The following is a 72,089-nucleotide window of genomic DNA, read 5'->3' on the forward strand; positions in this document are numbered from 1 at the left end:
AGTATTTGCAAGTACACATTCAATTTGATATACTCTACAATATAAAATTTTCAAAGATACACATCACTCATTAATTTGTCTTTCCTAATTGAAATTCCATGATTTTATTTTTCAGCCTCCTTGATAAGCACATAAAGGAGAAGAAGGCAGCAGCTCAGGTAAATGATGGTTGGCTATAAGAAAGCCCCCCCTCAGTTATGTGGAGCATTTTCACCAGGTGTCATCTCACCTTGAGAAGAGCATGGACCGCTGGCTGTACGGGTATGGCTGTTTTAAAGCTTTCACCTTCAAAGAAATGTGGGAATGGTACAAGCTCTATAAGTTCACAATACGTGAAGAGGTTGCGGCAGTATATCCTCGACAAGGAAAAGCTGGTAAGCATGTTTAATTGTCACTTTTCTTGTCTTTTTTCAGCACAATATACCACACAATGATATACAGCTGTTTGTGTAGCCAAGTGCAGTTCACCAAAGGAAACAAAGACTGGAGCTGTATGTGTGCTGTTCAACTTCTTGACTTACAAACACAGGCATTGTCTCTCATCAGGAATTTTTTTTTATTATATATATACAGTAAAATTGTTCCATGTTTTGTAAATCGATCATTTCATTAATTTCTTGTTGTAATTGTTTAATTTCAATCAGCTTAATGCAAAAACAGAGCAGACGAAGGTACTCCCAGAGTCGCCAACAGCAAGATGTTCCATGTCAGCGGGACGTTCCCCATCAGCGGGATGTTCCACGTCTGCCCATGCTGACATGTGGTCTAATGACAAGTTTGATTCATTACTAATGCAGATTCCAGAGGAAAGCTTTCTACCAAAAGGTTAATTAATTTAACTAAAAGCATGCTTTAAATAACATCAGAAGTCATCAGGTATATACAGTAAAGGAATGTGGCTTTTACCTTCATGTCCTAGTCATAAGACTAATGCATGATCACCACAGTCATACAATTTTTAGCTGGGAAAGCGCCTTTAAACCCCAGGAAACCAAAGCAAACCAAGTTGTTTGTTGCAACAAATATTCATCAAACTGTAAAGAGCAACCCCTCTTGTATCATCAAACGCAATACAGAACTAGGTATATCTGCTATTTGGTATTTAATTAACCATGAAAAAAAGAAAATGGGTGCAAGCTGCAACTATAAAAGTTGGTGTATGTATTAATCATGGTTATATCAGTAGTGTTCTTCCCTGCTTTTTGACAAGATTGGTTTATCTAATTATATTTCCATGGTGGAGTTTTTATTATTTTGATACACCTTGTATTGCTCTGGATTGCTTAATTGTCACAATTTAATTTCTAATTTGCTTTCATCTTTATACAGATGGATCCTCTCAACAGTCAAAGAAGGCAAGGCATCTCACTATCAGACAAACAACACCAGAGCACAGCTCCAAGGTAAATTAATTCAAACCTTTGTTCAGAGAAGTGTAGCCCATGTAGCGACAAAATCCATTTCATGTCATTTAACAGTTGGATGTAAAGTGTAATAACATACATTGTTGTTTTCAGATAAAGGATTCCAACAGGCCTGAACCACTACCATCAGCTCCTGAACTACCATCCTCAACTCCTAATCAACCATCATCAGCTCCTGAACTACAATCATCAGCTCCTGAACTACTATCATCAGCTCCTGAACTACAATCACAAGTTCCTGAACTACAATCATCAGCTCCTGAACTACCATCCTCAACTCCTAATCAACCATCATCAGCTCCTGAACTACAATCATCAGCTCCGGAACTACTATCATCAGCTCCTGAACTACAATCACGAGCCCCTGCATCACCAGCTCCTAAGCTAACGTCTCCAGCTCCTCAACAAGGTCGCGGTGATAACAGCAAAAAGAGGCAAAAAGAAGACAGACAATCACTTGAAGACAGGTAATGCACATTATATATGATCCATGAGACACAAGGCAATGCAATACACCAGCAATACATCATCCTCAACTCCTAATCAATCATCATCAGCTCCTGAATTACAATCATCAGCTCCTGAACTACAATCATCAGCTCCTGAACTGCCATCACCAGCCCCTACATCACCATCACCAGCTCCTGAGCTACCGTCTCCAGCTCCTCAACAAGGTCGCGGTGATTTCAGCAAAAAGAAGACAATCACTTGAAGACAATTCACAGGTATTGCACATTATATATGATCCATGAGGCACAAAGCAATGCAATACATGTAATCATTTTGCAATTTCTGGCAAACTTCCTATCACTTGAAAACTAGTTTTGAAATATTTCCCTTGTATTTTGGCCTGAACTACCCTCAGAATGCACAAATAAATTTGTTTGAAATTTTCAAAACTTTTCTGTGGGTGAAGGGGGATGCTACCAGACACCAATAGCTTGGTAAACCACTTTGTGATATACTGATAAGGTTAAACATTATTGTATTATTTGTGAAGCTAAATCAATCATTACTTGAACTAGCTGTAATATTCAATATTAAAATTCCTTCAATTTCTTTGATTTGTGATAATCTTTGACACAAACAAGAACAAGCTCCATATGCCCTGAAATTTCCAAAGCCTAGTGTTAATGAAGTGCATGGTTCTGTCAAGACTAACATCATATATGACTTGTTTGTTTTGTATTTACTCTGCAGGTCAACTATGAGGGATGGCATCAATCCTGGGAAACAGGTTCCAATGGTTTGCCCAAATCATCCATCAGTTGGATGAAGGATGATTTGGAAAGGGGATTATTCCAGAGAGTCATGACCTATAAGGACATCCATGGTGAAATAAAGAAAAGAAAGGTGCTGAAGGATGATCGTATGTGGTTTCACCCTCCAGAATGCCCAGACATGGTGCGTAGCACTCTGCCATCTGCTGACGCATTCTTCCGCAGTAGACTGAACTTCTGTCGTCCAGTTGGAGTATGGGGATACAGTCTGAAATGCCCGAGGAATAACTGTCCAGCCCGAGATAGAGAAGATGCCTTCCTCTATCACTGTGGATATGCTAATACTGTCAGATACATCTGTGACATATCAGACTGGTACTGTATGCTGACAGAGGTGCTGGCATGCTCTGCATGTAGGAAAGCTGCCAAGGCATCTGCTACCCACTCTATAGGCCAGTTCCTAGCTTGGGATGCCCTACTTATATCTCAACTCACTCCAGCCCATCAAGCAATGTTTCCTGCCATACTGACACTTAGGTGAGTGCACAAAGTGAAATTCAAAGCAGAATTTCACTTTAACTGTATACTTTGAAAATGTGCCCTAACACCACCAGTGTCTCAAATTTTCCTGTAGTTGCATGGTAGTTGCATTTCATATTACTACGCTCTCTTGGTAGATCAGCAAAATTCCATTTTAACAAGTGAATTATCCAAGTGTATCTGCTTTGTTAACTTTACTAATTGCACAGTATGCAAGGTAGAGTGCAAACTGTTGACCTTAGATGTTGCTCTCTTGGCCAATGATCAACAGAGCACATCACTAAATGGTAGATTTTTAACTGATGCAGTTGATTTCTGTTTGGAGGCCAACTATTTATATTGCATTTTTATGTTTTGGATGGTTTAATGAGTTTCTTCTTGTAAGTGAATTTATTTGCCTCTTTCTGTATTCTTACATCCTGTGTTAAGTTCTTTGGGTTTCTTTTTTCTTTTACTTTCTACCATGAGATGTCCTGACATGCTGTACAACCTCTCAACCAACCATTTGTGTATATCCCTAATGCTAAACTAACTTTGCAGTAATTAATATTGTGACTTTTTGTTTGTAATAATTATTGGTTTTTTTTTTTTTTTTTTCAGGCGTGGGGTTGACAAACAAGTGGTTAGATTGATGACAGATCGAACTGCTGCCAACTCCATGGCAAGCATCTGGCGTCAGGTGCAGGAAAATCACTGTGAGAAGTACCTTCATCGTAAGGATATTTACTCTACCCTGCTGACTTCACTCACAAAAGAAGGATCATTACTTAGTAAGTGTCATACTTTGACAGTTATTGGATGGTAGTCATCTTTATGTCCATGAAACCAATTCCAAAAGGCAAAATATCAATGTAAACAAGACAGAAAACTGCAGGGAAAAGTATGCAGTATGCATGCATGCTGTGAAAATGTTTCGGCAAGTGTGCAATGAGAGCACCTCGATTTTGCTGCCTCACTCTACCAGTTTAAAGAAAAAAACAATTTCTGTACTTACTGTGTGTAATGAATGGATGTAACTGACAAGCTCCTTGTAGAAATAGCTGAAACTCTCTGAATGTGCAAGTTTACACAAAGTAAACACAGATTAACTTAGAGGTGCTAATTGGGAGACAATAGCTAGGCATTTTGCATTCAAGGAAGTTTAAAGGCACCATGTTGATGTATGTATTAGAACGTTCAATAAAGTTAACATATTTTCCTCTATACTTCAGACATTGTACTGTCCCTTACTCAATAATGGAAGGACTTTATTAAAGTTTATTGTAATTTCCATAGGAATTATGACAAATATGCACTTTCTTTTCTAATACATGAGACAATACCAATAAAAAATGTTACATAGTTAGTTTAAATACTAATTAAAATGTATCAAAAAGCCAATTAGCCAGAATAATCATTTAACAAATTTATCCCCTTTTTATTCTGTAACAGGTTATATTATTGTGTCAATATTCTCATTTAAGGGTATGCTGTAGTGGCCCAAATATGTCAGATATTCAAATATGGTCACCTGTTGTCAACATTCTTCAACTGAAATTTATCTTACTGGGACATTCAGCCATCTTCTGTATTCCTAATAGAATGTCTGAGAACAATTTGGAAAATAAAGACCTCTAGGAAAGTACTTTTCTAAAACTTCTAGCAGTTATAGCATGCTATAATTTTGGGACAAGACAGGCTACCTTTAAGTATGTGTCTTTGTAAATTATTGATTTTTTATGTATATTATCTTATGTTATTTACAGATACAGTTCGCCAAAGTTCCAACCTCCACCTCAACGTAGGGAGCTTCCCAGTGCTAAACTACTCAGAAAGGCCTTCTTGATAGGTGAAGCTGAAAATATTGAGGACTACCGTGCCCTTATCATGTCCACATTTGGGAAAGTTTATCAAGTTTGATTCAACCAAAAAGGTACAAAGAAATGCCCCTACTTTTATTTTTTTCAGATGGTTGCTCGACCATTATAAGACTAACAAATCAGTAAACTATCAGTTCTACAAAACAAGATGTTGCCCGTCACCTAATGATCAGGACAAGTCACACTGAGAGCTTGTCTTCCTGGTCCAGATATCAGTTCCTTTAAAACATTTTTTTGTGACTGCATTTAAGTAGAAAGGATAGGTCTGAAAATGATTTTTTAGGCTTGTAATAATAAATGATGTATTTAAAAGTACTTTGACTCTTTTAATAATATCAAGTTTAAAACAGTTGTCTTTATAATGCTGCCCATCATTGCCACTACACTGCATTCCCAAAGTATAATTTGGGGACATTTTTGCCTTTTCATGTTAATTATATTTTTCCCATGTTCCCCAATAACTTCTTATGATGATTATAATTATTTATTATTATTATTAATACTTACATTTCATGATACAGCAGTGCCCTTTCCTCTTTTCAAATTCATGCCCTCTTTTGGTTAGTTTTTCTTTACTTATTATAATACATTTTGTTGTATCCTAATCAAAGGGTGGGGGGCAGTTCCCCCTTCAAATTAGATATAATTATGGACACATTATAACAGTTTTTTTCAAATGTCATTTCAGATATGCAAGAAGCTTGCCGGTGCTGGTTGCGGAACGGCAGAATGGTGTACAAATGTCGGCAATGAGTTGTCACAAGTTTTAACCGCTGTTTTGACGTGTGAAGAATCAGTTCAGAAGCTTCGGCCCATGGCGAAGGGCCTCATCGACAGGTACTCAAAAGCTGGGGAAAGTCCACCTGAGGTGATGTATGTCGATCGAGGCTGCTGTCGTTTGTATGGTGTCTCCTCAATTGAGAAGCTTTTCAATGAGTGGGTGGAGTCTGGGATGGTGATTCGCCTAGACATCTTCCATTGGATCCACCGATTTGATGCTGCAGTGTGCACAGACCACCACCCCAAGTACGCCTTATTCAAGTCTGCCCTATCTGCTGCAGTTTTTGCATATCACAATGGTGACATGGCTGTTCTCGTCAAGGCTATAAGGGCTGGCTCCCCGAATGGAAAGGAAACTTCCAGATGGCCAGATCATAGCCAAGTATGTTTCCAAAGATGACTTGAAGCACTTTGTCAGAAGAGTTACAGTGGGAGCTCAGGCAACCTTTGCACAGGTGCAAAATACCATTGATGTATTGACAGGTCCAGCTGGACTTGATGAGAATGGTATTTCTCTCTTTAAGGACAAAGATGCAATTGATCAGGTTTGGACAACTCAGCAGAAGCACCTTGAGTGTATTCAAGATCCGGCAGGGATGAACATATACTGTCACCAAGCAATACACGTAACGGTGTGTCCATGCACTTCTATGTCACCTCTAGAGGGAGTAACAGTCTGGAAGGTTTTCACAGCTTTCTTCCCAACATGATACCAGGTCCTCACTGTGCTGCTGTCCCTTTCCAGGTATACCTTTTATCGGGCATTGTCAGATGGAATTTAGATCGTGAATCTGCAGCTGTCAAGGGCCAGAAAGGGAGGAAGAATCGTGTGTATGCGTCACCACTTATACACCGTCTCAATGAGCGTTGTGAGAAGTTGTTTAGAGAGGTAGAAGAGATCAACTTCCGTCCACCAGTACCAGTCGGCAACGAAATGATTGGACTAGAATCTCTTCAGCCAGTCAGCTGATTCTTTTAATGAAGAAGTATACTACAGAGAGGCCATAGAGACACTCCAAACTGCAGATGCTGTCGACAAGGATGATGAAGTGTCAGACAGAGTAGAGGAAGCAGAAGAAATGCAAACTGGAGATGATGGGTACAAGAGTGAGGAAGACATCAAACGTCCAGATCAACCTCACAGACGACGTTTCATCGGACCTGGACCTCTGCATTGAGGATGTTTGTGGCCCCAGTCATTTGCCAGGGTACAGACAAGTTGAAGAGCTCAGCAGTCTGCTAGTTCAACTTGGGCTGGAGGAGGGGAGACTTGCACTCAGCACTTCCCAGAGAAATAACATCAAAGATGCTTGGAACAAGCTTGAGCTGCATGACAGGAGCATCCAGCAATTTGACAGCCTGTACTCTTCTCGCTGGGGAAATTTTCTGTTTGGCCACACAAAAGGTGACCCTTCCAGTGTGTCCTTGGTCCAAAAGTTGAAGTTTGGAAAGCGCTATGGCCCTGCCCATCTAGTGGACTCCAGAAAAAACCGCCTCATGTACTGCATCATCAAACAACTGTGGCTCCATCCCACCTGCAGTACCTTGGCTGGCGTCTCCCCCAAGAAAAGGCAAATCACCACCATTTATCAACGTCTAGCCCAGCGTGTGACAGTTAACTGAACAAGCTTGGCATTCCCCTTCTTAAGATCAACACCAACAGTGTTGCAGATTTCATAAGGCAGCAAGAGGCAATGTCTGGGGAAAATGTTACAGACAAGGGCTGTCAATACTCAGGAAGAACCAGAGTATTTCAGCAAGGGATCAAGCACCTGCTAATCAACTGCCAGAATTACGACCAGAGACTACCAGACCCCATACTGAATACGTAGATCTCCCAAACTTGGCTGGTACTAGAAATCTCAAGGTCAGAAGAGAACTTCTTCCATCTGCCAAGAAGTGCCAAGAAGTTGAAAGTGTCCCTATATAAGTGCAAACTCTGTGGACAGTCAACACAAGGCCACATGAAGTACAAGAAAAAGATGTATTGCCAAGCAACAAAACGGTCATCATCCCTTCCTGACCAGATTTTCAGTGATTTTGAAGACTTTAAAGAGAAGGTGGACAGACTTCATTAGAGTTTCCGAGTCCCGAAAGGACAGGCCAGTTTTCATTGTCAACCATGCCACTGGTTGTACGATTGCCTTCAACATCTACGTCAACACAACAAGAAAAAGATGTATGTTGCCAAGCAACGAAAATGTCACCATCCCTACCTGACCACATTTTCAGTGCTTTTAAAGAGAAGGTGGACAGTCTTCATTAAGAGTTTCCGAGTCCCAAAAGGACAGGCCAGTTTTCATTGTCGACCATGCCACTGGTTGTACGGTTGCCTTCAACATCTACCTCAACACAACAAGAAAAAGACTATGTTGCTAAGCAACGAAAATGTCACCATCCCTCCTTGACCACATTTTCAGTGCTTTTAAAGAGATGGACAGTCTTCATTAGAGTTTCCGAGTCCCGAAAGGACAGGCCAGTTTTCATTGTCGACCATGCCACTGGTTGTACGGTTGCCTTCAACATCTACCTCAACACAACAAAAGTGTGCTCGCCCCACTATGTAAGAAAACCCCAGAAACTGCAGAGTTATACAGGAATGGAAAGTGCAAAGAAGTTGAAAGTGTCCCTATATATGTGCCATCTTTGTGGACAGTCAACACAAGGCCACGCGACGTACAAGAAGAAGACATATGTTGCCAAGCAACGAAATGTCATCATCCTTTCCTGACCAGAATTTCAGAGCTTTTGAAGACTTGGCTGTGTATGGGTTATGGTTAGGGACGGGTGGGGTAAGGGTCCAATGTTTTAATCATTAGATCATTTTCAAGCACTATTCCTCAGGACTCATTTGAAGGGGATAATAGTCCATTGAGATTGAACTTTCTACTGGGCACGAGGAGGAGAAAAGGGGAAGGGGTAATTCTTGGATTTAAATATAGCATAAAAGTCATATAAAATTTTATTGCCAAGACACAATATGGCTCTGTATGGGGTATGGTTAAGGAAGGGGGTGGGTTAAGGGATGGGGATGGGGTAAGTGAAGGAGTCAGGTGAGGTCCCCCCCCAAAAAAAATGGATCATACAGGAGAGTTTGATGTTTGTTTCCATGATTTTTTAGTTCATTTAACATGGTCTCTAGGAACTGTCATGTCCAAGATATACTATGTGCTACCCCTTTAAATAACTGCAGCTAGGCTATTATTTGGAATCTGTGGTCTCGTTGCTGTGGCCTTTTGACCTCTCTCCCTCCAGTAGGCATGCTCTTATCTTTGTATATATATAAACAATGCATGATTCACCCTGCTTGTTTCCCACTGTAGTTAATTCATGTACATATTATTATTAAGGAGCAGAACTGATTTAGAAATAGAAGCAACAAGTTGAATATAATATACTTTATACTGTCAGTGTATTCTTTGGAGAAGAGAACTTTACAATGGCGATGAGGACGAGATCATTGTGATCCATTCTTTATTCAGATTATAAAAATCTGCACAAAAAACAAAAAATTGACAACAGTTCTCTGTAGTGAAACCGGATTATAAAAATCTTCAAAGTTCTCACTATCTTACAATAGATCCCGACAGGATTATGATAAAAGTCCCCAAAGTTTTTATTTTCTGACTGTGAAAATGGCGAATCTTCAGTTTCCGGAATTCGGTTTCGGTAATGGATCTGATCAAGCAGATATTGGGAGTCGTTGGGAAAAGTGGATTGCTAGACTGGAAAACTTTTTCATTGCATTCAACATCAAAGATAATACACGCAAGAGAGCGATGTTGTTACATTTTGCTGGAGAAAGTGTTTTAGATATTTTCACACTCTCAGTGACACTGGTGAAGCTGCTGATTACGTGAAAGCCAATGAAAGTTTGTCTACTTATTTCCAACCTGCTAAGAATGTTGAGTTTGAAGTATACAAGTTCAGACAGTCCAAACAAGATTCGAGCGAAACTCTGGACATGTTTGCCACTAGACTGAGACAGTTAGCGAAGCACTGTAAATTTTCTGAGCTAGATAAAGTGATCAAATCACAAATTCTGCAAGGTTGTATCTCTTCATCACTGCAACGGAACATTCTGAAAGATCACACGATGACATTAACCCAAGTGCTAGACAGTGGCCGCGCTAGTGAAATGTGGGAAAAGGAGGCCAGAGAGATCGAAAGTTCAAGTTATGGACAGGTTCAGTGGATCAGAGAAAGAAAACAAAAACCGAAATGGAAGCCGAATGTAAAGAAACAATTGGAATCACATTCAAAGAAGAAATGTTACCAGTCTGGCCATGATTTTCCTCATCAAGGACTGTGTCCCGCTAAAGGAAAGGAATGTCACAGTTGCGGAAAGATTGGACACTATGCCCGAATGTGTCAATCTACACGGACCAAACCCCAGCAACACAAAATTGACAATCGACGCAAGGGACTTAATAATATTGAGACATCTAAAGAATCTGAGCAAAGCAAGAGTACCACTTCGCATGACGACGATAACGTAAGTTACACATTTGTTATTAGTCGAATAGGCAGTGCGTCCTCTGGTCCATCCGTAATTGTTAAAGTGGAACATACGGAAATTACAGCTTTGATCAATTCGGGGGCAAAAGTTAACATTATAGATGAAGAAACATTCATTTGCATGCACCCCAGACCCCAGCTTCAGAAGTCTGACATAAAGTTGTATGGTTATGGCAAGAATTTGCTTATGCTAAAAGGAAAATTTTGTTGTGAAATCCACACTTCAAATACGTCAACAACAGCAATGTTTTACGTAATTCAAGGAAATTGTGGTTGTCTCCTTGGATATGAAACAGCAACCCGGTTAAATGTGCTACACATTAATGTTAACCAGACCGTTTCCACAACTGTATCAGAATCAATGGAGAAACTGGTCATGGAACATGATAATCTATTCACAGGCATTGGTAAGTTGGCTAATTACAAAGCCAAATTACATATCGATGAAACTGTAACCCCAGTCACTCAACAACACCGGTGCATACCCTTTCACCTACGAAGAAAAGTTGAGCAAGAACTCAATGAACTGGAAAGAAGAGATGTCATTGAATGAGTTAAAGATTGTCCCACCCCATGGGTTTCGCCCATTGTAGTAACGCCTAAAGCAAACAGACCTGATGACATCAGAATCTGTGGAGACATGCGCCAGCCGAATAAAGTAATCAAAAGGGAAAGACATCTAACGCCGACAGTCGATGACATCATACATGATATTAATGGTGCAAAGCTCTTTTCGAGACTGGATTTAAACAAAGGCTATCATCAAATTGAACTTCACACAGATTCTCGGTACATTACAACGTTTACCACACAAACAGGCCTTTGGAGGTACAAGCGACTTAGTTTTGGGATAAATTCTGCTGCGGAATAATTTCAAAATATTATTTGTCAAGTGTTGGATGGAATTCCAGGAGTATTGAATGTGAGTGACGACATTCTGGTGTATGGAAAAACACAGAATGATCATGATAAAGCTCTGAAAGAGATGTTTGAGAGATTGAGCAAAAATAATTTAACGCTCAACCGTGCCAAATGTGAGTTTGAGAAAACCACAATAGATTTCTATGGATACAGATTTAGTGCCGATGGAGTCACTGCCGATCCAAGAAAAGTTAAAGTGATCAATGAGCTGGAACCGCCGTCTAACGCAAGCGAGGTTCGTAGTCTTTTGGGAATGGTCAACTATTGCGCAAGATTCATCCCTAACTTGGCTACTATATCGTTACCATTGAGGAATCTCATCAAGAAAGATGAACAGTGGAACTGGACATCCCGACATCAGCAGGCATTGGACACTATCAAAGAAACTTTGTCGAAGAACACTGTTAATGCTTTTTTTGATGCTAGCAAAGAAACAGAGGTTGTGGTTGATGCAAGCCCAGTAGGATTAGGGGCCATATTAGCACAGAGGTCAAATCCCCAGGCACCTGCTAAAGTGGTTGCATATGCAAGTAGGTCACTTACGCCCACAGAGCAACAATACTCGCAAACTGAGCGAGAAGCATTGGCGATTGTTTGGGCGTGACAGCAGTTTCATTTGTTTTTGTATGGCAAATAGTTTGTTTTGGTCACTGACCACAAATCGTTGGAATAAATTTTCAACAATCCTGCATCGAAACCGCCAGCGCGCATAGAACGATGGAGTTTGCAACTCCAACCGTATGTCTTCAAGGTAGTTCACAAGGAAGGCAGATCAAATCCGGCTGACTATATGTCGCGCCACCCTCTCAATGAGGTGTTGTGTAATGATGATTGTACCAGAACGGAGCAATATATAAATTTTGTTGCTTTTCATGCTACACCAAAAGCCATGAATATTGATGAAATTAAAGAGGCTACTCAAGCAGACACTCTGTTACAGAAAGTCTCTGATGCAATGCATCATGATAATTGGCATGACGCTAAAAAGCGCTACCCAGAATTGCTGCCATATTTCATATTTGTGATGAATTGACAATTCATGCTGATCAAAATTTGATATGGAGCGGAACCCGCATTGTAATTCCCAAAGAATTACAGGCTCAAGTTCTTCAACTGGCTCATGAAGGACATCAGGGGGGTTGTAAAAACCAAACAGTTGTTGAGAGAAAAAGTGTGGTTTCCTACAATAGATAAGTTAACTGAAGACATGGTGAAGAAATGTCATGCATGTGCAGTAACTGTTCCCAAGAGTTCGTTTGAACCATTGAAAATGTCCGACCTTCCAAGTACTCCTTGGCAAAGTGTAAGTTGATTTCTGTGGACCGTTTCCAACAGGGGAATATTTAATTGTTGTGATTGATGAGTACTCAAGGTACCTGGTGGTAGAGATACTCAATTCGACTTCTGCCACTTCAGTGATTCCTAAGTTGAACAAGATATTTTCCACATTTGGAATCCCAGAAAGTGTCAAAATAGATAATGGTCCTCTGTTCTCAGGCGAAATTTTCAAGCAATTTGCTGATTACTTAGGCTTTCATCACAGAAAGATCACCCCACTTTGGCTAAAAGCAAACGCTCAAGCAGAACGCTTTATGCAAATTATTCAGAAAACAATTTGTGCTGCTCGAGTTGAAGGTAAAAATTGGCATCAGGAAATGTACACTTTTCTTAGAAATTATTGAGCAACGCCCCATTCTACAACATCTAAACCCCCGTATGAGTTGTTGTTTGGAAGACCAATTCGTGTAAAACTTCCTCAGCTCACAAGTTCTCAAAATGATGAGAAAATAAGGGAAAGAGATAGACTTAAGAAAGATAATATGAAGTCGTATGCAGATCGTAAGGACAAGGCCAAACCTTAGGTGATATTGTCCTTGTAAAACAACCTAAGCAAAACAAGTTTTCTATTCCGTTTGATCCGACCTCATACAAGGTTGTTAACGTCAAGGGCTCAATGATAACTGCATGTCGTGATGGACCCAATGGTCACAAAATAAAAAGAAATTCATAATTTTTTAAGATGTGTCATTCAGGTGACCTTAGCGATGTTGGTGATTTTAACATCACAAAACCCCCCCCAGACCTCAGGTGGTGTTTAATAACCCTGAAAGACCAGTCTATCCCAGACGGAACAGGGTCTCACCTGACTGGTATAAACCACCTTAAAGTGTTTTTGGAAGTGCAAAGCTAGATGTGAGTTTTATCAGAATGATTCAGCATTCTCACTCATTTCCACCCTTAACGGTTTAGTATATCATTTAGCGTACATGTATAATTTCCATTATGGCAAATGCATTCACAATCACATGATTTATTTTTCGTGTATTTTGTTAAACGAAGCTTAACCTAATTACAATCTATCTTACCATAGCTTACTGTGTGATGTTTATCACTTTCACAATCTATGTTTTAATAGAGTGTTTTTATCTAAAGTGAAGGAGGAATGTAATGTCCAAGATATACTATGTGCTACCCCTTTAAGTAACTGCAGCTAGGCTATTATTTGGAATCTGTGGTCTCATTGCTGTGGCCTTTTGACCTCTCTCCCTCCAGTAGGCATGCTCTTATCTTTGTATATTAACAATGCATAACACCCTGCTTGTTTCCCACTGTAGTAAATTCATGTACATATTATTATTAAGGAGCAAAACTGATTTAGAAATAGAAGCAACAAGTTGAATATAATATCCTTTATACTGTTAGTGTATTATTTGGAGTAGAGAACTTTACAGGAACTCACTGATTTTCTCTCATATGCCACCATAAGCTGCTCGGCAGAGCATTTAGAAATTGAAATGGAGATGTTTTAACTCATTCTGTGCAATGTAACTACACATGCCTTCTTGATTATGTAACAGAAGCAGGAATAAAAACTTTAATTATGATCAAAATTTACCTAGAAATGTCCAAAATATTGGCAACATTGTATTTATTACAGTACATCCTCATATAAAAAAGATTTTAAGTTCAAAATCTTCTATACCTTCACTGTGTACTCATCTCAAGAATATTTCCAACTTCAAGTCAGGTTTCAAAGCCTAAGTCTGGTTTTGACAGTACTACAAAAATTCCTATTTGTACACTGTGTGCTTGCCTCTTGAGGAAAAAAAGGTTGAAAAAGAATTTTAAGTTAAAAATGTGTTAAGGTGTTCTTTAAAGTCAGGCTGAAGTCTGGCTGAAGTCTGGCTGGAGTCTTGATGAAGTATGATTCTAGTCAGGTTAAGTCTGGAAATAGAAAACCATACTTAATATGACTTCTTTCATGGTTGAACCTGCTTCAAATAGACTTAGTTTTTTCAGAAGGGTTATCAGTAGGTTTACTGCCTGTTAACAAGGCTATAGTATTAATGAGCAGGTGAAGGGTCTGGATGAGCCATGTAGTAGAATTTTCCTTTGTTTGTGGCACTCTCCATCTGTCAGTTACCAATTAAGAGAGTGTGCTATATGCATGGGCGCAGATCCTGGTGGGGACAGCGGGACGCATCCCCACCAACTTTTTCAGTGGTGGGGACATGATATACCGTGTCCCCACCAATTCTGAAGTAAGAATAAACTGGGCCTTACAACCTGCTACACTATAGTACACTTCCATCGTACTGTGAGATGTATGAGCTTTCTAAGATGAATATACGAGCATGCAGGAGCAGCATTCATATAAGTCGATTTAAATTTTTTTGTATGCTACGCGCAAACCCATGGTCGCGCTCCGCTTAGATAGTATCAGAGAACAGACACGCGTCCCCACCATGATCCAAGACTGATCTGCGCCCATGGCTATATGTCATCTGTTGCACAGAAGTATTTTTAATTCTGGGTTCTTACAGAAGTCTGATGAATTACATCATCTTTTAAGTGGTTGGTTGGTTTCCACATCTGCAGTGTGGAGTGAGCTAGGGTCAGATAAGCTCTGATATGTAGAGGTGGTAAGTGATGTAGGTCTGCTTGTTGTTGTTGTCTTTTGCCGCACGAGATCCTACAGAAGGTTGCCCCTTCACAATAGGCAACAATAACAGATACTGCAATTTTGAAAAGTGAAAAGAAGTTGAGGCTAAGAGGATTCCAACCAGCGACTTCAGGATTACGAGCCCTGCACTACACCAACTGTGCTACTTAGCCCTTAGAAAGTAGCGATACCTATTTAACCATTTCTTTGCAAGGAGAGGGAGGGCGGGAGTGCCCATCAGAGCCACAGAACCTTGCCCAACACCTCATAACCTGGGGATCACACCTTAATTCCACTCAGAGGGGAAGTGATTTCCACTGGCAGAAAAATTTAGCTTTTATTTAAAGGTAGTCTGTATTGGCCCCAAATTATAGTATGCTTAAATTGCTAGAAGTTTTTAAAAAGTACTTTCCTGGAGGTCTTTACATTCCAGATTGTGCTCATACATTCTACATGAGCAAACAAGATTACTGAATGTCCCGATGAGGTAATTTTCTTCCAAGGTGGTAATAAAATTAGTTTAAGAATTTGGACCAAAGGTGACCATATTTTAATATCTGGCATATTTGGGGCCAATACAGCATACTGTACCTTTAAAGGGGAATAATGTGCCACATGGGAGAGTGAAATAGTATATGCTACCATATCGTGGCTACTCAGTCTTCACAAGTGTGAAAATAGTGTTGCTTCACTGAAATGTCACACAATACATTTGAAAAAAATTAGGCCAACAAATTATTCATGAGTTTCAAAAAAAAAGTAATTATGACAGACTTCATAGATGACACTACATCCAACCTGAAATAAATACGACGAAAAACGTCTCATAGAACCGCTCTACTATACATTTTTGCACGCAAAGTAAGGCTTCCGAGCGTCACGTTGAAACCAATGCATATATGTTCGGGCTTTCAGTTTTAGATTCTACGGATGCTGGTGACTCCAAATGACCTTTGACCTCCACACAAAACAATATGGTTCTTCTACTCAATGTGGTACTCATATACACCAAATATTAGATTGGTCCAAGCTTCCCTTCTTGAGATATCGTGTTTACAAGCGAGGCATCACACACACACATACACACACATAAAAACACTCTCCGCCTGCATGAATGCATAGGTTACGATTATCATGGAAACCAAAAAATGGTTGAATGGTCTCTTTAATATTAAAGAAATATTTCTGAATTAAAATTGTTTGTGGGCAGTGTCAAAACAGCTTAGGCTCGGCCTATTTGTATGTTATTTGCACTATAACCTTTGGCAGATTTCACAGTAAAGGGGTCCAATTATACTTTTCAAATATGAGTTGAGGTAATGCAACATATTCAATTTAAAAAAAAAATGTGATACCAGAATTATGCAGTTATATGATTGTAGAAATAAAAAAAATAATGATCTTTATGTGGTGTCTTTTTTATCTGTGTCCGAAGAATTTTTATTAAGTGGAACTACATATTGTGGACGGAATAGGGTCCCACATGTTTATACACCTCAATTTCTTGAGGCCTCCCTTGTTAAATGACCCACCCCTTCAAATATTGTCCACCATTTTTTAACACAGGATAGTGGAACAAAACAAAAAATAGTTAGTTTTGGTTCAACTCCCCATTCAATTTTCTCTAATCAGACATTGAAATTCTTTACCTTGAACTTCTAAAATTCTGTCCAATTTGTGATCAAATGTATATCTATCATTTCCTTCAAAACAAAGAAACAAATTCTCCCGTCAGTCAATGTGATTACAACATTAGTAATCGCCCGTCATCATCTTGTCCAAAACATGGCAGTAATTGTAAAAATGTGTGAGTTTATAAGCAATCTTTGATGTCGAACGTTATGTCTGTCCAAACTTCCATGTCACGTTCGCTCGATCACCAAAGAAACTTCATTGAAGGTGAACGAACTTATCATCATCAATGTTCTGTTATCGCACGATTATTTAGTCTGTATGAAGTCAGTCTTCAATTGTGTTAGGCCAAACATTTTCGTAAGTACAAAACGTAACGAAAAAATCACATTTTGACAACTTCCGTCCAACTGCGTTACGTTCGATTTACCGTTACGTTCGCAGAATTTAACTAAGGAAAAGTATTAAAACTTTAAACTTAAAAGTTTTGTTGGACTGGTGGTATGAATAATTTGATTTATTTTGACCGTCTGCTACAAAGTAACGTTACTTCCATGTGTACATATAGCACTCTGTAAGGATAGGTCAAAACAATTATTTGACAAGGCGAACGTAACGCTCCTAAAATGCGAACATAACGCGGGACGGAAAACAATAACTTTAATGTGTGGGTATACCGGTTGCGCGAAATTTTGTAGTACTTATCCCTACACCTCTAGTCATTGATCGCAAATTTTGATGCAAAAGTATTTAAGGCTCAGCCACCCACTAAACCTCTTCATATCACTATTCTTTAGTAGTGTTTGCACGGGGTATCCGCGAAACTACCCGGTTCCTAATTTATTACCCGAATCCTACGCAGTGTTGTTATTATTATTAATTTTTTTTTTTTTTTTTTTTTTTTTTTTGCAAACCGATGGTTAGGCAAAATTCCCATTGACTTAGTGTGGTGTTAGGCTACAATGTGGTCGAAGCTAACAGCAATAACGAAAGTATTCCATGGATACCTTACCTTATAACTGCGTCACAATTTCAGCTAATAAACATGGTTATGCTAGATTACCCCATTGACTTAGTGTGGTGTTAGGCAACCCCTTGGTCGAAGATAACAGCAATAATGAAAGTATTCCACGGATATCTTATAACTGCGTCACAATTGCAGTATAGGCTAGAATTTTCCCCATTGACTTAGTGTGGTGTTAGGCTACCATGTGGATGATGTTGAAAGAATTCTCACAATTATTTTTTATACATTCGTTTATTTCGTACATGGAATACTGACTAGGTATTTTACGAGGTGTTACTAATGGATTATAGACGGAACAACTAAAAAATATTATTTTCTTGAAAATCGCGAAACACGAGGGTAAACAATTTTTCCGGGTACCTGGATACCCGACCGGTAACAACTCTCGGGTACCCGGTTCCCTAGTTTTGGACCCATGTAAACACTATTCTTTAGACAAGTTCGGGGTCTGGGAGAGAGTGGGCCATGGCTATTATGTGGCTGCATAAACCTTAAGTCCAAGGTTATGTTTGCAATGCATATGTTACTTTTGTCCGTCCAAGTGTTATGTTTGCAAAAGTGATGTTTTACCTAATTTTTTTGTTGAATTAACATTGAATGTTTGATTTGCATTCAAATGTTTGATACTTCAGTTGTTATTAATAAACTATGAAACACTCAAGTACCTGCCTTTTTTATATCTTATTCAAAAGAATTTTTCCATTTAAATTTTATGAGTTTTGTCCGTCCAAGTCCTTAAAAGTCTTCACGCTCCAGTAAATGGTAAACTTCAGCTGTACAGATGAATCTGATGGTTGATATCAGATCCATAGTACTAATAGTCTCCTCTAAAAACAAAACAATTATAAAAAGTTCCTCCTCAAACATGAAAAAGAAGAAAGTATGATTAACATGCATTCATCATCTTCCATAGCAAAGTTTCCACTCGTGTCATGTTTCACTTTTATTTCGTAACAACCGTAGGTTATTTTATCTCTGCGTTTTCACAAATGATAATTGGGATGTCAAAGTTACAAATGGTAGGTCATTTGTTTTGAAACAAAGCATTTGAAAATTTGGGATCTGGAGGGACCTTTTGGACCCTGTAACTGTGAAATCTGCCCTTTGTTCCATGACGCAGATTCATTAGAATGAAAGGATTACGGTGGGATGCGGGACAAGAAAACGCTGAAATTTGGCTTCTAAATTGCATCTGACCTTAATGGTAATACTCTTGGTGTGTTTTTGGGAAGAAAAAATTCCTTTTATTGACAAATATGTAAGTACTTACTTGCACACGGGTCATTTTGGAGAGCAAGTATCTGTAGCTTCGTAGTTTTTCGTGAAAATGGTTGTTGCTATAGGTTGTCATGGTGAAATTGTGTATTTCTTAGGGGTGTCCGAACTTCGCAATACATATATACTAGTAGCATGGTAGGCTCATGATTGACACACTTAAGTTATGGAATTGCCAGATGAATTTTATCTCGGGAAAACCCAACCAAATCACTCATCTGTATGCATTTTCAATGAATGTGAAATTTCTCCAAAATGTAATGATCCCCAAAATATCTGTTCATACACTACGTACAATTGTGCACTTTACCCCAACTTCCCAAGATGTCTGCCTTTCGAGTAGCCCGAAATCGACACATTAACTTGCTTACTGAAAGTATACAAAACTGTATACATCCATTGACTATGAATTTACTATTTGCTATGCTCTAAGTCTCTTTGGTCAGGTCCAAGTGGCATCATATGTTGAGGTAAATTAAGTTATTACTAGGCAGTAAGATTTCTAACTGCGAAAGTTGAAAACAATTTTGTTAAAAATTTGCGGAACTGAGCTGCTACACTATACTGAACTCGGCTTTGCACCAGCTCTTGGAATCTCAAAAATAATTATTTTTATCTTTAAAAAACGTGAAAGAAGGCAAGGAATGCTCAGTTGATATGCAATGAGCAGGTATTATTTACCTTGTGAAGATAAAGCATCGTTGATTCTACGAACTGCTCAATCATTGGTCGGACAAAAATCGTTGGTAAGCAAGCCGTTGAAACCAGGGAGTTGTTATGTTTATGCTTCCAATTTGTGGCACATGCACTGTAGAAAACTGTAGACTATTGTAGACATTCAACTAATGGAGAAAGAGGCGTTATGGTAGGCACGAACTGTAAACTCTCGACCAATCAGGAGGCTGAAACTGTAGACAACTGTAGACTCTCGACCAATCAGGAGGCTGAAACTGTAGACAGCATTGCACGTCCGTTGGTTCGACGCAATCTGGGGGGTTTTGGACACAACAACATGCAATTAATCTGTAGAAAACTGTAGAATCGTAGAAAAAAGTTTTAAACTTTAAAGAGGTGATGTCAAAGTTGCTTTAAAGGGCGGGCTTTAAGGTAGGTGAATCTCTTATATGATTTATTTTATGCGGTGCACCATTCACTGGAGTACATACCCAATCAAGGGAAATTCTTTGCACTTCTCAAAATTTCATTAAAAGTTAGTTTTTAATTTTAATTTCATTAGTCACTTTAGGGGGATAATGCGTATGTGGTATATAAATTTATCACACCGTCAAACACTCAATTCAATCTACACAATGATAGACCATTCAAAATAATATAGCTGAGTATCTTTACTTCCAAGAAATGAGGTTCACACAGAGAACACTGAACCATTTTGAAACTCATGAATAATTTGTTGGCCCAATTTTTTTCAAAATTCAAACAATGCAACTTTCATAACTCATGTATTGTGTGACATTTCAGTGAAGCAACACTATTTTCACACTTGTGAAGACTGAGTAGCCATAATATGGTAGCATATACTATTTCACTCTCCCATGTGGCACATTATTCCCCTTTAAAGGTACAGTATGCTGTATTGGCCCCAAATATGCCAGATATTACAATATGGTCACCTTTGGTTCAAATTCTTAAACTATTTTCACACGTCAAGACTGAGTAACCATAATATGGTAGCATATACTATTTCACCTTGTGTGTGGCCAAACAGAGAATTTCCCCAGCGAGAAAGGGTACAGGCTGTCAAATTGCTGGATGCTCCTGTCATGCAGCTCAAGCTTGTTCCAAGCATCTTTGATGTTATTTCTCTGGGAAGTGCTGAGTGCAAGTCTCCCCTCCTCCAGCCCAAGTTGAACTAGCAGACTGCTGAGCTCTTCAACTTGTCTGTACCCTGGCAAATGACTGGGCAAAAACTGCAGCAGATAGGGCAGACTTGAATAAGGCGTACTTGGGGTGGTGGTCTGTGCGCACTGCAGCATCAAATCGGTGGATCTAATGGAAGATGTCTAGGCGAATCACCATCCCAGACTCATTGAAAAGCTTCTCAATTGAGGAGACACCATACAAACGACAGCAGCCTCGATCGACATACATCACCTCAGGTGGACTTTCCCCAGCTTTTGAGTACCTGTCGATGAGGCCCTTCGCCATGGGCCGAAGCTTCTGAACTGATTCTTCACACGTCAAAACAGAGGTTAAAACTTGTGACAACTCATTGCCGACATTTGTACACCATTCTGCCGTTCCACAACCAGCACCGGCAAGCTTCTTGCATATCTGAAATGACATTTGAAAGAAACTGTTATAATGTGTCCATAATTATTTCTAATTTGAAGGGGGAACTGCCCCCACCCTTTCATTAGGATACAATAAAATGTATTATAATAAGTAAAGAAAAACTAACCAAAAGAGGGCATGAATTTGAAAAGAAGAAAGGGCACTGCTGTATCATGAAATGTAAGTATTAATAATAATTATAAATAATTAATAATTATAATCATCATAAGAAGTTATTGGGGAACATGGGGAAAATATAATTAACATCAAAAAGCAAAAATCTCCCCAAATTATACTTTTGTGAATGCAGTGTAGTGACAATGATGGGCAACATTATAAAGACAACTGTTTTAAACTTGATATTATTAAAAGAGTCAAAGTACTTTTAAATACATCATTTATTATTACAAGCCTAAAAAATCATTTTCAGACCTATCCTTTCTACTTAAATGCAGTCACAAAAAAATGTTTTAAAGGAACTGATATCTGGACCAGGAAGACAAGCTCTCAGTGTGACTTGTCCTGATCATGAAGTGACAGGCAACATCTTGTTTTGTAGAAATGATAGTTTACTGATTTTTAGTCTTATAATGGTCGAGAAACCATCTGAAAAAAATAAAAGTAGGGGCATTTCTTTGTACCTTTTTGGTTGAATCAAACTTGAGAACTTTCCCAAATGTGGACATGATAAGGGCACGGTAGTCCTAAATATTCTCAGCTTCACCTATCAAGAAGGCCTTTCTGAGTAGTTTAGCACTGGGAAGCTCCCTACATTGAGGTGGAGGTTGGAACTTGTGGCGAATTGTATCTGTAAATAACATAAGATAATATACATAAAAAATCAATAATTTACAAAGACACATACTTAAAGGTAGCCTGTCATGTCCCAAAATTATAGCATGCTATAATTGCTAGAAGTTTTAGAAAAGTATTTTACAAATTGTTCTCAGACATTCTATTAGGAATACAGAAGATGTCTGAATGTCCCAGTGAGATAAATTTCAGTTGAAGAATGTTGACCACAGGTGACCATATTTGAATATCTGGCATATTTGGGCCAATACAGCATACCTTTAGATGAGAATATTGACACAATAATATAACCTGTTACAGAAAAAAGGGGATAAATTTTTTAAATGATTATTCTGGCTAATTGGCTTTTTGATACATTTTAATTAGTATTTAAACTATGTAACATTTTTTATTGGTGTTGTATCATGTATTAGAAAAGAAAGTGCATATTTGTCATAATTCCTATGGAAATTACAATAAACTTTAATAAAGTCCTTCCATTATTGAGTAAGGGACAGTACAATGTCTGAAGTATAGAGGAAAGTATGTTAACTTTATTGAACGTTCTAATACATACATCAACATGGTGCCTTAAAACTTCCTTGAATGCAAAATGCCTATTGTCTCCCAATTTGCACCTCTAAGTTAATCTGTGTTTTCTGTGTGTAAACTTGCACATTCAGAGAGTTTCAGCTATTTCTACAAGGAGCTTGTCAGTTAAATCCATTCATTACACACAGTAAGTACAGAAATTGTTTTTTTCTTTAAACTGGTAGAGTGAGGCAGCAAAATCGAGGTGCTCTCATTGCACACTTGCCGAAACATTTTCACGGCATGCATGCATACTGCATACTTTTCCCTGCAGTTTTCTGTCTTGTTTTACATTGATATTTTGCCTTTTGGAATTGGTTTCATGGACATAAAGATGACTACCATCCAATTACTGTCAAAGTATGACACTTACTAAGTAATGATCCTTCTTTTGTGAGTGAAGTCAGCAGGGTAGAGTAAATATCCTTACGATGAAGGTACCTCTCACAGTGATTTTCCTGCACCTGACGCCAGATGCTTGCCATGCAGTTGGCAGCAGTTCGATCTGTCATCAATCTAACCACTTGTTTGTCAACCCCACGCCTGAAAAAAAAAAAAAAAAACCAATAATTATTACAAACAAAAAGTCACAATATTAATTACTGCAAAGTTAGTTTAGCGTTAGGGATATACACAAATGGTTGGTTGAGAGGTTGTACAGCATGTCAGGACATCTCATGGTAGAAAGTAAAAGAAAAAAGAAACCCAAAGAACTTAACACAGGATGTAAGAATACAGAAAGAGGCAAATAAATTCACTTACAAGAAGAAACTCATTAAACCATCCAAAACATAAAAATGCAATATAAATAGTTGGCCTCCAAACAGAAATCAACTGCATCAGTTAAAAATCTACCATTTAGTGATGTGCTCTGTTGATCATTGGCCAAGAGAGCAACATCTAAGGTCAACAGTTTGAACTCTACCTTGCATACTGTGCAATTAGTAAAGTTAACAAAGGAGATACACTTGGATAATTCACTTGTTAAAATGGAATTTTGCTGATCTACCAAGAGAGCGTAGTAATATGAAATGACCCATGCAACTACAGGAAAATTTGAGACACTGGTGGTGTTAGGGCACATTTTCAAAAGTATACAGTTAATTAAAGTGAAATTCTGCTTTGAATTTCACTTTGTGCACTTACCTAAGTGTCAGTATGGCAGGAAACATTGTTTGATGGGCTGGAGTGAGTTGAGATATAATTAGGGCATCCCAAGCTAGGAACCGGCCTATAGAGTGGGAAGCAGATTCCTTGGCAGCTTTCCTACATGCAGAGCATGCCAGCACCTCTGTCAGCATACAGTACCAGTCTGATATGTCACAGATGTATCTGACAGTATTTGCATATCCACAGCGATAGAGGAAGGCATCTTCTCTATCTCGGGCTGGACGGTTATTCTGCGGGCATTTCAGACTGTATCCCCATACTCCAACTGGACGCCAGAAGTTCAGTCTACTGCGGAAGAAAGCGTCAGCAGATGGCAGAGCGCTACGCACCACGCCTGGGCATTCTGGAGGGTGAAACCACATACGATCATCCTTCAGCACCTTTCTTTTCTTTATTTCACCATGGATGTCCTTGTAGGTCATGACTCTCTGGAATAATCCCTTTTCCAAATCATCCTTCAACCAACTGATGTCTGCTTTTGGCAAACCATTGGGACCTGTTTCCCAGGATTGATGCCATCCCTCATAGTTGACCTGCAGAGTAAATACAAAACAAACAAGTCATATATGATGTTAGTCTTGACAGAACCATGCACTTCATTAACACATAGGCTTTGAAATTTGAGGGCATATGGAGCTTGTTCTTGTTTGTGTCAAACCATTATCACAAATCGAAGAAATAGAAGGAATTTTAATATTGAATATTACAGCTAGTTCAAGTAATGATTGATTTAGCTTCACAAATAATACAATAATGTTTAACCTTATCAGTATATCACAAAGTGGTTTGCCAAGCTGTTGGTGTCTGGGAGCATCCCTTCACCCACAGAAAAGTTTTGAATATTTCAAACAAATTTATTTGTGCATTCTGAGAGTAGTTCAGGCCAAAATACAAGGGAAATATTTCAAAATTAGTTTTCAAGTGATAGGAAGTTTGCCAGAAATTGCTGGGGAGGGGGCAAACCCCTGGTTACACCCATGATTTTTATTGAACTGAAAAACATTACACATCTGCAAAATGATTACATGTATTGCATTGCTTTGTGTCTCATGGATCATATATAATGTGCATTACCTGTGAACTGTCTTCAAGTGATTGTCTGTCTTCTCTTTGCCTCTTTTTGCTGATATCACCGCGACCTTGTTGAGGAGCTGGAGACGGTAGCTCAGGAGCTGGTGATGGTGGTTCAGGAGCTGGTGATTGTAGTTCAGGAGCTGATGATAGTAGTTCAGGAGCTGATGATTATAGTTCAGGAGCTGATGATTGTAGTTCAGGAGCTGATGATTGTAGTTCAGGAGCTGATGATAGTAGTTCAGGAGCTGATGATTGTAGTTCAGGAGCTGATGATTGTAGTTCAGGAGCTGATGATTGTAGTTCAGGAGCTGATGATAGTAGTTCAGGGGCTGGTGATTGTAGTTCAGGAGCTGATGATAGTAGTTCAGGGGCTGGTGATTGTAGTTCAGGAGCTGATGATTGTAGTTCAGGAGGTCAAGATTGTAGTTCAGGAGCTGATGATATTAGTTCAGGAGCTGATGATTGTAGTTCAGGAGCTGATGATGGTTGATTAGGAGTTGAGGATAGTGGTTCAGGAGCTGATGGTAGTGGTTCAGGCCTGTTGGAATCCTTTATCTGCAAACAACAATGTATGTTGTTACACTTTACGTCCAACTGTTAAATGACATGAAATGGATTTTGTCGCTACATGGGCTACACTTCTCTGAACAAAGGTTTGAATTAAATTACCTTGGAGCTGTGCTCTGGTGTTGTTTGTCTGATAGTGGGATGCCTTGCCTTCTTTGACTGTTGAGAGGATCCATCTGTATAAAGATGAAAGCAAATTAGAAATTAAATTGTGACAATAAAGCAATCCAGAGTAATACAAGGTGTATCAAAATAATAAAAACTCCACCACTGAAATATAATTAGATAACCAATCTTGTCAAAAAGCAGGGAAGAACACTACTGATATAACCATGATTAATACATGCACCAACTTGCATAGTTGCAGCTTGCACCCATTTTCTTTTTTTCATGGTTAATTAAATACCAAATAGCAGATATACCTAGTTCTGTATTGCGTTTGATGATACAAGAGGGGTTGCTCTTTACAGTTTGATGAATATTTGTTGCAACAAACAACTTGGTTTGCTTTGGTTTCCTGGGATTTAAAGGTGCTTTCCCAGCTAAAAATTGTATGACTGTGGTGATCATGCATTACTCTTATGACTAGGACATGAAGGTAAAAGCCACATTCCTTTACTGTATATACCTGATGACTTCTAATGTTATTTAAAGCATGCTTTTAGTTAAATTAATTAACCTTTTGGTAGAAAGCTTTCCTCTGGAATCTGCATTAGTAACGAATCAAACTCGTCATTAAACCACATGTCAGCATGGGCAGACGTGGAACATTCCGCTGATGGGGAACATCCCGCTGACGTGGAACATCCCGCTGTTGGCGACTCTGGGAGTACCTTCGTCTGCTCTGTTTTTGCACTAATCTGATTGAATTAAACAATTACAACAAGAAATTATTGAAATGATCGACTTACAAAACATGGAACAATTTTACTGTATAAAAAAATATAAAAAATTCCTGATGAGAGACAATGCCTGTGTTTGTAAGTCAAGAAGTTGAACAGCACACGTACAGCTCCAGTCTTTGTGTCCTTTGGTGAACTGCACTTGGCTACACAAACAGCTGTATATCATTGTGTGGTATATTGTGCTGAAACAAGACAAGAAAAGTGACAATTAAACATGCTTACCAGCTTTTCCTTGTCAAGGATATACTGCCGCAACCTCTTCATGGACCTGCTGGTGATCTGGTTTTCTGACATGCCCAGCCACTGACCCAGCGAGGTATATGCCTCCTGTGAAAGTTGCCTTTCATGTGCACTTCCAGCCTGTGGGTCTTTACGTATTGTCAACTTATAGAGCTTGTACCATTCCCACATTTCTTTGAAGGTGAAAGCTTTAAAACGGCCATACCCGTACAGCCAGCGGTCCACTCAGAGGAAGTGGTTGCTTGCCCCTTGTTGACTTTGCCTCACATGTAGGCACCAAGGTACATTGCTGTCTTTCAACAGCGATGCTTACATCACGGATGACCAAAACTGGCAGCAGCAAGTCCCTGTCAGAAGCATTTCTGCATGCTAAAATAAGATATGACAAGATTAAGAACAAACTCATGCTAGACTTTCACAATGTGAAATCTAAACACTTTTGAGATAATTCTAACAAACTTAGAAAACTGCACGGCCTCCAGTCAAAATGATTCCAGCAAATGAAAAGACTATGATTTTGAACACCTGGTCTTATCAAATATATTTTAAGTATTCTTAAAAATTGGTGAAAAATTGAAGAAATTTAATTAAAGCATTGATCCAGTATCATTTCCAGCAATTAAATTTATATCTGCTAGATCTTAACAATTTAAACGGAAGGGACAAAAGTAGGAAAATGTTGCATAGATGGAAAGGAACATTTATCTACATACCAATTTCAAAGTATATTTTGATATGCTTTTGAGATGAGCAAAAAAATTAAAATGCTGTCAAATTCATTTTACCTCAATTACTAGGGCATAAAATGGAGCACATCTCCTCTCATATTTTAGATGGTTCCAAATATCTTTTCAAACTTAGGTTAAGTTGGATATGTCACGTTAACAGTAATGATCTTTCCATTTCTTAGTGGGATGGGGTTTTGAAATGCTTCTATGACTAATTAGTTTCTTGTATATACCAGCACTGCAGTGATATGAAATTCAAATGGTAGGGGCCTACTTGTAAACAGTTTACAGGAAAGAAAGTTTGGCCGTGTATCGTAATATAACACACTTCTCCCACCATATCAAGTATATTTTCAGGTGATTTATACCAATAGATATATTTTTGGGGTGTTTTAAAGCTTAGGTGTCCGAACTTCGAGGTGTCCATGCTAGTAGTAGTAGTACTAGCATGGTGGGCTCATGATTGACACAGTTTGATGAACAAAATTTATCTAGGGAAACCCCAACCAAAACACTCAACTGTATGCGTTTTTCATAAATGTGACATCTTCGAAATGTAATAATAATCCCAAAATATGTATTGCTCTGTTCCTACACTACGTAAAATTGTGTACAATGTCAACCCAAGATGATTGCCGTACCTTTATACTGGCCCGAAATTGACACATTAAGCTTATTGAAAGTGAAAGTATACAAAATTGTATACATTCATTGCCTCTGAAATTACTATTTGCTATATGCTCTGAGTCTCTAAGGTCAAGTAGGTCAAGTCCCAGGGAGTAGAGGCATCAAATTTTGAGGTAATTTTGGTTAATTTTAGGGAGCAAGATTTCTAAATGCGAAACTTGAAGGAAAAAATTGCGTAGCGTCTATCGCTAAACTTTAAAAATCGCAGAACTAAGCTGCTACAATATAGTTGCACTAGGCTTTGCCACGCCTGTACTCGGAATCTCAAAATTACTAATTTTTATCTTTAAAAATCGTGAGAAAAAAGGCAAGAAAATGCTCCGTTGACAAGCAATGAGCAGGTATCTTTTTACCTTGTAAAGATAAAAGCATCGTTGATTCTACGAACTGCTCAATCGTCGGATCGGACAAAATTCGTTGGTAAACAAGCTGTTGTAACCAGGGAGTTGTTATGTTTATGCTTCCGATTTGTGGCACTGCCATCGAGGTAAATGAATGATTCATTTACCTCAATGGGCACTGCACTGTAGAAAACTGTGGACATTGGAACTAGATCGCGTCGAACCAACGGACGTGCAGGGAAAGAGGCCTCGTAATGGTAGGCACGAACTGTAGACTCTCGACCAATCAGGAGGCTGAAATTGTAGACAACTGTAGACTCTCGACCAATCAGGAGGCTGAGACTGTAGACAACTGTAGACAGCATTGCACGTCCGTTGGTTCGACGCGATTGGTTTGGGAGCTGAATGTCACTTATGATTTACTCTCGCGGTGCACCATTGCTTGAACATTTCTCCAATCAGAGCAATACTTTCTTACTTATTATTCTCATTTTCAAAGTACTTTGAAAGAGAATCATTGTCAGTTTGAATAGAAGACATCAATATTATACAAGATTGTGTAGTAATTTAGTCTATTTGATTTATATATGACAGAAGGTAATTTAATGATATTTGTGTTTATTTTTTTTACTTGTTTGAAGCGGTATAAGGGGAGGACCAAACAGATTGCTGAAATTTATTTGTTTCATTTAAAAATAATCAATATGAAAAATGCATTCTAACATTTATTACTATACTGCACTGCAAAGAAAACTGTTGCTTGCTACGCATCTAACACACAGTGCATACATATATACGCATTTAGCTCTGAGCTGAGCAACAACTTACTGAATAGGGATGCGGTATTTTTCACTTAAATTATTTCTTTTAACAAACCGGAGTTTCTTTACATTTGAGTAAATATCTATAACGCTTATTTTTATTAAAACATTTATTGCCATAAGTTGAAAGTAAATCAAATAGTAACAGCTGAATGGAGACCCAGTTATTCCCTATTTCTAATATGGCACCCCTTATAAAAATGGACGACTCTGCATTAGCGGAAGTAGCTATTATGTTGTGTTGAAACGTAAAAAATGCATTCTAACATTTATTTTTGATCTAGATTCAGTTGATTAGAAACAAACTGACGTTTAAAATCAAGAACTGCAATCAAAATATAGTTTCATATAATATACTATAATATACTGGCAATCGAATCTCAAAATATGAAATAAAAAGAATATTTTCAACACAATATGTCTGGGGCGTACATGCAGGCATTCAAATACTAGAAAATTCGGTCGTTTAAGCATACTTACCTGGCGCAGGGATTTCCGTGATCATGACGGCGGAGCCCCCAGGGTGAGGCCCGACCATTGCACTTTCGGTTGGGTTGACCCCTGCGATTCTTTCAAACGTAAAGAACTCGGGCGTATAATTTCTGGTAGCGGAGGACTGCGTTCGCGCTATCCTCCTTATAATGCACTAAATAAATGTTTAATCTGTTGTACTGTGTTCTTAAATCTCAGTAGTAATCAGGTATAAATAGTATTCAATGTACACTTTCCCTCACCCTTTTCCTCGCACACTTCTATGTGAATTTCGTTGCATAATTACGTGATGTCATTCCGGACACTTTATGAGCACCAATTTAAAACTCAATTTTTCCCCCTCGGATTATACAGTTTCCTACAAATTAGTTGCACGTCGGTACAACCATAACCCTTGGTTTGGGAGCTGAATCTCACTTATGATTTACTCCCAAAGTGCACCATCGCTTGAACATTTCTCCAATCAAAGCAATACTCTCTTACTTATTATTCTCATTTTCAAAGTACTTTGAAGTTTGAAAGAGAATCAGTGTCAGTTTGAATAGAAGACATCAATATTATACAAGATTGAGTAGTAATTTAGTTTATTTGATTTATATATGACGGAAGGTAATTGAATGTGTAAAAGTAAGTTGACCTGACGTTTCGATCCTATAGCAGGATTTCTTCAGAGGCTAAATGACAAGAAGGTATTTTAATGTTATTTGTGTTCATGTTTTTTTTCTTGTTTGAAGTGGTATAAGGGGAGGACCAAATAGATTGCTGTAATTTATTTATTTTTCATTAAGTTCAAATGTCTATGGCCCTTGAGTTGATGAAATGAATTGATCCTTTTTTATACACTAGCACGTAGCCCCTGTCTGATGGAAAAAGCTTCCTAGAGGTTCCATTAGTAAGTTGAACATTTCTCAAAGTAAGGCAAAAAGATGCAAGACTGTTGCAAATATAAGGGTGTAAAATGTAATACTTTCCTTGATTCACAAGATGTCCATATGCAATTTCCTCACTTTGAATGTTGACTATAATGAAAACCCAATTTGTCATTTTTATTGGGGTGGAGAGGGGGGGGGGTTACATATAGGGTGACTGATTGGAGAGGGGACACAATGTATGACCAAAAACATTAAGAACCACTCACACGACAACATTCCAGGCAATAAAATGTACTATAACACCAACCACTGTTGTATTGTTGCCACTTGTTGATGAAAGACCTATTAAACTGCTGAATCTTAAATTGGCTTTTCCTGGATTAAATACATGATCACATAAATGGTGTTTGTTTTTCTACTATATATATATTCCACCAATTTCGGTGTAACAGGGAAATGAAAATTTGAAAATTAGCAGTCATTGTACAGGTTAATTAAGAATGAATGAAACGGTTTAATGTGTAAAACTTGGCACAGCTGATTTTAAATTGCAACATAAATTAAACACAATTGGTGAAAGTTATATATCTTATATAGGCTTCAACAATGGATGACTCTGTCCACATATTTACCTTTCTAGTAAACAAATGTTTAGCTATAAATTAAGAAATGACCACTAAAGGTTACTTTATGGAAGATATCTGATATTTGGTGTTCAGACAGATGCAGGGCTTCCGTTGTAGAGAGTTACTATGGAGGTCAAAGTTTAAGTGATCTACTGGGACTTCAGAGGTTGGAAAGGTATGTTATTATGTTTATGGTTTGTAAATAGAAACTGTTAGTCATCAATCTGGGAAGTGTGATGTAGGAGGACTTCATGTCAGTGCTAGTATATCCAGGGGGGGGCATTGGGGGCGTGCGCCCCCCCCCCCCCGGGTAAGAAAAAAGAGAGAAGAAAAAAGAAAGAAGAAAAAAGAGAGAAGAAAAAAGAGAAGAAAAAAGGGAAAAAGAGGAGGAAGGAGAGAAAGGAAGGGAAAAAAAAGAAGAAAGAGAGAAAAAGGAGGGAACAGACGAAAAACGTCAAGACACCAGGAAGAGAAAGAGGAACAGTGACATAATTACAGCACTGATCCCTCCTATTATATACACAGGGTAGCCAGTGACGGATCGAGAAGGGGCGTCCGCCTCAGCCTACCCCTTACACCGACAACTCCATTTTTGACGTTTCCATTTTCCTCTCACTAATGTTTATATATATATCTATATATAAATATAATATATATAAATAATAAATATAATATATATAAATATATACATATATCTATATATATATATATATATATATATATATATATATATATATATATATATATATATATGCTATATATAGTATATCATGGCGCTTGACACCGTGTGTATGTATGGACGCCTTAAACAATTGTAATATTGTGCTATGAAACCAATTGTGGCTGGTCTTGAACTCGAAGTAGTCGTCTGGGAACATGACGCATTTCGGTATTAGCCCAGGATCTATATGCGAACTGCACTAGACATATGTCCTTTGATGCAACACTGTCATCAAGAGATAAAATGTTATACAACGCGTAAAAAAAAAAAAAAAAAAATTCCGCATGCGATTTGAGAATTGAGCACATTTCCTGCTAATATCATGTAGTGGATCCAAAGGTGTATCATTGCCGGCGGGGGGGGGGGGCGGACACACACATCACTTCTAGAGATTGTTCCCCCCCTGCATGAAAACTGCTGATCAGCATCTCGGTTCAGGATGAATTTCAGGAAATGCTCTTTGAGGTATGTCTGAAAAATTTCGCTGTTGCGCCACCCGCTGTCAGACATGTGGAATTTACTTCCAGGGTATGCACCTTCTTTAAGTTCGTCCATTAAACGTTTTCCTTCTTTATACGAAAAACGGGGGCATAGCATTTCCAGAAACGTTACCGTGGCGAGGACGGTTGTTAGAGCACCCCTCTCGGATGTAATTGTATTCTGAGGTTTTGAGGGGCAATGCATTTGGACGGAGAATGGTCTGTCTGAAACCCAGTTTCATCAACGTTGAATATCAGGTGGGGTTTATGTGTTGGGGAATATTTGGTCATGATTGGTTCAAGCTCATTGAAGTAGCTGCCCACGGTTTCTCTTGACATAACATGTGCCCTCCTTATTCACAGCATCCTTGGTTTGGCTAACTTCAGCTCTGGCCAACGCTTTAAATACCGTTGGAGCCATGCGACGGTAATCACACGACTCCCGTCAGGTTTCTTGCCCGCAAAAATAGCAGAGATTGTAGCCAGGCGTAAAAACTTCTTTCTGTCGAGTGGGTAGCCAATCTTTTCAAAATGCTTTGCATGGTCAGCTAGAAGCTTCTCCTCTTCCTTTGTAAATAAAGTTGGAGCACCTTGTTGTATGCCAACTTTACTTCACCCTATAACTTTATCGTATGTACAGACTGCTCCTTGGCACACCCCATATTTTGGCAGACTTCCTCACTGCCCATCTTCTGTTCCTCACTAAGTGCAAGGCCCTGAGCATGTTTTTCTCTTCAAACTGTTGGTACCTCTTTGCCTAAAATAAAAAAAATATTAGATTCTTGGTAGGATTTCATCCTGCACTGACAACTTTCACGTTAGAAACTTTGAAATTTTTATGTCGGCGGGAAGCACATCCTTGGGACCATGCATGATCGAATGACAATCTTGTATCCCGTCTATAAATAGATCAATATGACAAACTACCAAGACCCCCGACACCCCTCCCCCACCCTGCATACAAATTGCTCGTGACCTATCTACAATAAACATGTTTCTGTTTCACTTACTCTTCCCTATCCCCATCATGAATATATCTCGCAATATCTTGGACATTCTAGGTTTTATGGTTGTTAGATTTAATGAGAGTTTAGACATCACAACATATGGTTTTGTTATAAAAAAAATAATAAACCAGGAGAGAATTATGTTAATTAAGTGAGCCAAAAATGAAATACCAAGCCCATAACCGGGGGAGAGGGGGATAAACGATTTTGGCACTGCATTGATACTGTGCAGTAAACACAGTTCTCCACCTGATGCCTCCCCCTCCCCTTCCTTGAAAAATTTAGCCCCTGTTAGTCTTTTCTAAAGTATCTTTCCATTTTCACTTCCTCACACTTGTAATTCATTAGTTCTTAAAACAGAACCACCATGTTATTGTTTGTATTTGTTGTAAAGTTATTTAACTTCTTGTACATTCTACAATAACGACATTCACAACAAAACAATCAAATTCAATTTTTCTATATAAAGTATTAATTACTCTGTATGATATATAATATTGCTAAAAATACACTTGTTTGTGATATCATTTATTAATTAATCCTCTCATATATCAAACGTCTCATTGGACGATTGATAACTGATTAGCTGAATAAAAAATGGTTGAATGGTCTCTTTAATTTCTGAACTAAAATTGTTTGTGGGCGGTGTCAAAACAGCTTAGGCTCCGCCTATTTGTATGTTATTTGCACTATGACCTTTGTTCCATAACGCAGACGATAGCATCCATTAGCGTGAAAGGAAAACGGCCAGATGTGGGACTAGAAAAAGCTGAAATTTGGCTTCAAAATTGCATCTGACCTTAATCTTCTGCTTCTGCTAGATACTCGTTAAAAACACCTCTCGGGTATCAAAACGAGGATGTTGGTGCTAATAATAATGCGTGGGCAATCTTGTCTTAAACACCTCAAGACTAGGGCTCTCTTTAACGGCCAAGGATTGTGTATTCCAGTCTTTTATAGTCCTATATTGAAGAGCACGATGGTAATACTCTTGGTGTGTTTTTGGGAAGAAAAACTTCCTTTTATTGACAAATAAGTAAGTACTTACTTGCACACAGGTAATTTTGGACAAAGTATCTGTAGCTTCGTACTTTTTCGTGAAATTGGCTGTTGCTATAGATTGTCATGGTGAAATCATGTATTTCTTAGGGGTGTCCGAACTTCGCAATACTCTGTATACTAGTAGCATGGTGGGCTCATGATTGACACACTTAAGTTATGGAATTGCCAGAGGAACGAAATATATCTAGGGAAAACCCAACCAAATCACTCATCTGTATGCATTTTCAATGAATGTGGAATTTCTCCGAAATAATGAACCCCAAAATATCTGTTTCTACACTATGTACAATTGTGCACTTTACCCCAAGATGTCTGCCTTTCGAATAGCACAAATCGACACATTTACTTGCTTACTGAAAGTATACAAAACTGTATAGGCCTACATCCATTGACTATGAATTTACTATTTGCTATGCTCTAAGTCTCTTTGGTCAGGTCCAAGTGGCATCATATGTTGAGGAAATTTAAGTTATTTCTAAGCAGTATGATTTCTAAATTCTAACTGCGAAAGTTGAAAACAATTTGCGTAGCGTCTATAGCCCTAATCTTAAAAAGTCGCGGAACTGAGCTGCTACACTATACTTGAACTTGGCTTTGCACCAGCTCTCGGAATCTCAAAAGTCAAAACTTTTTACCTTGTGAAGATAAAAGCATCGTTGATTCTACGAACTGCTCAATCGTCGGATCTGAAAAAATTTGTTGGTAAGGCAGCTATCGTAACTCCGATTGGTGCAACTGTAGAAACTGTAGACTATTGTAGACTGTCAACCAATGGGGAAAGAGGACTCATAACGGTAAGCACGAACTGTAGACTCTTGACTTGACAAAATTTGTTGGTAAGGCAGCTATCGTAACTTCCGATTGGTGCAACTGTAGAAACTGTAGACTATTGTAGACTGTCAACCAACCTGTAGACTCTTGACCAATCAGGAGCTTACAACTGTAGACAGCATTGCACGTCGCTTGATTCGACATCTATGGTTATGGTTGTACCGACGTGCAATTAATTTGTAGGAAACTGTATAATTCTCTTTTGAAAAAAATGAGTTTTAAACTGGTGCTCATAAAGGGTCCGGAAGAACATCACGTAATTATGCAACGAAATTCACATAGAAGAGTGCAAGGAAAAGGGTGAGGGAAAGTGTACATTGTGTACTATTTATATCTGATTACTACTGAGATTTAAGAACACAGTACAACAGATTAAACATTTATTTAGTGCATTATAAGGAGGATAGCGCGAACGCAGTCCTCCGCTACCAGAAATTATACGCCCGAGTTCTTTACGTTTGAAAGAATCGCAGGGGTCAACCCAACCGAAAGTGCAATGGTCGGGCCTCACCCTGGGGGCTCCGCCGTCATGATCACGGAAATCCCTGCGCCAGGTAAGTATGCTTAAACGACCGAATTTTCTAGTATTTGAATGCCTGCATGTACGCCCCAGACATATTGTGTTGAAAATATTCTTTTTATTTCATATTTTGAGATTCGATTGCCAGTATATTATAGTATATTATATGAAACTATATTTTGATTGCAGTTCTTGATTTTAAACGTCAGTTTGTTTCTAATCAACTGAATCTAGATCAAAAATAAATGTTAGAATGCATTTTTTACGTTTCAACACAACATAATAGCTACTTCCGCTAATGCAGAGTCGTCCATTTTTATAAGGGGTGCCATATTAGAAATAGGGAATAACTGGGTCTCCATTCAGCTGTTACTATTTGATTTACTTTCAACTTATGGCAATAAATGTTTTAATAAAAATTAGCGTTATAGATATTTACTCAAATGTAAAGAAACTCCGTTTTGTTAAAAGAAATAATTTAAGTGAAAAATACCGCATCCCTATTCAGTAAGTTGTTGCTCAGCTCAGAGCTAAATGCGTATATATGTATGCACTGTGTGTTAGATGCGTAGCAAGCAACAGTTTTCTTTGCAGTGCAGTATAGTAATAAATGTTAGAATGCATTTTCCATATTGATTATTTTTAAATGAAACATAAATAAATTTCAGCAATCTGTTTGGTCCTCCCCTTAAACCACATCACACAAGTAAAAAATATGAACACAAATATCATTAAATTACCTTCTGTCATATATAAACCAAATAGACTAAATTACTACACTATCCTGTATAATCTTGATGTCTTCTATTCAAACTGACACTGATTCTCTTTCAAACTTCAAAGTACTTTGAAAATGAGAATAATAAGCAAGAGAGTATTGCCCTGATTGGAGAAAGTGTTCCAGCGATGGTGCACCGCGAGAGTAAATCATAAGTGAGATTCAGCTCCCAAACCAAATCGCGGGTTATTGTTGTACCGACGTGCAATTAATTTGTAGGAAACTGTATAATCCGAGGGGGAAAAATTGAGCTTTAAAGTGCTGCTTTTAAAGGGTCCGGAAGGACATCACGTAATTACGCAACGAAATTCACATAGAGGTGTGGGGGGGGGGTAAGTGTACATTATACCTGATTACTACTGAATTCTAAAATTACACAGTACATCAGACTAAACATTAGAACATTTATTTAGTGCATTATTAGGAGGATAGCGCGAACGCAGTCCTCCACTACCAGAAATTATACGCCCGAGTTCTTTACGTTTGAAAGAATCGCAGGGGTCAACCCAACCGAAAGTGCAATGGTCGGGCCTCACCCTGGGGGCTCCGCCGTCGTGATCACGGAAATCCCTGCGCCAGGTAAGTATGCTTAATCGACCGAATTTTCTAGTATTTGAATGCCTGCATGTACGCCCCACACATATTATGTTGAAAATATTCTTTTTATTTCATATTTTGACATTCATTTACCAGTTATTTACAGTATATGATATGAAACTATATTTTGAGTGCAGTTCTTGATTTAAAACCTCAGTTTGTTTCTAATCAAGTGAATCTAGATCAAAAATAAATGATAGAATGCATTTTATTACGTTCAATACAACATAATAGATACTTCCGCTAATGCAGAGTCGTCCATTTTTATTTAGGGGTGCCCAATTATAAATAGGGAATAACTGGGTCTCCATTCAGCCGTAACTATACAGTATGGTTTACTTTCAACTTAGGGCTAGAAACTGGTTTAATAAAATTGCACATTATAGATATTTACTCAAATGTAGAGAAAAATCCGTTTTGTTAAAAGAAATAATTTAACTGAAAAATACCTCATCCCAATTCAGTAAGTTGTTGCTCAGCTCAGAGCTAAATGCGTATATGTATGCAATGTGTGTTACATGCGTAGCAACCAGCAGTTTTCTGTGCAGTGCTAGTGCAGTATGGTAATAATGGTCGTACCAATTATTAATAGAAATTAGCTCAGCCTTATCGTTGTTGTGTCATACAGAATAGAAGATTATATCCAACGAGCTTGGTACTTTCGGTATTAACCCCAGTTTTACGTGAAATGACGTTTTCGAATATTTTTCTTTTGAGTTTCGACAGTGTTACACGTTCTCATTGGTGCGTAACGCATATGAGTATGAAGTTATCATTTCTGCGAAATTAATCAAACCTGCCATGAACAGTGCAAGTCATAACTTAGGCCAAGGTTGGAGAATGTTAGAACTATAACTTTCAGATAGGTTACTTCAGTTACGATTTATAAAGTGGCAAAAGCTGGTTGTTTGAACAGTTCTCAGACTTTACTCAATCTATGTTCTTGACTAGATTTACCAATGGAATAACTGCCAAGCCATTTTACTGATCGGCCAAACACAAGGCTGTAAGGAAGTATAAATGCATGAGAGTCATTACATTATGTTATTGCTTAACACACATGAATTAATTGTGGGGTGTCAACAATTAAAACTAGAGATATTGAAATAAACAACTACTGTAGGGGTGTCAAGTGGCCACAAGACTAATACAAGTGCACATTAATAAAACAAGATATCTGGCCGGTGGGTCTGTATTGTCCAGCAGCACTGTACAGCAATCTTGTTGAATGACTGGTAGGCATGGTGAGTGATGGAAGATTTGATAAATGTCCGATAGCAGGAAATTACGTAAAGGATGGTGAGTGGTGAGAGTTCGATGAGTACTCCAGTGAAAATTTGTGTGTTCAAAGAAATGTTCTTCCCAAGGAGAGTAGGTAAAGTCCAGGTACAAGATAGGTAAAAGAGTAGGTGAAGTCCAGGTACAAGATAGGTAAATGAGTAGGTGAAGTCCTGGTACAAGATAGGTAAATACAGCAACTAACAGAACACAGCTCTCAGTTCCATAGAATCCATTAAAAAAGATGTAATCACACAAATGTATAGCAAATCAATTATACACAATTAATTCCTCCAGTTAAAGTTATATTTATGTAGATATATATTCTAAAAGCACAAGATACTATTGACAACTTATTAACTATTTATATATACGTATACTGTAGTGCACAGACTACATTATGTCAAGAGTGACCAAATTACAAACATGCCCTGTTGACTGGCTGACAACCAAACTGCCTTTCTCTCCTAAAACACCTTGGAGGAAGCACCTACACCACAGGGTAACAACATGTGACCCTCTTAATCCCTCTCATTGGCCTATACACACCCTAGCTACCAAGAGTAGCACTGAGAACCAATCAGAGCTAATTACACAAGACTAAATCTGCATACAAATGCTTACACTACTGTATAACTGAAACAACTAAGACAAAGCATCCCCTTTCCAAGAAAAGAAAGGAGTAGGGAAGATGTTTACTGCAACCAACAACTTTGGCAGAACAAAGAAAGTACTGTTGCCACTGTCTCACTACTAATTATAAAGGGGAACATGAGCACAGGATGTGGAAGAGTATATGCATACCTATTACATAACCACTTGGATGGGGGAGAAGAAGTAGAAGAAATAGAGCTATTTACACAAACACATAACCTAACTTTTAAATTCTTAGCACAATTAGTATGCCAGGCAATTAAACACAGTTCGGTATAAAGTGAAAACCTCTCATAAAGCCACATTCTGCATTGATCTTCATGGTCTAAACAATCTTTTTTTTTTTTTGGCACTATTGTTTAGTAAACAAAGACACAATCATAACAACGTTCCTTTTGGCAAATTTATTTGCTGATTTAGCAGAGATCTAGTCAAAGAAAAATTCAAACAAAAACATCTCTCTCTGTGAACCAACTAAGACATTAATCCGACGCATGAGTATGCAGACACTTGTAATATTCAAAAAGCATTTCAGCCTACGCAGTGACAAAGTTTCGCTGAGCTCTACAGTGCAAGGTATGCAATGACTCCAGGGTTTTGTGGAATATGTCCTTAGAATGGTTCTCTCTGCTATGGGAACATTGCCAGTGACACACAGACTTTACTAGGCATGGTGAAAAATGTAGCCCAGCATATAGGGTTTAATGCAGTGTTATGAATGGAGAGGTCAATACATAAGCTCCCTTTGCATCCGATTAATGTTTTCATCTCAACCAATAAAAAAAAACTGACACTACGTTTTGGTTTTCACTTTTCATTCCCTCCATCGCTGCAAATGAAAAAAAAAATTGGGGGAAAAAGTATGTTGTAGTATTTGTGTGATATTTACTACACAATAGTATGAAAAAGAATTGTAGAGTTAGGGAACGGTTAGTTTGAGCAGAGAGTTGTTTAACCATAATAACTCCCTGGTTTGAGCTTGTATTGGATATGTGTACTGGGGCTATATTTTTCATATGTGACTCTTACTGGCTTAAATGGCTCTAACAACAACAGAATTATTTCATGTTTTCCATACCCCCCCCCCCCATGCAAGGTTGGGTATTTTTTAATCACTAGCTGTGAATGCACAATTATAAATGTGTGACACAGTCAAACAACCTATGGAAAAAAGCTTTGGGGCTATAATTTACTTCTGTAACTCTTACTGGCTTAAAGGATTTGGAATATAGTTACAGCCATCATCTCACATGTGACACGTTTGTTGACAGAATTTGTCAATATGATAAGACTTATTTTCTGTATTTGCAGTTTCTAAAATGGTTTCACAACAACGGAATTATGTCATGTTGTCATGCATTTCCATTCCCCACCACCCCAAACCCCCATGCAAAGTTTTTTTATTTTTTTTATTTCATCATTAACTGTGAATGCACACATGTGTGACACTGACACAGTCAAACAGCCTATCATAGCCGTACTATTGCTCTCAGGCTGAACAGTTTTGCATTTTCTTTCAAAAATGTAAAGAATATTGAGAAAAGTTAAAATTTACTGATGTGTACTTATGAGTGGTTAGCGGGATGACAAATCTTTCATTATGTTGAAAGTTTTAAAAATAAGTGTTCCAAAACCTGTCATATGACTTGCATTCCACTGTAAGAAGCATAACTCATTTCATCCCTCAGTACAGGGTCTGCTATTAACTTGACATCCCACTCACATTACATAAACATAACTTTCAGTTAATATACATTTCATCAATTCATGCACCACATGTAGTACAGGTATTGTTATAATTTTATTATTTTCAATATTTTATATTATTTGATGCAAAAATCCCATAACAATGTTGGTCATGTTTCATTTCACCAAAACTGAGGAAAGCCAAACATTCTTAGAATTTCCAGTTTGCTCTTTGCATTGATTAAACAGCGATATGTAAGAGTTGTGGCAATGAAATGATTCTCTGTGACAGATTTGTGTTGCTATCCATATCCCAGCAATTTTTTTTTTTTACAATTCATTTATTTTATCGCCAATTGTGTACAATGGGAAAGGAAGTCTCCTATAAAGTCTACAAAAAGACTAAACAAAGTAGGAGACTCCCTAACAATAATTTACTTTGGAATATACTCACTCGCAGGCTTGGCCACCATTACCATACATTATTTATTCTTTCCATAATATTAAGAAGAATGCACTCGGTGCATTGGGGACATTGTCTTACTCTCCAGAGAAATCAACAATTGCCTTCCTTCTATGAAGATGGCAAACTTCAGGCCACATGTTGCCGAAAGCAGGGGAAAGAACCTATTTTGAGTCCGAGACAAATGGTTGGGCTTGCATTATACTTGAAACTGGATAGTGTGTTGAATAAAAAACATCTGGTGATAATCAAAATCTGGTGGATCCAGGACTTTTTAATAGAGAGGGTGTGGTCCTTGAAGCTGATCCCATGTAGCAGGGACTACATGGGGTCGTCCTCTCCCAGAAAAAAAAGGGGGTTATGCATAGTTAATCTGAAGATTAGCTTTAAATGCATTAATGCAAGCTAGGTTACCTAATTTTGAATTTTTGTTTGAGGTTGACAGGGATGGGAGTGTACACACAACGCCCCCCCCCCCCCCGCCGGTCCATGCCAGCTATACCATTACACGATAGTATTAAACTGGAATCATAATATATTATTTTAGTTGACCACAACTGTACTGTAAGCTACAGCCTACAGGTATACACTACAGTGGTTTGCAAATAAAATGGAAAATAATTGCATTTACTTTGGTGGACAAACACTTTTGATTCCTTGCAGGAGGCAGAAGGAATCTATGCAATGGTGATGGAGTGTGTGTATGTGACACTTGCTTGTGGTCATCGTAACTTAAAAAGTTCATGGTGGATTAAAAACATACTGTGGATGTGCAAGGCATGTTACACCCTTTGGGTTGACTAGAGGTATAATTACTAGTGTCCCATCAGTGTGAAGACAGATGAACACTTCAAAAATGACACAAAGAAACTGTGTAGCTGGCTAAGTATATACTGTACACTATAGAGAGAATTGTATTGAAACAATAGATTAACAGAAAGACTCATATATATATAACTGAAGAGTCCAATATAAAAATAAGAATACAAATATTGAAAAGGTTATTCTTACATGGGTAGGAGGGGATTGATAATGCAGGGTCCAGTTTAATGAAATATAAAGGAATGATTTGACTTACAGTTTGGTTGCTCACCGGTGGCCACTTTGCATTTACACACACATACACAACACAAACAAATCCTTATACAATATAAAAGCACAGAATGTAAAATAAATACAAGTCCATTGGGTCGACTGAAAGGAAATTGATTGTTCTGCAGGCTGTCAAGGTAGAGTCGAATCCAGGAGAGATAAAGTGGAATCCAAGCAAGATAGAATAGGATCCAGGCAAGATATACATAAATAAAGTTCCAAAGGGACTACAATGGCGGGCAATATATAAAGGTGAAGTAAAGTTAGTGTCCTCCAATTAGAATGGTAATAGATCCTTCCATGCGATGGCAATGGAGAGTGAATATATTAAGAAGTATTGAAGAGTTCCTGTAATAGCTGAGAGCTAGGATTCTGGGAGACTCCAGTGGTGATTAGTATCAGGAACCGTCCAAGATTAACAATTAATTTATATTTTTACAGTTACAGTAGGCTTCTTTACTTTAATTGGAATTCCGCAGGAACAGATTCAGGTAGATGATATAAAACTTTTAACTTGGTATCTAATTCTCCTATGACAGTATTACTAATTCTATGTCCTTATGGCTTGGGGGGGGGGGGTTAAGGTGCTCTGCAGCCACATGGCATACCCAGCATTTTCTTTGTCTAAGTAAAGGGAGGGGCCAAAATGGAGTAAGGATACAGTACCCAATCAGGAAAGTAACTTTCTCTAACAATGGAGGTAAAAACAGACCAATCCTTTAGAGATCTCCTGATTGGAGTTGCTACCCGAATTCTCTGACCACATCAATGATGATTCCACTTTTCTAAGAACAAGGGAGTCCTGTAGTAAAGAGGCAACCCACATGCTAATGGACACCAAATGTACATAAACAAAAAGTGCAGAAGAGACAATGAACTTCTGTTCTGATGCAGTATCTTAAGTAAATAGATAACTTGTGAAGCCAGCAGCTTCTTGACTATAAACAGGATATGGAGCCTATTCACATATATACACAATAAGTCAAAAGCTCATCTTTGTTGAACTTTATACATGGTATGCAGACAAGGGCGGCGGAAGCACTTTTAATCTGGGGGGCTTCGACATCAAAGGGCACTTTGCAGAAATTCGATTGGACTGATGCAGCCTTCATAACTCTTATTGTATTATCTTATTTGCGTATACACATCACTCCATCAACACCCCCCCCCCCCCCTCAAGGAAAATATGCATACCAGCACTGCAATATCCAATGTGCAAATTGGGAAACAAGGAACAAGTTTTCTTTTGAGACAAAATGAGGTGAAATCATGCTAGTTGCTAATGTAGGAATCTTTCGAATTAGAGTTTAGTTAATATCTTAACAAATATTTCCATTCGAAATAGCTTTGAGTTTGACCCACAGAAATTCATTAAAAGTCAGGGGTGTATCCAGGATTTGCAAAGTTGTATGCACGACTATCTGAGCGGAGCGCCACAATCAGTTGGCGCGGAGCGTAGAAAAAAATTTTTGGTTTTACAAACCCCTCAGATGGCCGGAAACGGCCCTTCCCGAGTGTTCATTCTGGTTCCCTGGCCTCTTGCTAACTTGAGACACCTCAATTTTTATGTAGAAAAAGGGCACATTTTTAACCTGAGGAAAAGTGGGGGGGCACGTGCCCCCCGGTTCCGCCGCCCTTGGTATGCAGAACCAACTTGGTGAGTACCAGAACCCTATTGAAATTGGTAGAGTTCAAGGGTCACATGGGGTCAATAGGTTTCAAAGTCTGAAATCCTTTTAAAAGTGATAACTCAATCTGTGAATTCTCCAATGCTATGGTTTTGTTTTGGTTAACATTGTTTGGTCAAGTCAGTTAGTTTTGTGAAGGAGGACCATATCCATATATCTTCAACAAAATGTGTCATCCAGGAAATGAAATCTGCTTCAGAGAGTTGGCTCTGCTGTAAGGGTGCCCTCAACTGCTCTTATCAGATTTCCCTCTGAGCTTCAAGGGGTCAACAGGTTATCAGAAATGACCAATGCAAAACTTGGCTCAAGGGATTAACAGGTTATCTCAATTGGTCTCAAAATAGGCCTTTCTCTGCCATGAAAATTTCGAACAAATAATTCGTGCAACTAATTATCAATATAGAAATTTCAACATATATGATACTCGAAAATCCTATCTGGGCCACCGTCGCATCTGAAAAAGGTTTTCTGGCTCCTCACTTTTGATAACTTCCTTCGCCACCTTGACATAAACAACACTAAATTGGCAGAAAGACGTCACTGTCAATGTGTTACCAAACCCCTTCACTGCGTGTAATGGCAGGTAACTTAGACATTGACCAATAACAATGGAGGCCTAATATACTTTTTACCCAGACAAGTAACTACTTTAACCGTTACAAAAGTTACAAAATGGTTACGCTATGACGAAGGCGTAATGTTGGAATACTGATCCAATAGGTTCAACTTACCGTGAAAATTGCATACAGCCTATAGGACCCGTTGTGAAAGCTCAACTGTACCTGGGGAATCTTCACGCCATGACTCCAATTCCTCTCCGAAGAGTCTACAAATTAAACTAGCTGTATACATGTCTACGGCAAGAGTCAGAAAACTGTAATTTCTCCTCGTTTCTCTTGAATCTTTTCTCGATGCCCTGTTATACCATGTAATTCACTTCCCCCGAATGTACAGCTAACTGTAAAACAGGTCGTAATGTTTTGTAAGCGCAGAGATATTGGTGGTCTCTTCTTGGGGTGTCTGGTTACGACACATAATCCCTTGCATAAACGACCAAGGCCACCATACCAGTCTGACCATCGCTACTTGTTCCGCCAGGCAGTTGGGTCGCAACGCTGAAAAAGGTCACGTGTATAGTGTGCGATAAGTCCTAAAATCGACATGTCGAATTAAATTGACATATAAAATATCTACTATATGCTCTGATTGGATGAAATCGTCGCCTAGTGTGCCGTAAGTCCTGAAATCGACATCCATCTTATCAGCACGAGAAACTTATGTCAATTTATGGCACACTAGGCGCACCAAACACTTGGAGCTCACACCAGGGTGCTATAAATATAGCTCCATGCTCAGACTGTCTTGGGTCCTTCTTTGGACATATGCTGGAAGCCAAGGGCGTAGGAACCGGGGGCTGGGGACGCCAGCCCCCCCAGTGAAAAATGTGGAGGGGCGGAAGTATCATTCCGCCCCCCCCCCCCCGCTTCGCAAGTCAGAAAACCCCTTTTTCATTTCCAAATGAGAAAAAAAATCTCATTTGGAGCACCATATTGCATCTAAGGCCAGGTGAAAATACAAAATTAAGTTTACAAAACGGAGTGCGTGTTGAAGTGTGCTATATTGCACCAAATTGCATCTGAGGCCACCTGGAAATGCAAAAAAATCCAAAGGGGAGGGGGTATCCCCCTCCCCTTAGACCCCTCCCCCAGGCCAGCCATCGATCTTCAGCCCCCCCCCCACTCAAAAGTACCTTCCTACGCCACTGCTGGAAGCTCCTTCTCAGAATTAATCCAATGTAGGCCCTCGTATTCTGACGGCAACTCTGTTGATGCGGCACCTCGTGAAACACGCGAGTTCTGTTCTGTCACGAGTCAAGGGTCTCCATTCCTGGTTGGGTAATCCCTCTACGTTGCTTTGATTGTCAATCCTCTGGTCTGTAAACGGGTTGGTTCTCGAAAAATCCATCTGTAGCCTTCTTTAACTGTTCTGTACTGTATCTGTTCTGTGCTGTTTCTGCGGCTCTGCGAATTTACTGGCTATCACTGGATTTTCCTCTGTCTCGGTCTTGTCTCTAACAATATGTGTTATCTGTAAGCAGGGACGTCGCTAGAGGGGGGGTGTGGGGGGTGTCTCACCCCCCAATCTTGGTAAAAATTACGATAGTTGGAAAATTTGAGTGCGACAGTCGGAATTTCCGACTGTCGGAATTTCCGACTGTCGCCAGCTTCAATTCGGAATTTCCGACTGTCGCACTCTAATTTTTCTGACTGTCGCACTTTTATTTTCATATGTTCTTGTAATTTGTGAGTGACATAAAATTTTCGATCAAAATTGACCTTTAATCAGTCATATTTACCACGTTTACTCGTCACATTGAGAAATTGTATCTCGCGATCCTTATACTCCACCATACAAAACTTTGTATGATTTTGAATACTCTAAAAAAAATACAACGTTCGCCAGCTTCAATTCGGATAATTTATGTATTAATATTGCTATTGCAAGGGCGTAGGAACCGGGGGGGCTGGGGGACGCCAGCCCCCCCAGTGAAAAATGTGGAGGGGCGGAAGTATCATTCCGCCCCCCCGGTTCGCAAGTCAGAAAACCCCTTTTTCATTTCCAAATGAGAAAAAAAATCTCATTTGGAGCAACAAATTGCATCTAAGGCCAGGTGAAAATACAAAATTAAGTTTACAAAATGGAGTGCGTGTTGAAGTGTGCTATATTGCACCAAATTGCATCTGAGGCCACCTGGAAATGCAAAAAATTCCAAAGGGGAGGGGGTATCCCCCTCCCCTTAGACCCCTCCCCAGGCCGGCCATCAGTCTTCAGCCCCCCCCCCCACTCAAAAGTACCTTCCTACGCCACTGTGCTATTGGGTGGGTCGTATGGCAAGCCGTTTTACTTTTTATTCGATATTTGCTAATTGCTGATATCAACAATTATTTGGTGATATCACCAAATAATTGTTGATATCAGCAATTCATTTGCTGATATCACCAATTCATTTGCTGATATCACCAATTCATTTGTTGATATCATCAAATAATTGCTGATATCAACAAATAATTGCTGATATCAACAAATATTTGCAGATATCAGCAATTATTTGGTGATATCAGCAAATGAATTGGTGATATCAGCAAATCATTTGATGATATCAACAATTATTTGCTGATATCATCAAATAATTGGTGATATCAGCAAATCATTTGATGATATCAACAATTCCAACATATCACTTATTCATTTGCTGATATCAACAAATCAATTGGTGATATCAGTAATTGATTTAATGATATCAGCAAATGAAACGTACATATCACTAATGCATGCTTTTATTGATATCACCAATTCATTTGTTGATATCACCAATTCATTTGATGATATCAACAAATCATTTGCTGATATCAGTAATTCAACCGTGACGATGATATCAGTAATTCAACCGTGGCAGCCCGTCTTACAAGCAACACACACGATGTCAGTGTACTGTGCAGTACATGCAAATGACAATGGCGAGACAACAGGGTACGGGTAGCGTTACTTTCACCTTGGCGATTGCGGTAAACTTCATGAAGCACAGATCGCTATTGACAGAAGTTCTCGGATTTTGGGCGAAGTAGAATGCTTCTGAAGTGAAAGATTTCTAACCGCAGGCACGTAGCCAAGTAGGGGGGGGGGGGTGGGGGCGAAGATATTTTTTGTCTTTTTTTAACGATATCGAAGTTTTATATTTATAATATTTGTACACAATAAATTAACTGTGTCTGAATTTTCAAAAATTCCCTGACCAACATTCTTCATCATACTTCCCTCTACTCGTGCCATTTTGACCGGTCTGTTAGGGGTTGAAGGTTATGACTGGTTGCAGCCACCATCGGGGAGCCAGTCTATTTTTTTTTGGACGCAGTTCCCAGCCTGTTTCTGTCGCCCGCAGACCAGGGTATACTTTTTACATTTTGGTATTTAATATTGAGCTACTTAACCACCCCGATATTATTTTTCATAGGTTTATAGGCCTGGCCTACTCGGTGCTTGCCCAATGTTTGTCCTCCCTGTCACAAGTACATGAGTAGCCACGGTACCTCTCCCAGTGGCAGTAGTGGTACTGTGTAACTTAGTCCCCTTTCCCCTCCCGTTGATCGCTATAACCAAGGCTGAAATTAACCGCGCACCAGGCGCCTTTCTGTGCCCGCTACCAGCCAAACAGCGCTCTTAAGACCCAAAGAGAATGCCTGTTGATGGCGCTCGTTTCTAATTCCTTTTTGTAGACGTTGGTTCGATACGCTTGAATTACTGATATCAGCAAATGAATTGGTGATATCAGCAAATGAATTGTTGATATCAGCAATTCCAACATATCGCCAATTCAATTGCTGATATCAGCAAATCTTTTAATGATATCACCAAATCATTTCATGATATCAGCAATTCGGTTCCTCATATCACTAATTAATTAGTGATATGTCGGAATTGTTGATATCAGCAAATGATTGCTGATATCATCAATTCAATTGCTGATATCACCAATTCATTTGCTGATATCAGCAAATATTTGTTGATATCAGCTATTATTTATTGATATCAGCAATTATTTGGTGATATCACCAAATGAATTGGTGATATCAGCAAATGAATTGGTGATATCAGCAAATGAATTGCTGATATCAACAATTATTTGCTGATATCACCAAATAATTGTTGATATCAGCAATGATTTGATGATATCATCAAATGATTTGATGATATCAACAATTATTTGCTGATATCAACAAATATTTGATGATATCATCAAATATCGAATAAAAAGTAAAATGGCTTGCCATAGGGTCGACCCTGTTCGCTTGCTTCAAGTAAGTTCAGGATATACAGGGACGTAGCCAGGGGGAGCAGGGGAGCGACTGCTCCCCCCTTTCAGTGTCGAAAAATATGTTTAAAAACTGTTGTTATTACACTGCTAATACACGGCGATAACGATATTTGTTTTTAGGCCACTGCACATCTGGCTGTCTTACAAAATATGAAAGTTTATATTGTCCATCAGTTAAGTTCGTCAAATGTATTTCTGATATATTATGTAAAAGAACATGTAAAAGAATTCAAACAGGAAAACAAAATCTGCTGATAATATAATATCATATGATAATGATGAAACTGGCAACAAATTGCACCAGATCGCATCTAAGGACCTTCAATTGTTCAAAAATATCTCAAAGGGGAGGGGGACACCCCCTCCCCTTAGACCCCTCCTCCATAACAATCGCAAAAGGTGTTCCCTCTTTCAAACTCCGGGCTACGTCGTTGGGATATATATGGTCTCTATGGTGTACAATTAAAACACCAATGCTAATCTATGGAAGCTTTAAAGTGCCATCAACATAAGCAAAAACTTTGCCCCATAAGGTACAAATGTATCGAAAAAAGTTCAGAACATAAGTGCAGTTGCGAAAGATGGGGTGTCTGACTGACACTGACCGTATCGTTGACGATTAGTGCGAGGGTGGGGGGGGGGGGGGGGGTACAAGGCAGCAGTCGGAATTTTCTGGCTCCAAAACCCATCCAGTTGGAATTTCAGCCACTACACCCCCCCCCCCCCCAATCATCAGGCCTTAGCTACGTCCCTGTCTGTAAGGACCAGGACTGATCTTTTATCCCACCGCTGCCACCAAGTGTAACGTTGACCAGTGTCCCCGAAGTCCAGCTGCTTGAACTAATAAAAATAGAAAATAGGCGTTCTCTCGGTTCTCTCTCCGTCAGAGGCCAATCTCGGAATCCTTTTTGAGCGTGGTGAGCTCAAACTAATAAAACAAACTGCGCTACCACTAACAAGGGGAAACATCTCAAATTCGGGTGCTGATTCAGCAAAGTTTACAAACAAAACAGGGGTACGATTTTCATTGGCTGTCCCCACCTGCAACTCGCAAAAGCTCTACACATATTTTTAGAGAGAGGCCATCGACGGGTAGAACCGAGGGAACGCTCAATCCTAAAACGATAATATTACAATAACAATTAACTTAAAGGGATACATTTCCGTTACAATAGTAAGTATAAGATTTGAAAAGGTTAACACATAAAAAGAATAAACAATAACTGAAAGTATATTATATTAAAGGTTCGAAACAGTGATCAGACTGGATAAACATTGCAGCACTATAAATGAAGGAATGACTGTATACAGTTGAATTCTGAATTTTGACAAGATATACGGGTTTCTGCTGGATTTAATCCAAAGACTCGTAAGTGGGATGTACAATTGGTGGTTTTTGTCATTCCTAATATTGTCCGTCATTCTGAAAAATTCACTCCTAGCAACTGCATGCACAATTTCTCTCAATGACTTGGTAATCTATATTCAATATATATATGACGTGTACAAAGTCAATTGTCAGTCGGTCATTCGCTGTCATTGGTTTTAGTTTGTCCCCCAAACAGGTACAGCTGCATAGATAGGCCCCTAATATGCGGCAGAATGAGAGAGCTGAAAACATGGGGGATTGAGCAATAAGTTCTTTGATCGCCGTTTTTAAACTATATCATTAACAGATTGTTAATTACAAAACTCAAACTAGATTCCATTCTACCACCCATATCTTCAGTAAGAGACAATATATTATGGCTATCTCAACTATATAGCAGCGTGGAATGCTCTTCTCTTTAAGTTAAGATTCACAAGATAAGTATTTGGCGGGTTTACTATATTATTAACTCACCTTTTTTTCTTCACAGTCCAGGTTACATCTACTACGCTGTTCTCTCTAACCAGTCCCAGTTTTCATAAGAAAGACAGTCGCTGTGGCCTGGCGCAGAACAGCACTAGTATTTTCCACATAACATATATTGATAAACATATGTCCATTAATCCATAAACAAAAATAATGGTAATATATAGTTAATGTTCCTCGAACAAATACAGAAAACGGAACATTAGTCAGTTAACTCCAAATACTCTTGTAACTACTAATCCAATCGAAAAGTGGTTTAATAATTAAGTCGTGATCCTCAGAATGAAAATAAAGAAGAATTCCAATATACGTGCACTGATCACATAAATGATAAATTCCCGGACTAATTAATATGAATTAATAGCGGAACATCCAATATAAAATGATCGTAGATGCATTAAATGAAAAACACTTGTTGTCGAGCGTGAATTTGAGATGAGAATGTCATCGTGGGGAAAACTCCTCTTTTTGGCTAAAGACTCGTTCCTAACGGTTGAGTCACACAACCCGGGGTCAGGGGTTAATCGCTAATGTCCATTTGCCCGAGAGTAATGACAAATGAGGTATTTAGTAAAAAACGACAAAGACTGAAATTCCAAAGTTGAACAAAATATGGCGGCGCTGTTTCCAAAATTTAGAACAAATAGAATTTCCTAGAGAAATGATGAATTAAGTCACTACAAGTATCACTCATTTTCGGATACGGGAATGATCCCTTTCATTAATATTCACGGGAAAAAAACACGCGTTTAAATCGCCGTTTTCGGTCTGTAATTGCGACGTAATTTCCGAGTTCCAGCCTGTTTCCGTTACGTTTCCACTCCTGAAACTAGTGATTAAGGTAAGCTTACGACCCAACTTAAACGCGTGAGTTTTCCGCGTTCGCGATGACTTATTTACCGAGTACGCGGTGACCGTAAACGCCAAGTGTCATCCAAATACGGTGAAGCTCACTTAATCGTGCGGTTTCAGGGAAGGGTAATCTTTACGTTTCCGGTCACAATTACAACAGATTCGCTATCTTAAACATGACCGTTAATCTGGAGTTTACGTTTGAATCCAGCAGTAAACTTCTCGCATCGATCATCGTAAACGCCATGATTACACCAATATATACGGAGAAACGTGGTCATCGTAAACACATTACTTACGACCAATACAGGGGCTGGGCTTATTCGCCACGTTTAGGGAGTCTTAATCGGGTTGATTAGGCTGAGAAATACACCTCTATCAAATGTTACATTTGATTTAAAGAAAATTAAAAATAATAAACATAAAATCACACTCGTTTGATTTTCCACTTTTTTATTTATATATTTTCACCTCATATCGCATCGTAAACGTTTATTTGTTATTTTTACACTTATACAAAAATTATGTAAATGAACGAAATACCACTTCTAATGTGTAAATACATCTAAATGCAACTCAATATTGCTTTACATCATAGTGTTGAATATTCAGCTTTTTCAATACAAAGTTTAAACCTCGAGAAGCCATTTTCCTTTTCAAATTTCAAAACATGCATTATTGTCCGGAGAATGTGTTTTTGATGCCCAAATATTACTCTACTTACATTGTAGCAATTATATACACATGCAACGATTTTAATGCCAGGTGCAAGAAGGGAAAAACACAGGTAAATATGGAATGTTTCTATTTTTAGTTACTAGTTTGCAAATCAAAACCTCTGAAAACCAGCTACCCACTTGAAGTAACTTAACATATCAGCAGTTAAATTGAACCAAACAAATTTATGTTTAAAATTCGGTGTGTTTATCCTCAGATGATATAAACGCCTAGGCACTTCTTCCATGATGGTTATCGGCCCCTCGAACCCCCCCCCCCCCCTCCACCCAGGCCCGGAAACGGTACCAGCCTCTTTTATGTGGAACGAACTTGACACAGAACACCACTTCCTGCCTCATTTCGTAGCACGCTTAATATTTTGTTGATGCTTTAAATTTTATTGTAATTAACATATATTTTGATATAAAATGCAATGATAGCCCAAACAAGATCTCTAAATTTTTTACCCTGAAAGTCTGGAATTAACCATGCATGAATAATGAAAGACAAACGTACAAGTACAACAACATTTCGACGACAAGTTATTAGGCCTATGCTCTATAGCTATGTCTTATTTTAAAATATGATTTACTAAATGATTCATTAACAATTAATAGAATCATGCTTTTTTCTTGGCTTTTGTTCCCTGAAAATACTTTAAGGATAACTTAATACTTAACATATTTAATCCCTTGATGGAATATATTAGCTGTGAAGGGAAATTTAAAAAAAAAGGCTTCCATTAAAAGCAAAAGACTAACAAGAAAATAATAATTAATCTGACATCTATTATTATGGACATATTCTTTCTTCCTTGTTGCATTTATCTCAGGCAGGATTTCGTTTTAAAGGTATCATGTAATTACACCAAATGTTAACTTAGAGAAAACTCTTCTTTATTATACAAAATCGTCAACTGCAACTTGTTTGTATCCGAAACAACGGCGTTTGCTGTTTGTTCCTTGTGCCTCATTAATCAACAAATGCTCAGGACAGGATTATCCACGTGCAACAGGGGCACGAGTTTAAACGTTGGGTAAAAAATTCAGAGAAATATTGTTATAACGTTACATTATTCTACGTTGTATATGGTACAAAAAGTTCAAAGAAGTCAAACGAAATGGACTTCGATATGCAGTCTTTACGCTGTTGATCAATGACTGTTTTTATATGTTTTAATGTACGTATCATAACCACCGTGGGCAAATAGATGTCTTTTGTGAGCTATACATCCGGCGTTATCCGGTACCAATGTATCTCTATGGGAGCTCCAATAAACTGTTTGCCACGGGCTTTCCACAAGCTTAATCCGGCACATCAAACAATGACCATTTTCACCATCTGGAGGGGGGTCATACCTTCATTGTTATTGTTCAGCCTAATTAACAGCGCACGTTGGGGCGTCAGTCGGTACGAATTTTAAAGATACGTCTCCTTTCCTAACGGTGGGTATCCTTTTTTCTGGACTTTTCGCTAAGGAGAACGTCCTTATAGAATGAGTCCAGCCTCATTTTGTTCAGTCTTTCCGACTCCCAAGTGAACTCCTGCACTACGGTACCCTAGCTCGTTCGCTCTCCATGTCAGATTCCTCGGATGACATATACTCAGTTGACATCACTGTACAGTCTGTCTTTTCTCTCCTCTGACCAGTCTATATATGTTCCTCATTGCGCTCAATCTACATTGAAGTTTCTGTAAACAAAGACACAAGAATAAGTATGAATTAGACATATATAAAGATCAGTTGGCATATAGTTTACTTTTGTCGAAAAATATACTAGCTCCAACTGTCAATATCTCCAGCCCCCCCCAGTGAAATATGTGGAGGCGCGGAAGTATCATTCCCCCCCCCCCCCCCCGCTTCGCAAGTCAGAAAAAACCCTTTTTCATTTCCAAATGAGAAAAAAAATCTCATTTGGAGCACCAAATTGCATCTAAGGCCAGGTGAAAAAAATGGGGTGGGTGTTGAAGTGTGCTTTATTGCACCAAATTGCATCTGAGGCCACCTGGAAATGCAAAAACTCCCCTTAGACCCCTCCCCCAGGCCGGCCATCAGTCTTCAACCCCCTACTCAAATGTACCTTCCTACGCCACTATATGTGTCAACGGTTTACAAAGCAGATTTGTTTATAGGTCGGGGGAGGTAGGGGGTACGTGGTCGGGTGACGTTCACCATCACAAGGTTAGAACGTGAATGTATCAATAACAGTATACCCTGGCAAATTGTGCATGAAACATTTTACAGATATCTAAAAGGAGATTATTATATTATTTCTCTCACTGTCATATTTTAACTCTTTTAATTTATAGTTTTTAAAGGAGCGAATGCCTGTACAGGTCTAGGGTTTATATAACGGTGACTTTTAGTGATTGAAAAATTACATTAATAAGTCATGGCCTATAGTGTTACGTACCGAACAATCCAGTAGCACAGAGAACTTCGTTTTCGTTTTTTTTTCGAAAGAAGTTGTTCCTTCTCAGCCAGTAGTGCTCGGAGTGCCTTTAATTCTTCCTTCAAATGTTTGCACCGAGCTTTCTGTCACAACATGTGCATTCTGCCGCGGTAGTTCCAACTGTCGCTGCTTCTAAATGTTTTTTCTTTTTCCAATACACGTATGACATTTTCCTGCGGAACATCATTAAAAACCAGCGACGGATCGAATTGAAAGTGTACTTTTATAAACTGGCAACCTTGCTTCCACTGAGCTTTCTGTTACTTCTGCAATAAACCACGGAAGCCAGAATCGTCCATTTTGAATGCTCTTTGCAATGTAGAACTCGATTGAGGATCAAGTGCGGTGTGAATCAAACCAACGTGTTGCTACTTGTGATACCGCCTTTTACTGATTTCAAATTGCCCGCTTTCTAGTAAGCCCAGGCTGTGACGTAATTAACTATACTGAATACGTTATTGTTACTAACCAACTGGAGTAGCCAACCAGTGAACTGCAAAGTGACAGACAGTAAACGTTATCATTGTGAAGTGACCGGAAATTTCACTTGCTTATCTGGAAATGGTATTTATAGTAAGTGAGCAGTATTCTTTTCTGTTTCGTACATATATTGCGGTGGGTATTTGTGCGTTTCACCGCTTTACGTGCATGATATAGGCCTTGAATATACTTCTTCGAATATCACTTGACGGCATATTGAGAGAAATCGGCAGAGCAAAAAACGGACTGTTGAAATCTATCTCGACTAATCTATGAGAAAGGATATGGACAATGGGAATCGTAAGAGGAGCATTTAAACGGGGGAGGGGAAGGGGGACATGTGGTAGGAGGTTGGAGGTTGGAAAAAGTTTCGCACAAAATTTAAGCAAAAACTACTTAAATCTCAAATATGGATTTGCGCCGCTATGACCGACAAATTTTAGCCGAGTACCGATTGTTCGATATCCCAGTTCCGAGGCTTGTGCCCCCCCCCACCCACCCACCCTGTCCCCGTTTTTAAATAAATGCCCTAAATAGCTATTCTGGACCCGACCATTTCTAAAGCCGCAGAAACGGCATCTCAAAGAACCGGCTAATTATATTTTAATTTCTATCTCAGGACTAAACTCGGAGGGGGTACATATAGTTGGATAGAAGGAGTCATCCACAAATATCCAATATATGACTCATTTGTAATATTAGATGAATTCTACGACCATTCTGGATCAGTTTAGGGGAAAATGTTGTATCCATGAGATGTCAATGTGTTCCTCGATCACCTAACTTTCCAATTAAAATTAACGGATTACATTCTATAACAAAGGCATATGCAATTAAACAGGTTCATTATAAAATTAAGAACGATTCTTTGCATTAACAGTTAAGTTTACCACACATTGGGGAACCTGAAGAGGGGGGGGGGCGAGTGGGTGGGGTGCACCACATGGTTGCATTGGGTCCCCAGTATAGCGTTAAAGGAGGTCTAATTAAAGTACCCTAATTATTGTAAATGCTCATTTAAACGTCGCAGGTTCTCGGAAGCTAACTTGGCGAAAACAGTAAGGGAAAACTCGATTGGATTTCAAGTGACAAAAATTTCAGTGTGAATCCTCCAAGCCATAGTTTTTTTTTTCTTTTTTTTCTTTCTTGTCTTCGAAAAGTCTTCAACGCAAAGCGATTCTTTTCACATATCAGTTCATGGAAACTGCAATTATTATATTATCATTATATTCTACTAGTCCATAAATTTGTTAGTACAATCATGGAGGTAAAAACCTCCATCATACAATAGTACAATGTCCTTTCTACGCTTCTGTAGCTCCGTAGTTAGCATCCGACATTGAAATTTCCGAATTCTACGGTCCAGCAACAATAGGCAGCTAAATTCAAATCTGTATGGAAGCCGTGAACTGCCGCTTCTAAAACTTGTTGACGATCTCGTGAACTTATGTTAAAGTCGGAGGAAACTGAATATAGCAGTTTGTCGATCATTTAACCATGCTTTGACTCAGTGATCATATAGAAGCTGGAATCTTACAATAAACAATTAAACAATGTGAAGCGTGTCACAGTGATAATAGCATTTGATATTTACATGTTATTCAGTATATCACGCCTTTTTGACAGTAATCACAAACACATTCTTGCTATATTTTTCAGAGACCCACGAGTTATCATTTTAAAAGGTTTGAAATTCTGACACTCTTCAAAATGCGGCAGTATTTAATTTTTAATTTTATTCAGTTCCATATCAACAGCGTAATGATATAGCTACATTCCATTTTTGACATTCAACATATTAAATATCACTTGTGTATTTAACGTTACTTGATCGAGATGTGGTTTGCAATAATTTTCAGGAAAATTCGTTTCATATATATAACTATTGGAGAATAAAACCATTACCTTGATCCGGCACATGCATATGGATTTCGCTGTGTGTACTACGTATTGTAATGTAGGCGCTCTATTTTTGCCTTTATACGGCACTTATGTATGTTTATTTACTATTTATATATATCTATATATATATATATATATATATATATATAAATGAATATATATATATATATATATAATATAACGAAAATCCACGTTTACTCCAAAAGAAAATATTATAAGAGAAAAACAGAGAAATAAGATATGACTCATAATTGACAAATAAGGAGTAAGTTTTAGAAAATATATTGGAATTTTCGGTCCCCCTGGGACCTTCGTCAGCAATACTTGGCAGTCGAATAAGAAGTACAAAATGTGACACAATGAATGTATGACGCATGATAAGTGTAAGTTGCAATGGTGGAATTAAAACCAAATAAACCATGACTATACAGGAAGCGGATTAAGGAGCAAAGAACGGATTACATATGCTTGTAGAACTGGTAGTTGTTAAGGGGTCCCAAGTCTTTGTTGAGGCCGGTGATGTGAGACTTAATACGAAAGATCCAATCGATTTCTTTACGTTTACGTTCAGTAGTTGATTTGAAGTTCGAGGCAATTAAAATACATTTTAGGTTTTTTAGAGAATGACTATGAAGATTGAAATGTTCGGACACTGGGAATCCTGCAAAATTATCACGAATAGATTTTTTGTGATTATTAAAACGTAAGCGGAATCGGGAGCCTGTTTCACCTACATAATTGCCCTCTATGCAAAGTACACAATAGAAAATGTAAATAACATTGATAGAATCACAAGAGAGGGAAGGGGGTCTAAGACTAAAGTCAACATTGGGAATCTTGACCACGGTGCCTGGGGTAACATGGGGGCATATTTGGCATCTAGGTTTACCGCAAGGAAAATTGCCTGCGGAGGTGGAAACTGAGCGGGGGAGTCTAGAGGAAGTGAGAAGAAATTTAAGGTTGGGGGGTTGACGAAATGCTAGCATGGGGGTACCTTAAACGATTCTCCTACAGACTGATCGTCTTGAAATACAGCAAATTCCTGTTTGATGGAGCGAATGAAAGATTTGATGAGGGGGTTGTAACTGGTAACGAACGGAATGCGTGTGTTGGGACTTTTAGACTTGTATTTTAATAAGTCCTCACGGATCAACTTGTCGGCCCTGGAAATACCCTGTCTAATTAAGTGAAGGGGGTATCCGACGTTCAAGAAATAACCAGTTAATATGGATACCTGGTGTTTAAAATCACATGGGTTGGAGCAAATGCGTTTAAGTCTAAGGCATTGGCTGTAAACAATAGAACTCTTGAGATTATGTGGGTGAAAACTATTAAAGTGTAAATACATATGAATATCAGTGGGCTTATAATAGACCGAAGTGGTTAAGGAATTGCCATCCAACTTGACCAGAACATCTAGGAATGAAATTTGATGTTTGGAAACTTCGACAGAAAATTTAATGCTGTCATGAAAAGAATTAACATGATCAAAGAAAGACTTAAGAGATTCTTCACCATGTGGCCAGACAAAAAATATATCGTCAATATATCTATAATAATGTGATGGCTTAAGAGGAGAAGTGGATAGCATTTCCTGTTCTAATTCGTGCATAAATATGTTGGCGTAACAAGGTGCCATCTTAGTGCCCATAGCGGTACCATTCATTTGTAGATAATATTTCCCGTTAAAAGAGAAATATTTATTACTTAATATGAAACGTAAAATGGGACCAAGATCATCACCTAAAGTGGGGTTGGTGGCATGCTCACGAAGAAAATTTTGACAAGCGATAATTCCCTCATCATGAGGGATATTAGTGTACAAAGAGGATACATCCATAGCAACGAGTAAGGAATTAATTGGTAACGCCTGAATAGTGTTAAGAATTCTCAAAAAATGCGTAGTGTCCTGTATATAAGAAGGAATATGGGTTAATAAAGGGTTGAGTACGGAGTCCATGTATCCTGAAAGATGCTCAGTTAGCGTACCAATTCCTGAAATAATAGGTCGACAAGGAGGGAATAGCTTGAGTTTCCTGGCTAGCTTACAAATGTCAGAACGGCGGATATTCTCAGGGTCAGAAGGGGTCACTCCGGGTAGTGCTTGTTGAGCCTCTGTTATTAATTTAGGTAGTTTGTGGACTTTAGGTAAAGTACGGTACCCAACGACGGATTCTTAGGTGTAAGTTCTGCTATCTTGGTTGCTACGTGTTGTGGTACCGATTGACATAATTCGTCAATTTTGGGTTGGAAGAGTCTGGAAGGGTCCTCCGGTAATATCTTGTAAAAATCAGAGTTACTAAGTTGCTTCTCTGCTTCAAAAATGTAGTCGGTAGTGTTAAGAATAGTTGTGAAGGTCCCAGGGGGACCGAAAATTCCAATATATTTTCTAAAACTTACTCCTTATATGTCAATTATGAGTCATATCTTATTTCTCTGTTTTTCTCTTATATATATATATATATATATATATATATATATATATATATATATATATATATATATATATATATATATATATATATATATGAAAATCGTAATGAGTTTGTAAATCAAGAACAGTGAAACAAACTTTCAGCCTCCACCAGGATTCGAGCCACGGGCCTCCCGCTCTGTACGCGGACACCCTAACCACTAGGCTATATGGACGCTGATTGTATGTCCAGAGGTTCGAAACCGGTAAGGAAGGTCTATATGTTTGGGACTTGCTATTCTGTGTATTTAAGACTTGCATGTGTCTCAAGCATGAATGTATTACGGTATCCTCACAGGATAATACTTCCGTGTCTCAGGTATGCATTTCTTTAATGGAATTATATAACGGACACAGGACAATCTTAGCTATTATATATTTGCATATAGGTGCGTGATTTTTACAAACACCACACGTTAATATGCCAATTTTTTGGCATAATGCTTATTTTCTCAAGCGATATAAATTATTTTCGACATTTCGGTAAAAACTAAACAGCCATGAACGTCGTTTACGTATTATACACAGGGACGTAGCTAAGGCCTGATGATTGAGAGTGGGTAGGGGGGGGGGGGGAGATGTAGTGGCTGAAATTCCAACTGGATGGGATTTGGAGCCAGAAAATTCCGACTGCTGCCTTGTAACCCGCAGCCCCCCCCCCCCCCCCACACACCCTACTCGTCAACGATACAGTCAGTGTCAGTCAGTCAGACACTCCATCTTTCGCGACTGCACTTTTGTTTTTTCGGTACATTTGTACCACTGGCCCTCACTTCACAAATTTATTAATCACTCTGGTTAGCGAGTAAGCAATGAGTATAAGTTATCTGCTTGATAGGCTACATAGACTACCAACTAAAAAAGCTATGTTAATGTAACAAAGGGGAAAACTTTTCTTTTTCAACAAATTATATTCGACGACATAGTGAACTACCCCAAAATACAGTGCTTTTTCCTAGCGCGCTTAATATTATTTTCTTGGGGGAGGGGGGGGGGTGGGCTACTTATCACTCACATGAAAAAAAATTAAATTGTTCACTTCATTCCAACTGAGCATTGGGAATGAAGTGAACAGTTAAACATTTTGCAGAAAAATGTTGAGTTGACGAGATACGATAAGTTGCCAATTAAACATTTTGCAGAAAATTTTACAATTGCTCAATTGGGATGAAGTGAACAATTGAACATTTTGACAAAAACATGTCCAATTAACGAGATAAGATAAGTTGTCAATTGAACATTTTGCAGAAAATTTTTCAATTGCTCAGATGGAATGAAGTGAACAAGTGAACAATTTGCAGCAAAATGTCCAATACACGAGATATGATAAGTTGTCAATTAAACATTTTTCAAAAATTGTTCAATTGCTCAGTTTAAGCAACTAAGCAATCCAACATTTTTCTGTTTGTTTTTTGGGATAAGATTTTATCTTGTTATTTTAACAATTTACTGAAAATTTCACTTTATGGGCAAAGTTTTTCTTATGTTGATGGCCATTTTAAGCTTCCGTAGAATAACATTGAGCGTTTTAATTGTATACGTTGTGTAGTAGTTTATTAGGTATTTTTTTTAGAGTTTTCAAAATCACACGAAGTTTTGTATGGTGGAGTATAAGAACCACGAGATACAATTTCTTAATATGACAAGGAAAACGTGGTAAATATGACTGATTAAAGGTCAAGTTTGACCGAAAATTGTAGGTCACTCACAAATAGCAAGAATTTATGAAAAATAGAGTGCGACAGTCGGAAAAATTAGAGTGCCACAGTCGGAAATTCCGTACTCATAAGCGTACGTATACAATTTTAATCTAAGGCTGATGGGTACAGTTTCTTCCTCGTTATGATCCCCCACTATAATTTTCAGTTGATATATGTAATCAACATATTATGTTAAACTAAAAGTAAGTATAGGTATCATCAACCTATATATGAAATTGATCGCAGAGTCAATCAGGTGTAATAGATTTAGGGAGGGGAAATTGATTGTGGGGTGAGGGGCTTCGAGTTCAAATACGTATACTCATCAAAAGTAGTCTGTAATGGCCCCAAATTACGGCATGCTGTAATTGCTGGAAGTTTTCAAAAAGGTCCTTTCCTGAAGGTGTTCACTCTCCATATTGTTCGCTGACATTATAAACACACACAACAAGATGACTAAATTTCCCAGTTAGGTAAATTTCCTCCAAGGTGGTTAATAAAACAGTTTAAGAATTTTAACATAAGGTGACCATATTTTAATATGTAGCATATATGGGACCAATAAATAGTAATATTTAGTAGTGTAGGGTCTACTCGTTTGTATTGGGCTTTAACCTAGTGAAGTTGCATATAACAAGGTTTGAACCTAACTGGAGACCAAAACTTCCCGGTATGTAACACCTTCGAAAAATAAATGAAGAGGCGCGGGAGGGGTGGGGGGGGGGGGGTCGGGGGTCGGAAAGAGGATTCAAGAAATAATGTAATATATTGGCTTCTTAAATAGTGCAGTTCCTAAAGGGTCTACTCGTTTGTACTGGATTTTAATGCCTTCTAAATCGCTTAATTTTCAAACATGTTCTGTGAAGACTACTATATTTCAGTCATACTTTCCCAAGCGTGGGCACAATTCCCCTAAGCGTGGGCACAATAAAGTTACTGTCACACATGCATGTTAACCAATATGTATATGTGTATCTATGTATATGTGTCGGGGGGGGGGGGGGGGTCGGGGGTCGGAAAGAGGATTCAAGAAAGTATGTAATATATATAGGATTCTTTAATAGTGCAGTTCCTAAAGGGTCTACTCGTTTGTATTGGGTTTTAATTCCTTCTAAATTGCTTAATTTTCAAACGGTTTCTGTGAAGACTACTATATTTCAGTCATACTTTCCCAAGCGTGGGCACAATTCCCCTAAGCGTGGGCACAATAAAGTTACTGTCACACATGCATATTAACAATATGTATATGTGTATATATGTATATGTGTCTCGGGGGGGGGGGGGGGGGGGTTGGGGGCCGGAAAGAGGATTCAAGAAAGTATGTAATATATAGGCTTCTTTAATAGTGCAGTTCCTAAAGGGTCTACTCGTTTGTATTGGGTTTTAATGCTTTCTAAATCGCTTAATTTTCGAACAGTTTCTGTGAAGACTACTATATTTCAGTCATACTTTCCCAAGCGTGGGCACAATTCTCCTAAGCGTGGGCACAATAAAGTTACTGTCACACATGCATATTAACAATATGTATATGTGTTTATATCTATATGTGTCGGGGGGGGGGGGTCGGGTGTCGGAAAGAGGATTCAAGAAAGTATGTAATATATAGGCTTCTTAAATAGTGCAGTTCCTAAAGGGTCTACTCGTTTGAATTGGGTTTTAATGCTTTCTAAATCGCTTAATTTTCGAACAGTTTCTGTGAAGACTACTATATTTCAGTCATACTTTCCCAAGCGTGGGCACAATTCTCCTAAGCGTGGGCACAATAAAGTTACTGTCACAAATGCATGTTAACCAAAATGTGTATATATGTATATGTGTCGGGGGGGGGGTGGGTCGGGGGTCGGAAAGAGGATTCAAGAAAGTATGTAATATATAGGCTTCTTAAATAGTGCAGTTCCTTAAGGGTCTACTCGTTTGTATTGGGTTTTAATGCCAACTAAATCGCTTAATTTTCGAACAGTTTCTGTGAAGACTACTATATTTCAGTCACACTTTCCCAAGCGTGGGCACAATTCCCCTAAGCGTGGGCACAATAAAGTTACTGTCACACATGCATGTTAACCAATATGTATATGTGTAGTGTATGCGGCTGCGTTCATTATACAGTTGTCTATGTATATATGTTAATCGTACATATGTCTGTATCTGAGACTGTATCTGTGGACTGTATTGGCCGCAAATTAAGCAACTTGCAATAATTGCTAGGAATGTTCAAAAAAATACTTTCCTTGGAGGTCTTCGCTCTCCAAATTGTTCTCAGACATTCTTAATGAACACAAAATATGACTGAATGTCTAGTGAAGTATTTTTTCTTCCAACGAGGTAATATAACCGTTTAAGAATATTGACCAGGGGTGAGGTGACCATTTTTGAATATATGGCATATATGGGCCAATACAGCATACTTTAATCCTTGTACATAACCTATATTAGTTGCATATAACAAGTTTGAACCTAACTGGACACCCAAACTTCTCCCGTAGCAACGTAAACACCTTCGAAAATTAAACGGGTGAGAGGGGGGGGGGGGGTCGGAGTGTTTGAAAGAGAATACATGAAAGTATATGATGTATAGGCTTTTGTCTCACTTGCATTTTCTTCATGGGGCCTTCTCGTTTGTACATGGTGTAATGCCTTCCAAATTGTTAAATTTAAGAACAGGTTTTATGACAACTAGCCTATATACTTTCCCAAGCGTGGGCACAATTCCCTAAGCGTGCATGGCACAATACGGATCATATGTATATATGTGTGTGTATAGTGTACGCGGCTGCGTGCAGTACACGTTGTATATGTTCATTTTAATCGTTACGTCTGTATCTAGCCGGTAAGCAATGGGCCCTACCTACAAGTTGTTTTTCATTCTATATATTAATCTTCGTGGCATTGTTCCACTAATTTTGAGGTGAATGTTTGTAAAACGTTTCCATGTTTGAATTCAATAACATTATCTACAATAGAAAATATTCAATAGAAATGAACGTGGAACACATTTCTGGCGTCAACATGTCTCATTTATTCACACTTGCTTTCTATCGCTGCAACAGAAACATTTGCAGCAATGAATAAGAGAGGAAAGGGAGAGCAAAATCGTTATTAAGTTGTCGCATTCCTGCAGTAAAGAGTGCACCGTCTTAACTACAAATTTATAAATATATACTTTGTACCTCGTAAAACGTGTTTGGTAAAGTATGTTCTTTACTTTGAATCTTTTACTTGCAATTGTTTAGATTTTACACCCCAATACAAAACCAGTATATCCCGCTCCAAAGGTTTGCTGTTTTGGCCCCTAATATGCCAGGTATTCAAATATGGTCACCTTTGATACAAAAAAAAATATTGTATTTGTATTACCACCCTTGAGGAAATTAACATTCAGTCATTTTATGTCTTTAATTTAGAAAGTATGAGAACAATTTGGAAAGTAAAGACCTTCTGGAAGGTAATTTTTGTAAATTTCTGGCAGTTATATATAGCGTGCTATAATTTGTGGCATATGCAGACTACCTTTCATCCATTTAGCCACCGACAAATTGCTCAACGGGCAAGTATTAGCTTTGAAGTTATGTTTTCAGGATCACCGCCCTATAAGTGTGTTATACTTGTGCACATAATGGTAGCAGTGTTATACATATGAGCTGTTAATGTTACCCTAAAACTGTGGCTTTCTAGGCATTAACCCATCATTTCATGCTCACGACCCGACCTATAGCCAGATTGTTTAACAGGTGAGTTACAACTCCATGATTTAACTAGTAATTAGCTAGGAAGCACATTAACGCAGGAGGATCGCCATCCTTTTGGAAATTTTCCAGTTCATATACACCCTTAATGGGGTATAAGAGAATGTATAGCAAACGCTGATACGTGTGCGAAAATTATCAAAGGAGAAAACAACCTCCCCGTGTGAAAAGAAAACAAAGAACAATAAGAAAGCAGACGTTAATTCAGTAAGAGTATACTATTACTTTCAAACGTATATAGTATCAGCAGGGAGTTGTTATGCAACTCCCTGGTATTAGTCAGCCCATGGAGCTATAAACAGATAGCTCCATGGTCAGCCATACATTTCGTACGCTATTCGCGGTCACATTATTAACCCTCCTGTTGTCATGTAAGCAGCTTTGACCGCGTTTGAAAACAAGCGCGTTTTTTCATGCTGGTTTTGCTGTCGTTTGATTGGAGGATGAACAGCGACTGATCAGGGAGGTCTAAAATATCACCTTCCTGATCAACAGATGAGGGTTGTTCATTGCGGTTTCACAAATTCTCTACAATAAACCAATTGGATGCACTGTTCTGTTTGATACAGTATAAGGCAGGCCGTAACGTGTATTTTCATTGTTGTATCTGCATATGCATCAAGAAGCAGATAAACCAAACACGTACCATACTAATCGGACATAAATAATAATAATAATTAATAAAAAACGTCAGGCCAACTTACTTTAACACATAAATAATTATACATAAAAAAGGTAGACAGACAGATGAGGAGACCCGTGTATGTGTCTTCTCATCTGTTTTCTCATGATTCCAGCGGTAGTTATAAGAATATCGATCAGCCATGCCATAGCGCCAAACTTAATTCTTTGTGAGGGCGAGCTGTTTGTTGAGGTATTATGATCGAGGGCCCGCAACGTGAATTACGTAACTTACCAAAATGAGCAACCACGAGGAAATTTGCTGATACTCTCATAGAATTAGCTTGAGGAGTTTTGTTGGTTTGACGGCTGCATATATTTATATATATATATATATATATATATATATATATATATATATATTATAACTGAACAAAATATGAGAAAAACATTGTGAGGTACACATGGTTGTATGTATGTGCAAGCCATGCACATTCACGTTGAAAGATATATGCTGTATTAGAACAATTTTAGATATTCAAATATGGTCATCTTTGGTCAAATCCTTTAACTTTTTTATATTACCACGTGCACCCTGAAGGAAATTTACCTCACTGGACATTCAGTCATCTTGTATGTCCATTTACTAGAATTTCAAGAGAACACTTTGGAAGAGTTAAAACCTCTCTTTTTGAAAACTTCTAGCAAGTACTTTAGCATGCTATCATTACAGACGAACATATAATGAACCGAATAGGCAGATGATTGTCTCGGTAAAAATTACCCGTGGGTATAAATTAAATGTGACGTATATGGGCGTTGTAATCATACCGTAATCACGTTCTGTGTATTTTTTGAAATTTCCGACGCTTAAGTTAATATTAATCATCTCTTAAATTCCGAATCTTTATTGAGTCAACGTAAGCGAAGTTGATGTAATCATGCTGTACTGACACTCGTGGTATGTGTATGCTCTGCGCTCGACGCGTAAGTGAATCGTAATCTTCCCGTAAATTCCGAATTCAGTGGAGATTACATTCAACGTAAACGCAATGCGTAAGTTGGTGTAATCATGCTGTAATCCCGTGGTGTGCATGCTTCGGAATTTCCGACGTGTATATCCTAAACATGCCGTACTGTGCCTGTTTCAGGTGAACGAAAATAACTTAAACTTGACGTTTAAGGATTTCGTAATCAATACGTAAACGCTGAAATGAACGTATTTGGGTATTTGTAAGTTAATTGTAAATATACAGTAATTTTTTAACTGCACTCGTTTCAGCCAACGTAAATGTTGAAATTTTGTTCATGAGATGCAGTCACAGGGTAATATCATTATCGGAAAGATTGACATGAGAATTGTGTCCAGTGTTTTATTTCATGGAACAATCAACGTTAACGTCATGCTTAAGTTTGTTGTAAACGCGTTGTATCTATGCTACGAGTTTCCGATGTGTAAGATAATCGTAATCCTGTCGTAAATTTCTTCGTGGCGAGATTAAGGTCAACGTAAACGTGGAGAAGAAATAAGTTTTAATAAATACCAAAGTAATTATTAACTTCCGATATGTAAGTTGTCATAAACGTAACGGAAATCTGTTGTTCCGTGTTTACAATGTTTACGGATGCGTAATCACATCGTAAACGCGTTGTTCCAAAATGTACGGGTTTCCGATGTTTAAGGTGACCGTAAGCAAGACGTAAACATCCAAGGACTGTGCTTACGATAACTTAAATGCGTGTCTTTTTCCCGTGACTGTACTATATTGTACTATACTATACTACACTATACTATACTACACTATACTATACTGCACTATACTATACTGCACTATACTATACTGCACTATACTGCACTGTACTGTACTGTACTGTACATGTACTGTACTGTACAGTACAGTACAGTACAGTACACTATACTACACTACACTACACTATACTTTATTATACTATAATTAGTTTTCGCCTGCAGACGTTTGACTCATTGTCATCACCTTATTTTCCGGCCATTTCTGTGGTTGCCAATGATAAAAGCTGCAGAGGTCAAGCCTGTAGAACACGTCAAAACTAAATCCGTGAAGTCCTCGGTAACACCCTACAGAAAATAATTCACGAGAACGAAAAGAAAATATATGCAACTGTAATTTCTGTGAAAATATGTGAACATTTCTGTCTAGAAGGTATAATGTGAGAACATAGAGATATATACCACATGTTTTATATATACTTGATTAACAAAGAACATGTTAGAAGGGTGGGTGTGCAGAATGGGAAATGACCTTTCCCCATGCTGGAGATTTGCAACTTTCTAATAAAGGAAATAAAAACGCTTGGGGTAATTGCAAACATTTTGCTTAAATTAACATTTTGGAATATTGTGAAAACAACAGAATGAAATGCAAAACGTTTGTTTCTTTGGATTAATCATTGTAATATATTCCCAATTGAAGGGGAGGAGGGTGGCGAGGGGCGATTAGGAGATCTGGAATCACTATCTTTTGTCACCGGTAATAAAGTTTCTGTTCACGAATGGAACTAAACTCTCCAAGAACAAGTATAGACATTTAGCATCGTAATGGTGGGATGTTATGTATGCAAATCTTGCATGCGTTTGATTCATGTATAAGTTTATTAAAGGAGTGGCATCTATATGTGGAGTGAAAATATATTCAACAAAGACTTTTATCATTTATCTGCATTATATGGCAGCAGTCATATCATGATTGTTGCCAAGTTAAATGTTGCTAAATACATTTCCCTAATCGCGTTCCATAAAAGAAACTGAGCTAATTCGATTAATTCTTTTGTGTGTAGTTTTACTTTTATTGTCTTTAATGTATAATTTAGTCCTTCATATTTTAATGGAAAATTTGAAAAAGAATGTGATTTATTAATGACACATGATCAGATTGAAATGTTACCTGTTTTATGAGTTCTTCAAAACAGTCAATGTACCCAAAGAGACCGACGTCACCAGGTTCATCGATGCCAACGATGTAAGGGGAATGCCCGTCGATGCTATTTATAGAAAATAGTAGCAATCAGTAACAGCAAATGTGACGTATGACATGTGTTACGTAATCAATAATAACTGGTCGGCAATGTTTAAGTACATGGTGTAGTTCACTGCGTGCGAGTGTCCATGACCTTGGCTGACAAATTAAAAGATAATGGTTACCTTAACCTTCTTCTTTTATCATTTCCAGTAACTCAAAAGCAATCAAATCTTTCCAAAGCTGGGCACCCTAAGGAACATCCTAGTTTCTTATTCCCTCCATATATCTTATTCGAAGCCATAAAAGTCGTGTGACATTCTTGTTTTTCTTTCTTTCTATAAATTCCTTAAAGGGAACTAACATAAAGGGCTGGTGGTGACACACTAGTCACTGTGATTCATGTGCCACTGATGCTTAAAGGGAGTGAAGACTCGCGCACAGAGAAACGTTTGATGCCGGTAATCTGACCTAGTTTCGAATGAGGTGTAACAGAAGTGTTTAGACATCACCATCGATCCCAGAAAATACACACACAGGCTTGCTACCGTCGGTAATTAGACACTAGTGTACAGTCAGTACATACAGCTACGGTCAATACCCACAACACAGTGTGTACATAGCAGCGATGGACATCTCATGTCCAGATAACAGATAACAAGGTATCACGTTTCATTACGGTTGCCGGACAAATACCCCCCGGACAAATACCCCCCGGACATATACCCCCCGGACTCATACCCCCGGGACAAGTACCCCCCGGACAATCACCCCCCGGACAAAAACCCCCGAGGACGAATACCTCCGAGGACAACTACCCCCCGGACAAATACCCCCCGGACATACACCACCGAGGACAAATACCCCCAAGGATAAGTACCCCCCAGACAGCTACCCCAGGGACAACTACCCCCGGACATACATCAACGAGGACAAATACCCCCGAGGACAATTAACCCCACCCCCAGCAATTACCTCCGGGAAAACTCTACCCGCACAAATACACCAGCGCAGATTCCTCACCCAGGTTACTACCCGAACTAAACCAGAATACGCCCAGCCCCCCCCCCCCACGAGCCCGTTAACCAAGCGGAGCTTTAGCTGGTGAACTACGTAGTACGAAAGCCCATTAGGGCCATGAAAGACAATTTTCTTAATCTGGTATATCAGATTATTTTTCTGATATATCAGATTATTATTCTGATATGAAACGTTATTATAACTAGGGAAAATTAAATTGATTTCTTAGATTATCATCATTCTTTTTGCAAACAGAATGACCAGAGAATAGGTTTTTTTCAAATGGTACTGACGTCGTGGTCTCAAGCCTCTTTCTTACTTATGTTTCATACAATCGTACATACTATTTTGAAACCTTACAGGCAATTCTGTTGGTGTAACGGGCTACACCGTAACTGGGTTTGACTATGATACCCCAGCGGTCCATGAAACAATGCATGGGGGTATGGATGATGATCATGCACACTAAACTAGAGGGGTGGACCGTGGTTGTGCTTGCCCCGCCCCTCCCTTCTGCTCCTCCCATCCTAAAATGGCGTGCACTTACAGGAAAAAATAGCTTAGAATAAGCAAAACAAGAGGAGCGTGGAGGCCGAGTGGCTAATGCTTTTGTTTTATATATAATCCTGTTATGTTGTGTCCTTGGGCAAGGCACTTTAATCTCGACTGCCCCTATACATTCAGGTGTATAAATTGGTACCTGTGAGGTAACTAAGCTGTGTGCGCTGGATTCTCAGCAGCCAGCCTGATGACCAGGGATTCAAAGTGCTATGAGATGGCTGTGCCATATAAAGCGCTATACAAAAACTAACCTAACATAACAAATCATCAAGTAAAATTACTCAGAAGAAAACTTGAAAATGGTAAGCCGCAATAAGCCTGAATTGTTCGGAGATTAATAATACAGAATAGTGTCACTATAACAAATAGTAAATTAATAGTTACCAGGTGCGTATCCAGGGGGGCGTTGGGCAGGGGCGTAGCGAGAGGGGGGTGTGGGGGGGTGTCACACCCCCCCCCAATAATTTGGTCGCTGTCGGCAAATTTTGGGTCTGTCGGCAAAAGGAGAAAAGGTGAAGAGAGCGGAAGGGGAAGAAAGAAGGAAAGCTGAATAGAGAAAAGGAGAACGGGAGCTTCTTCCGTGCCAAATTTGACTTAAAATATGCACCAGATTGCATCTAAGGACGTTTCAAAACTAAAAATTTTCCAAAGGGGGAGGGGTAGACCCCCTACCCTTAGACCCCTCCCCCATTACAGTCACCACTTCCAGATCCGTCGGCAAATCAAATTTGACTTAAAATATGCACCCGATTGCATCTAAGGACATTTCAAAACTAAAAATTTTCCAAAGGGAAGGGGTAGACCCCCTACCCTTAGACCCCTCCCCCATTTCAGTCACCACTTCCAGATCCGCCGGCAAATCAAATTTGACTTAAAATATACACCAGATTGCATCTAAGGACGTTTCAAAACTAAAAATTTTCCAAAGGGGAGGGGGCACCCCCTCCCCTTAGACCCCTCCCCCATTTCAGTCACCACTTCCAGATCCGCCGGCAAATCAAATTTGACTTAAAATATACACCAGATTGCATCTAAGGACGTTTCAAAACTAAAAATTTTCCAAAGGGGAGGGGACACCCCCTCCCCTTAGACCCCTCCCCCATTTCAGTCACCACTTCCAGATCCGTCGGCAAATTAAATTCTCACACCCCCCCAACAAAAACCCCTTCGCTACGCCCCTGGCGTTGGGGGCGCGCGCCCCCCGGGTAAGGAAAAGAGGAGAGAAAAAAAGAAGAAGAAAGGGAAAAAGAGGGAGAAAAAAGAAAAGGAGGAGAGGAAGGAAGGGAAAAGAAAAAGAAGAAAGAGAGAAAAAGGAGAAAAGGAGGAAGTAGAAGATAAACGCCAAGACCTCGGGAAGAGAAAGAGGAACAGTCATAATTACAGCTCTGATCCCTATTATATACACAGGGTAGCCAGTGACAGATCGAAGATTACAGAGGGGACGTGCGCCTCACCCTACCCCTTACACCGACAACTCCATTTTTAGCTCATACCAGCATGCTGGTGTGAGCTATTGTTACAGTGCAGCATCTATCACTCTATCCGTCAACAATTGGTAAAACCGCTCCCACTCACGCAGTATTTAATGGAATTTCATGAAACTTGGACACAAGGACCATTGGGTGTAGGGCCATCAGAGATGGTCCGAAATTG

At 38.6% G+C, this 72,089-nt stretch overlaps 4 protein-coding genes and 3 non-coding genes across 17 annotated transcripts in view; 2 read left to right on the plus strand and 5 right to left on the minus strand.

Moving 5' to 3' along the window:
• The first annotated feature begins 349 nt into the window (after window positions 1–349).
• LOC139974862 (uncharacterized) lies at window positions 350–17,564 on the plus strand. Of its 7 annotated transcripts, XM_071982351.1 has the most exons (5): window positions 350–825; window positions 1,330–1,403; window positions 1,518–3,181; window positions 3,785–3,954; window positions 5,732–17,564. In XM_071982351.1, the coding sequence occupies exon 5, from the start codon at window positions 9,788–9,790 to the stop codon at window positions 10,892–10,894; it is 1,107 nt and encodes a 368-aa protein (XP_071838452.1). In that variant the 5' UTR covers window positions 350–825; window positions 1,330–1,403; window positions 1,518–3,181; window positions 3,785–3,954; window positions 5,732–9,787; the 3' UTR covers window positions 10,895–17,564. The 7 variants fall into 5 exon arrangements, with proteins under 7 accessions (XP_071838452.1, XP_071838453.1, XP_071838456.1 ...); XM_071982352.1 differs by having other exon boundaries at window positions 350–2,149; window positions 2,625–3,181; XM_071982356.1 differs by lacking the exon at window positions 5,732–17,564 and having other exon boundaries at window positions 3,785–4,935.
• An 803-nt stretch (window positions 17,565–18,367) lies between these two features.
• On the minus strand, window positions 18,368–25,267 carry LOC139974863 (uncharacterized). Its single transcript, XM_071982357.1, has 6 exons — window positions 25,059–25,267; window positions 23,961–24,517; window positions 23,188–23,357; window positions 22,073–22,239; window positions 20,847–21,431; window positions 18,368–20,127 (listed from the first exon to the last, which is right to left on the minus strand). Exons 2-4 carry the CDS (start codon window positions 24,404–24,406, stop codon window positions 22,136–22,138), a joined length of 720 nt encoding a protein of 239 aa, XP_071838458.1. The 5' UTR covers window positions 24,407–24,517; window positions 25,059–25,267; the 3' UTR covers window positions 18,368–20,127; window positions 20,847–21,431; window positions 22,073–22,135.
• LOC139974865 (uncharacterized) lies at window positions 25,267–45,580 on the minus strand. 3 transcript variants are annotated; one of them, XM_071982359.1, is made up of 6 exons: window positions 35,515–35,583; window positions 35,242–35,411; window positions 26,753–27,139; window positions 26,305–26,485; window positions 25,728–25,801; window positions 25,267–25,613 (listed from the first exon to the last, which is right to left on the minus strand). In XM_071982359.1, the coding sequence occupies exons 3-6, from the start codon at window positions 26,939–26,941 to the stop codon at window positions 25,473–25,475; spliced, it is 585 nt and encodes a 194-aa protein (XP_071838460.1). In that variant the 5' UTR covers window positions 26,942–27,139; window positions 35,242–35,411; window positions 35,515–35,583; the 3' UTR covers window positions 25,267–25,472. The 3 variants fall into 3 exon arrangements, with proteins under 3 accessions (XP_071838460.1, XP_071838461.1, XP_071838459.1); XM_071982360.1 differs by lacking the exons at window positions 35,242–35,411; window positions 35,515–35,583 and adding an exon at window positions 44,976–45,580; XM_071982358.1 differs by lacking the exons at window positions 35,242–35,411; window positions 35,515–35,583 and adding an exon at window positions 28,539–28,662.
• On the plus strand, window positions 29,820–29,984 carry LOC139975490 (U1 spliceosomal RNA). Its single transcript, XR_011795746.1, has one exon. It is a non-coding gene; the product is annotated as a U1 spliceosomal RNA (small nuclear RNA).
• Window positions 35,835–35,999, minus strand: LOC139975491 (U1 spliceosomal RNA). The gene has a single exon (XR_011795747.1). It is a non-coding gene; the product is annotated as a U1 spliceosomal RNA (small nuclear RNA).
• On the minus strand, window positions 37,158–37,322 carry LOC139975483 (U1 spliceosomal RNA). The gene has a single exon (XR_011795743.1). It is a non-coding gene; the product is annotated as a U1 spliceosomal RNA (small nuclear RNA).
• A 22,254-nt stretch (window positions 45,581–67,834) lies between the features above and the next one.
• Window positions 67,835–72,089, minus strand: part of LOC139974866 (uncharacterized) — a 24,501-nt gene continuing 20,246 nt past the window's right edge. For 2 of the 3 annotated variants that reach the window (XM_071982361.1, XM_071982362.1), the window contains 2 exons: window positions 68,784–68,880; window positions 67,835–67,957 (listed from right to left, as the gene is read on the minus strand). In XM_071982361.1, coding sequence (XP_071838462.1) covers window positions 67,853–67,957; window positions 68,784–68,880 — 202 coding nt within the window. In that variant the 3' untranslated portion in view covers window positions 67,835–67,852. Of the gene's footprint in view, window positions 67,958–68,783; window positions 69,015–72,089 lie in introns of those variants that run through there. The other variant, XM_071982363.1, reaches the window with a different exon arrangement.

This window comes from Apostichopus japonicus, chromosome 10, assembly GCF_037975245.1.
Source record: "Apostichopus japonicus isolate 1M-3 chromosome 10, ASM3797524v1, whole genome shotgun sequence".
Taxonomy (NCBI): domain Eukaryota; kingdom Metazoa; phylum Echinodermata; class Holothuroidea; order Aspidochirotida; family Stichopodidae; genus Apostichopus; species Apostichopus japonicus.

Excerpts from the sequence above, each read along its gene's own strand:
- LOC139974862 (XM_071982350.1), top strand. The coding sequence starts at position 9,788 with ATGTTTGCCACTAGACTGAGACAGTTAGCGAAGCACTGTAAATTTTCT.
- LOC139974863 (XM_071982357.1), bottom strand. The coding sequence starts at position 24,406 with ATGACCTACAAGGACATCCATGGTGAAATAAAGAAAAGAAAGGTGCTG. Across the intron at positions 23,358-23,960 it reads CCTGCCATACTGACACTTAG|GCGTGGGGTTGACAAACAAG; the intron begins GTAAGTGCACAA and ends TTTTTTTTTCAG. Across the intron at positions 22,240-23,187 it reads AAAAGAAGGATCATTACTTA|ATACAATTCGCCACAAGTTC; the intron begins GTAAGTGTCATA and ends TGTTATTTACAG.
- LOC139974865 (XM_071982360.1), bottom strand. The coding sequence starts at position 26,941 with ATGTGGGAATGGTACAAGCTCTATAAGTTGACAATACGTAAAGACCCA. Across the intron at positions 26,486-26,752 it reads TCCTTGACAAGGAAAAGCTG|ATTAGTGCAAAAACAGAGCA; the intron begins GTAAGCATGTTT and ends TAATTCAATCAG. Across the intron at positions 25,614-25,727 it reads CACCAGAGCACAGCTCCAAG|ATAAAGGATTCCAACAGGCC; the intron begins GTAATTTAATTC and ends TGTTGTTTGCAG.